Below are 70,649 nucleotides of genomic sequence, written 5' to 3'. Positions count from 1 at the left end.
ACATTTCTGTTGGAAAAGACTTTTCCATCAAACACTGCATTAAGCCAGTCAAATTCCTGGATCCCTTTTCTATACAGTGCCGTGAAACTGTTTCCAAAGTTTTTTGATTTTTGTTTTTATTTGATAGAAGTCATTTTTATCAGGAACATTTTTCGGGGTGTTTCTTACAGTAAACATTTGATGCACAAATCAGGCTGTTTTCATACAGTTTTTATGAACTGTTGATTTTACCATTGTGAAGTTTTCTTAGGATGAGTGTCATTTCTTTGGAGTCAAACTTTGCACATGGAGGTTTATTAAAAGACTCTTCTGGCAGGGTTTAGCCAGATTAATAACAAATTTTATGATCAATTTTTTTTTCTGAGTTAAACTTTTTTTGAGATGGAGTTTCATTATTGTTGCCCAGGCTGGAGTGCAATGGCGCATCTTGGCTCACTGCAACTTCCGCCTCCCGGGTTCAAGCGATTCTCCTGTCTCACCCTCTGTAGTAGCTGGGATTACAGGCGCATGCCACCACACTTGGCTAATTTTTGTATTTTTAGTAGAGATGGGGTTTCATCATATTGGTCAGGCTGGTCTTGAACTCCCGACCTCAGGTGATCCACACACCTCGGCCTCCCAAAGTGCTAGGATTAGAGGTGTGAGCCACTGCTCCTGGCCATCTTCTTTTTTTTTCTTTTTGAGATGGAATCTGCTGTGCAGGCTGGAGTGCAGTGTCACGATCTCAGCTCTCTGCAACCTCCTCCTCCTGGGTTCAAGCGACTCTCCTGCCTCAGCCTCCCGGGTAGCTGGGATTACAGGCATGAGCCACTACGCCTGGCCCTGGCTTATTTCACTGAGCATATTGTCTTCAAGGTTCATCCACGTTGTAGCACATGTCAGAATTTCCCTCCTTCTTGTTTTTGTTTTTGTCTTTGAGACGAAGTCTCGCTCTGTCACCCATGCTGGGTGCAGTGGCATGATCTCGGCTCACTGAAAGCTCCGCCTCCCTTGTTCACTCCATTCTCCTGCCTCACCCTCCCGAGTAGCTGGGACTACAGGCGCCCGCCACCACGCCCAGCTAATTTTTTGTATTTTTAGTAGAGATGGGGTTTCACCGTGTTAGCCAGGATGGTCTCGATCTCCTGACCTTGTGGTCCGCCCGTCTCGGCCTCCCAAAGTGCTGGGATTACAGACGTGAGCCACGCGCCCGGCCAGAATTTCCCTCCTTCTTATAGCTCAATAATATTCTATCATGTGTATAAACTATGCTTGTTCATTCATTCATCTGTAGATGGATATGTGCAGTTGTTTCCGCCATTCGTTATTGTGAACGATGCCTCTGTGAACCTGGGCACACACAGATATCTGTTTGCGTTTATGTTTTGAGTTCTTTTTTTTTGAGACGGAGTCTCGCTTATCGCCCAGGCTGGAGTGCAGTGGCGCAATCTCGGCTCACTGCAAGCTCCACCACCCAGATTCACGCCATTCTCCTGCCTCAGCCTCCCGAGTAGCTGGGACTACAGGCGCCCGCCACCACGCCCGGCTAACTTTATGTATTTTTAGTAGAGACGGGGTTTCACCGTGTTAGCCAGGATGGTCTCGATGGCCTGACCTCGTGATCCACCTGCCTCGACCCCCCAAAGTGCTGGGATTACAGGCGTGAGCCACTACACCTGGCCTGTTTTCAGTTATTTTGGGTAGATATCTAAAGTGGAATTGCTGGATCATATGATAATTCTATTTTTAGCTTTTTTTTTTTTTTTTTTTTGAGATGATGTCTCATTCTTGTCCCCCAGGCTGGAGTGCGATGGCACAATCTCAGCTCACTGCAACCTCTCCCTCCTGGGTTCAAGCGATTCTCCTGCCTCGGCCCCCTGAGTAGCTGGGATTACAGGCGCCTGCCATCATGCCCGGCTAATTTTTGTATTTTTAGTAGAGACGGGGTTTCACCATGTTGGCCAGGCTGGTCTAGAACTCCTGACCTCAGGTGATCCACTGCCTTGTACTCCCAAAGTGCTGGGATTACAGGTATGAGCCACCGTGCCCGGCCCTATGTTTAGCTTTTTGAGGAACCATCAGCCTGTTTTCTGCAGTAGCCACACCATTTTACATTCCTACCAGCAATTACCGGGAGTTCCAGTTTCTTCACATCTTCTCCAATACTTTTTTTTTTTCGAGGCAGTGTCTCGTTTTGTCACCCAGGCTGGAGTGCAGTGACGTGATCTCCACTTATTGCAACCTCTGCCTCCCAGGCTCAAGTGATTCTCCTGCCTCAGCCTCCCGAGTAGCTGGAACTACAGGCGTGCACCACCACCATGCCCAGCTAATTTTTGTATTTTTAGTAGAGACAGGGTTTCACCATGTTGGCCAGGATGGTCTTGATCTCTTGACCGCATGATCCACCCTCCTTGGCCTCCCAAAGTGCTGGGTTTACAGGCGTGAGCCACCGTGCCCAGCAAAATTTTTGTATTTTTAATAGAGACAGGGTTTCACCATGTTACCCAGGCTGGTCTCGAGCTCCTGGCCTCAGGTGATCTGCCCGCCTCAGCCTCCCAAAGTGCTGGGATTACAGGCAGATTACACCATGCCCGGCCTGACTTTGTTTTTATTTAAGACTGTTTTGCTTTTTTTTTTTCTTTCTTTTTTGAGACAGAGTTTCGCTCTTGTTGCCCAGGCTGGAGTGCAATGGCACGATCTCAGCTCACTGCAACCTCTCCTCCTGGGTCCTGCCTCAGCCTCCTGAGTAGCTGGGATTACAGGCGCCTGCCACCACGCCCAGCTAATTTTGTATTTTTAGTAGGACGGGGTTTCTCCATGCTGGTCAGGCTAGTCTCGAACTCCTGATCTCAGGTGATCTGCCTACTTCGGCCTCCCAAAGTGCTGGAATTACAGGGGTAAGCCTTCGCACTCGGTCCCCATATATAGTCCTTACTATGTTGAAGTAGTCTTCTGAATGTGCACCTGTGGTCTCAGCTACTCAGGAGGCTGAGGTGGGAGGACTGCATGAGCCCAGGAGTTTGAGGCTCTGGCAAGCCATGATCATGCTACTGCACTCCAGCCTGGGTGAGAGTGACACTCTGTCTAAAAAAAAAAAAAAAAAAAAAAAGAAAGGCCAGGCGTGGTGGCTCATGCCTGTAATCCCAGCACTTTGGGAGGCTGAGCTGGGCGGATCATGAGCTCAGGAGATCGAGACCATCCTGGCTAACATGGTGAAACCCCATCTCTACTAAAAATACAAAAAATTAGCCGTGCGTGGTGGCACACGCCTGTAGTCCAAAGAAAAAAAAAGTCTCCTTTTATTTTGTAATTTTATTTTTAATTATTTTTTGAGACAGAGTCTCACTCTATTTCCCAGGCTGGAGTGTAGTGGGGCGATCTTGGCTCACTGCAACCTCCACCTCCCAGGTTCAAGCAATTCTCCTGCCTCAGCCTCCCGAGTAGCTTGGATTACAGGCATGTGCAACCATGCCTCGCTAAATTTTGTATTTTTAGTAGAGACGAGGTTTCACCATGTTGTTCAGGCTGGTCTCGAACTCCTGACATCAAGTGATCCGCCTGCCTCAACCTCCCAAAGTTTTGCGATTACAGGCGTGAGCCACCGCTCCTGTCCTTTATTTTATTTTTAGAGATGGCGGTCTTGTTGTGTTGCCCAGCCTGGTCTGGAACTCCTGGGTTCAGGCAATCGTCCTGCACGTGGCTCCCAAAGTGCTGGGATTATAGGCTTGAGTCACCGCGCCCAGCCCTTGCTACTGTTTTGTTGAGGATTTTTGCATCAATATTCATCAGGGATATTGATCTGTAGGTTTTTTTTTGTGCGTGTGTGTCTGTATCTGGCTTTGCTAACAGGATAATGCTGGCCTCATAGGATGAGTTTGGAAGTGTTCCTTCTCTTCAATTTTTTGGAAGAGTTTGAGAAGGATTAGTGTTAATTCTTTAAATGTTTGGTAGAATTCACCATCTGGTCGTGGGCTTTTCTTTGTTGGAAGGCTTTCTTTTTTTTTTTTTTCCAGATGGAGTTTCACTCTTGTTGCCCAGGCTGGAGTGCAGTGGTGCGATCTTGGCTCTCTGCAGCCTCTGCCTCCGGGGTTCAAGTGATTCTCCTGCCTCAGCCTCAGTGCTGTTTTTGCTGCATCTCATAAGTTTTGGTGTGTTGTCTTTTCTCCCTTTTCCTCCCCTTCCCTCCCCTCCCCCCTCCCCCTCCCCCCTCTACCCACCTCCCCTCCCTCCACCCCCTCCCCTCCCCTTCCTTTCCCTTTTCTGTCTCTTTCTCTTTTTTCTCTCTTTCTCTGCCTCCCTCTTTCTCTCTTTCCCTCTCTCTTTCCCTCCCTCCCTTCCTTCCTTCCTTCCTTTCTTTTTTTTTTTTTTTTTTTGAGACAGAGCCTTGCTCTGTTACCCAGCCTGGACTGCAGTGATGCAATCATGGCTCACTGCAGCCTTGTCCTCCTGGGCTCAAGCAATCCTCTCACTTCAGCCTCCCGAGTAGCTGGGACCTGGGACCATAGGTGTGCACCATCATGCCTCGCTAATTTAAATATATATATTTAAATTTTATTTATATATATATTTAAATTTATATATAAATCCCGGCCACATAGAATATCTTTTTCATCATTTCACTTTCAATCTGTTTGTATCTTTGCATCTAAAGTGAGTCTCTTGTAGACAAGACATAGATCATGTTTAGGCCGGGCATGGTGGCTCATGCTTGTAATCCCGGCACTTTGGGAGGCCGAGGCAGGCGGATCACCTGAGGTCAGGAGTTTGAGACCACCCTGACCAACATGATGAAACCCTGTCTCTACTAAAAATATAAAAAATTAGCTGGCGTGGTGGCGGGTGCCTGTAATCCCAGGTACTCGGGAGGCTGGCGCAGGAGAATCTCTTGAACCCAGGAGGCAGAGGTTACAGTGAGCCAAGATTGCTCCATTGCACTCCAGCCTGGGCAATAAGAGTGAAACTCCGTCTCGAAAAAAAAAATAAAAAAGATATAGATCATGTTTTAAAGAATTATTCTGCCAATCTAGGCCGCGCACAGTGGCTCATTCCTGTAATCCCAGCACTTTGGGAGGCCGAGGTGGGCGGATGATGAGGTCAAGAAATCGAGACCATCCTGGCCAACATGGTGAAACCCCGTCTCTACTAAAAATACAAAAAATTATCCAGGCATGGTGACAGGCGCCTGTAATCCCAGCTACTTGTGAGGCTGAGGCAGGAGAATTGCTTGAACCCGGGAGGCGGAGGTTGCAGTGAGCTGAGATCACGCCATTGCACTCCAGCCTGGGCAAAAAGAGGGAAACTCCGTCTCAAAAAAAAATAATAATACAAAAATAAAATTATTCTGCCAATCTCTGCTTTTTTTTGAGACAGAGTCTCACTCTGTTGCCCAGGCTGGAGTTTAGTGGTGCGATCTTGGCTCACTGCAACCTTTGCCTCCTGGGTTCAAGTGATTCTCCTGCCTCAGCCTCTCGAGTAGCTGGGATTACAGGCGTGTGCCACCATGCCCAGCTAGTTTTTGTATTTTTAGTACAGATGGGGTTTCTCCACGTTGGTCAGGTTTGTCTCGAACTCCTGACCTCAGGTCATCCACCTGCCTTGGCCTCCCAAAGTGCTGGGATTACAGGTGTGAGCCAATGTGCCTGGCCTGAAAGACAGTTTTGAAATATATTGAATTCTTGGTTGATTTTTTTTCTTTCAGCAATTTAAGTATGTCATCACACTGTATTCTGGCCTTCATACTTTTTTTTCTTTTTCTTTTTTTTGAGACACGGTCTCACTCTGTCACTCAGGCTGGAGTGCAGCAGTGCAATCTCAGCTCACTGCAGCCTCCTTCTCTTGTGTTCAAGTGATTCTCCCCTCTCAGCCTCCTGAGTAGCAGGGATTACAGGTGCCTGCCACAATGACCGGCTAATTTTTATATTTTCAGTAGAGATGAGGTTTCACCACATTGGCCAGGCTGGTCTCGAACTCCTGACCTCAAGTGATCCACCCAACTCAGCCTCCTAAAGTGCTGGGATTATAGGCATGAGCCACTGCGCCCAGCCATTTCTTTATTGATAGTCTCATTTTATTCATACATTGTTTTCCTGGTCTCCTTTAGATTTTTGCCCATGTTTTCCCTTAGCTCTTTGAGCATATTTAAGACAATCGTTTTAAAGTCTTTGTCTAGTAAGTCTCAGATCTGGACTTTCTCAGAATAATTCCTGTCAATTTGCAATTTTTTTCCCCTTCGAATGGGCCATAATTTCCTGTTTCTCTCTATACTTTGTGATTTTTCTTGTTAAAAACTGGACATTTAAATATTTGTAATATGATAAATTTGGATGTCAGATTCTCCCACTGTCCCAGGGTTTGCTGGTTTGTTGTTTGTTTTATTGTTAAAAACTGTAGTAGTTTTGGCTTAATGACTTTCCAAAACTATTCTTGCAAAGACTGTATTACTTGTCGCATGTGGTCACTGAAGTCTCTGTTCCTTAGCTTGTGTTCAGCTAGTGTTTTAACAGATTTTCTTGAACACCAGGAGCTAAAAAAGCAAGCAAACCAGCCAAACAAAAATCTTCCCCTTGCTCAGTCTTTGCAGATTGGCCCTGTGCTGGAGCACTCTTTCAACATTTAACCCGGCTTGCACTGAGCCTAGGGATCAGCTGAGCATAATTTAGGGTCTTCTCAGGTCTTTTCTGAGCATGCATCTTGCCGTGGTCATAACCCTGTTTGTAAATCCCCCTATGCATGCAGGTGCTTCTAATTTCCCCAGGAAACTCTCCCCAGCTTATGCTCCCGAGCCTTAGGCCGTCTGTTGTGTGTTTTGATTGTAATCTTTGGAACAGACATCTGTAGTTTGTTAGTTTGGCTTGCAGTGTTTTTGGGCAGTGCCACCACTTTTCCAGCCTGGGTTCCAAGGCAGGAAAAACAGAGATGAGCACCTTGTCCTTCAGGTAGCTCCTAGACAGCTTAGAGCAGACATACCTATCATCTGCAGATAAAGTCTGCTCTGCTCCCTCTGGAAGGAGTAGAATGAGAGTCTCACGCTGGGAGTGTGGGCTTCCCTCTTCCCTCTACTGCTGTCACACAAGGGAGGGCAGTGGCAAGTGGGGCAAAGGCAAGTCAAAATATCAAAAGCTTTTGATTGTTTTGAAGTTGTCTTTCTTCTTGATTCAGCATTCACTGGACTACCGTAAACCTTTGACTGTTTCCCAGAGTTCTGACAAAGTTGTATCTGACAGTTTCTGCTTGTTTTTTGATGTTTCTGTGGGGAACGCGGGCTTGAAACTGCCTACTTTGTCATTTTGCACTGATCTTGCCACTCTTAACCATCATGTGAACAAGCCAGAGGTAGCCAGAGGTAGCTCAGTCACCCGCATGGCCTAAACTGTCAGCCGACCAACCTCCAGCTGTGAGTGAGGTTATCTGTTCCAGTTTCCTTTCTTCTTTTCTTTTCTTTTTCTTTTTCTTTTTTTCTTTTTTTTTTTTTTTTGAGATGCAGCTTCTCTCTCATTGCCCAGGCTAGAGTGCAATGGTGTGGTCTTGGCTCAATGCCATCTCTGCCTCCTGGGTTCAAGCAATTCTCCTGCCTCAGCCTCCCAAGTAGCTGGGATTACAGGCTCACACCACCACGCCTGGTTAATTTTTTGTATTTTTTTTTAGTAGAGACGGGGTTTCACCATGTTGGCCAGGCTGGTCTTGAACTCCTGACCTCAGGTGATCCACCTGTCTCAGCCAAAGTGCTGGGATTACAGTCATGACCCATTGCACCCTGCCCTGTTCCAGGTTTCTATTGCTGTGTAAGAAACCATCGGATAACTTAGTGGCATAAAACAGCAATCATTTTTAATATGCTCATGGTTTTTGTGGGTCTGAAGCATGGATAGGGCATAGTGGGGATGGTATGTCTCTGATCCATGACATCTAGGACTTAAGGTGGGGAGACTTGAAGAGTGGGGGAGTGCCTACAGTGGCTGGGAGCTGGTATCTGGTGGCTGGGATTATCTGGAAGCTTCTTCATTCACATGTCTGGTTCCTGGGCTGGGATGACCCAAATGATTGAAGTCTCTTGGGGGATCGATCTCTTTCTCTCTCTCTCTCCCTCTCCCCCTGTAGCTTCAGGGACTCTCCATATAACAACTCCTCCACATAACATCTCCATCACTGCGGTCTCAGGGTAGTTGAACTTTTTACATGTTGTCTCAAGGCTCTGGAAGTGAATCTTCCTACAAACAAGACAGAAGCTTGCATGATGTTTTATGATCTAGCCTTGGAGGTTAGAGAATATCACTTCTGCTCTACTCTATTGGTTGAAGCAATCCAAGCCTGCTCAGATTCAAGGGGAGGGGATAGTGAGTTTGCCTCTTAAGAAGAGCTTTGTCAAAGTATTTTCAGCTACATTTTCAAGTTGCCAAAGCATTCAAGAGTAGACAGATTTAGCCAATCTATCAGCTGACCACAGATGCATAAATGAGCCCAGCTATACCCAGCAGAACTTTCCAGCTGAATCTGACCCAAATTGGTGAACCACACAATCATGTACCAAATAAATTATTAGCCCAAGCCATTAATTTTGGGAGCATTTTGTTATGCAGCAAGAGCTAACTGATACATCCTTGTAGGTGTATGCCTACAAGCATACTCACTAAGCCTAATATTGGCTGACCACATCCACGGCCCCTGCACAGTGATGCAAGCCAGAAGATTTATCCAGTGACTCTTCTATGTCTGTGTTTACCCCACAATTTATCACCGCTGGTTTTACCTGTCATGACAATTACACCCATCCAGTGCTCCTTGACTATTCTGTGAATAGAATTCCTGAACGTAATAAAAAATCATTGAATTGAAGCAATCTCTAGCTATTCCACTCTAAGACCACATAGCTTACCCCATTGAATCTTTCATTTTACCAATATTAATTTATCACCTACTATATGCCATTCACTCTTTTTTCGGTTTGTTTTTTGAGACAGAGTCTCACTCTGTCACACAGCCTGGAGTGTAATGGCATGATCTCAGCTCATTGCAACCTCTGCCTCCTAGGTTCAAGTGATTCTTGTGTCTCAGCCTCCGGAGTAGCTGGGATTACAGGTGCACACCACCATGTCTGGCTAATTTTTGTATTTTTAATAGAGACAGGGTTTCACCATGTTACCCAGGCTGGTCTTGAACTCCTGATCTCAGGTGATCCACCTGCCTCAGCCTCCCAAAGTGCTGGGATTACAAGTGTGAGCCACCATGCCCAGCCTCCATTCACTCATTAAAACACTGGAGAAGTGATGGTTAACGTGAACCAAAGTGTTCCTGCTCTAATAGAACTTATATATTTATATTCTGGTGGGGTGTAGTAATTAGCTTCTGAAATGGTCCCCACCTCCAAGTATTCATGGCCTTCTGTGATCCTCTACTGTTGATTATCTTGCTTCTAACCAATAGAAAACTTCATCATTGAGAAACTGTCACTTCTGAGATTATATTCCAAAATATTCTGACTTCTATCTTGCTAGCAGACTTTTCCCCTTGATGGCTTTGATGAACCAAGTTGCTATGTTGGAGAAACCCATGTGGCAATAAGCTGAGGGTGTCCTCTGGCCAACAGCCAGCTAGGAACTGAGATAATTTGCCCAACAGCACAAAAGGAACGGATTCTGCCAACAGCCACAAGAGTGAGCTAGGAAGTGAATCCTTCCCCAGTTGAGCCTTCAGATGAAACTTTAATCCTGGCCATCTCCTTGATTGCAGTCTTATGAGAGACCCTAGGCAAAGGATCCAGGCAAGTCATGCCCAGATTCCTGACCCATAAAAACTATAAAATAATAAATGTATGTTGTTTAAGCTGGGCCATTTGTGGCAATTTGTTTGTGGCAATCAATAACTATTGGGTATGGGGTGGGGGGAGGCAGAGTTGGAACAAACATAGTAATAATTTGGAAATTAATCACAGAGTGATACAAATCATCTGAAATAGGAAACCTGAACAGACTAGATATTATAGGATCCCATCTGTGGTCAGCTTGTGGGCTGGCTAGATCTGGCAACTTTGTGGATGCTTTGGCAATTAGAAAACAGCTGAAAAGAAGGTAGTTAGAGATCTAGTAAGAAGAAAGGCACCAGGCCCAGTTAGTTTTATGGGCTCACCCTGGTTGTCTCCATACCCTACCTTGTGGCCATTTAGTTTCTTTCTTTTTTCATTTTTTTTGAGACAGGGCCTCATTGTGTCACACAGGCTGAAGTACAGTGGCACAATCTTAGCTTGCTGCAACCTCCACCTCCCAGGCTCAAGCCATCCTTCCACCTCAGCATCCTGAGTAGCTGGAACTGCAGGCATGCACCACCATGCCTAGCTAATTTTTGTATTTTTAGTAGAGATGAGGTTTCACCATGCTCCCCAGGCTGGCCGCTGCACCCAACCATGGCCATTTAGTTTCTACAACCAGTTTGGACTTTCACTCTTGGCTGATTGGAACTTGGTTGGTTTCTCACTTAGTTCCTGCCTTGGCTCCTTCCTCTGACTTTGCTACCCAGTGTAGCCTCACTGGCTCCAGCTCTGGAGAAACTTGAAAGACAGTCCAGCTGTGACTGTCTTTCCTTCTTGCCTTCCCAGCAGCAGGAGTGAATTTGGATAGTAAAGACTTGTAAATGACAGGCGCATTTTGAGGTCAGGCAGAAGAGGAGCCCATGAAGGAGATGGAGGAGGAGCAGTCAGGCAGACAGGAGGAGAACCAGGAGGTGAGGCCATCAGGGAAGTCTTGGGAGAGAGGAGTTTCAAGGAGGAGGGAGGGAGGGGCCACCCCATTAATGAGTGGAAACAAGATGGAAACAAGTCTTGTTGGCTTTCACAAAGGAATGGTAGTTACTCTCCTTGGTCATTTCAGGAAAGTGGTGGCAGGTGGGGCAGCCATCAGAGGGTTAGAGGGAGCAGGTGAAGGCAGAAGTGACAACTCTTTTTCTTTCTTTTCTTTCTTTCTTTCTTTCTTTCTTTCTTTCTTTCTTTCTTTCTTTCTTTCTTAAAGAGTAATGATGTGATTTTTTTAAACTTTAAATTCAAGGGTATATGTGCGGGATGTGCAGATTTGTTACACAGGTGAACATATGTCATGTACAGATTATTAGTTACTTTTCTTGATCCTCTCCCTCCTCCCACTCTCCACCCTACAATAGGCCCCAGTGTGTGTAGTTCCCCATTATGTGTCCATGTGTTCTCATCATTTAACTCTCACTTATAAGTGAGAAATGCGGTATTTGGTTTTCTGTTCCTGCGTCAGTTTGCTAAGGATAATGGCCTCCAGCTTTATCCATGTCCCTGCAAAGGACATGATCTTGTTCTTTTTTATGGCTGCATAGTACTCCATTGTATATATGTACCACATTTTCTTTATCCAGTCTATCATTGATGAGTTGATTCCATGTCTTTGCTAGACAGCCCTTTTTCTTTTATTTCTTTCCTTTTGTAGAGACCAAGGTCTCACTTTATCACCCAGGCTGGATTGCAGTGGTGTGATCATAGCTCACTGCAGCCTCAAACTCTTGGGTTCAAGTGATCCTTCCACTTCAGCCTCCCAAGTAGCTGGGACAACAGCCACCACTCCCAGCGTTGTATATGGGTTCAGAAGATGGAGGAAGTGTATGAGCCCAAAGGGCCAGGCAACCCCGGTGAGGCTGCCCCACCCCTTCTGTGGGATGTTGACAGTGAAACAGAAAAGCACCTTGCTGAGGGCTACCACCACTCCATAAAAACACTTGCACCCACCCTCCAATTGGATCACCCAATTGGATCACACGTGATCCAATTTTCCAGTACACTAAGGCAAGAACCCCAGGAGAGAGAAAGTCGTCTGTCCTTGCAATAAGGCAGAGCGTCTAACTGAGCTGATGAACATCAGCCACCTGCGGACGGCAAAACTGAAAGAACATGCTGTAACACATGCCCACGGGGGCCTCATGAGCTGTAAGCATTCACCCCTAGATGCTGCCTTGGGGTTGGAGCCCCACAACCTGCCCGTCTGCACGCTCCCCCTGGAGGTTTGAGCAGCGGGGCACGGAAGAAGTGAGCCACACCCCCCGTCACACGCCCTGCAAGGGTGACAAGGGAACCTTTTCTGTTTCACTACCAACATCCCACGGAAGGGGTGGGGCAGCCTCACCAGGGTTGCCTGGCCCCTTGGGGTCACACACTTCCTCCATCTTCTCCTCTCTACTCCCTTCTCTCTCCATCCCCTCTCTGGACTGTGGGTTTTTATAACCCCATGCATTGCAGCCCCTCCTCAGAATCACATCTCTCCAAGCCAGGAAGAATAAGGAACAGGATGGGGATGCAACCTTCCTGAAAATTGGGGTGAGAGATGAAGCACCTGACACAGAGGAGAGTCATTTAGAGGGTGGGCAGAAACTATCCAGTAAACTCCAGTGCCAAAAGACTCTATCTGAACCCGTGTACGACGCTGATACCTTGAGCCTCACTTTTTGGGAGTCTCAATTTCCTCAGCTGTGAAATGAGACAACTACACTGCCTCACACTGTTATTGTGAGTTTTATTTATTTTTTATTATTTATTTATTTATTGAGACAGAGTCTTGCTCTGTCGCCCAGGCTGGAGTGCAGTGGTGCGATCTCAGCTCACGGCAACATCTGCCTCCCGGGTTCAAGCGATTCTCCTGCCTCAGCCTCCAGAGTAGCTGGGATTAAAGGCATGCACCACCATGCCTAGCTAATCTTTGTATTTTTAGTAGAGACGGGGTCTCACCGTGTTAGCCAGGATGACCTTGAACTCCTGATCTCAGGTGGGTCCACCTGTTTCAGCCTCCCAAAGTGCTGGGATTACAGGTGTGAGCTACCATGCCTGGCCATGTTACTATGAGTTTTAATACAGTGCCCTAGTAATAGGTATAAATTGCCTATTTGAATGATGGATACTCAGTAATTACAGCACTTAAGATTTTTCAGGCTGGGCCTGGTGGCTCATGCCTGTAATCCCAGCACTTTGGGAGGCTGAGGTGGGCAGACCACTTGAAGTCAGCAGTTTGAGACCAGACTGGCCACAATGGTGAAACCCTGTCTCTACTAAAAAATACAAGAACTAGGACTGGGAAAGCTGAGACACCACCGGGCTGGAAGTGCTGCAGCCCCGGGAACGAGTATGTTCGAGTAAAAGGAGACCATGTGATTGGCATAGTGACAGCTAAATCTGGAGATAGATTCAGAGCTGATGTTTGAGGGAGTGAGCCAGTTTCTTTGTTTTACTTGGCATTTGAAGGTGCAACTAAAAGAAACAGACCATATGTGCAGGTTGGAGATCTCATCTGTGGCCACTTTGTGGTTGCTAATAAAGACATGCAACTAGAGATGGTGTGTATTGACAGCTGAGGACGAGCCAATGGAATGGGTATCGTTGGACAGGATGGTCTGCTTTTTTTTTTTTTTGAGACGAAGTGTCGCTCTTGTTGCCTAGACTGGAGTGCGATGGCGTGATCTCGGCTCACTGCAACCTCCGCCTCCCAGATTCAAGCAATTATCTTGCCTCAGCCTCCTGAGTAACCGGGATTACAGGCATGCACACCACACCCAGCTAATTTTGTATTTTTAGTAGAAACAGGGTTTCTCCATGTTGGTCAGGCTGGTCTCGAACTCCCGACCTCAGGTGATCTGCCTGTCCCTGCCTCCCAAAGTGCTGGGATTACAGGCGTGAGCCACCGTGCCTGGCCCTGATGGTCTGCTTTTTAAAGTGACTTTGGGCTTAATTAGAAAGCTATTAGCTCCAGGTTGTGGAATCACACAGGAAGTGGGATAACTCTATTCCCTGGAGATAGTATTTGGAATGAATGGAAGAATATGGGTCAAAACAAAAACCATCCATCAAACTTTAATTTTGGCAAACATTTTAGAAGCTTGTGAACACATGATGTCAGATCAAAGCAACAAATCTTCTCCAGACTGGCAGAAAGTTGATATAGGTGGACTGTTTTTTTTGAGACAGAGTTTTGCTCTTGTCGCCCAGGCTGAAGTGCAATGGTTTGATCTCGGCTCACTGCAACCTCTGCCTCCTGGCTCAAGCTATTCTCCTGCCTCTGCCTCCTGACTGGCTGGGATTACAGGCGCGTGCCACCATGCCTGGCTAAATTTTGCATTTTTAGTAGAGACGGGGTTTCACCGTGTTGGCCAGGCTGGTCTTGAACTCCTGACCTCAGGTGATCCACCTGCCTTGGCCTCCCAAAGTGTTGGGATTACAGGCGTGAGCCACTGAGCCCGGCCTAGGTGGACTTTTTTTTTTTTTTTGAGACAGTCACCGTCTGTCACCAGGCTGGAGTGCAGTGGCATGATCTCAGCTCTACAACCTCCACTTCCTGGGTTCAAGCGATTCTTCTGCCTCAGCCTCCCGATTAGCTGGGGCTACAGGCACACGCTACCATGCCCAGCTAATTTTTGTATTTTTAGTAGAGACGGGGTTTCACCATGTTGGCCAGGATGGTCTTCATCTCTTGACCTCCTGATCTGCCTGCCTTGGCCTCCCAAAGTGCTGGGATTACAGGTGTGAGCCACCGCACCTGGCCCTAAGTGGACTTTTTTAATGGGTCAGTTGAGCCAAGAAACTGTGGGTTTCCTGGGGAAAACTTTTTTCAGGTGAACCTTTCCCCATTTAAATACTCAGAAGACAAGGTATGAATGTACATATTATCTTATTACAGTCCTAAATAAAATATTTTTATAGGTAAGTTACTGGTTTTCACCATGCTTTTGTGGGAGAGAAAATCATGCAAAATCATGATTTTTTTTTGTTCTGTACAACAAAGTTTGCTAAAACATTAAAAAAATAAAAAATACAAAAACTAGCTGGGCATGGTGATGCACATCTGTAATCCTAGCTACTGGGGAGGCTGAGGCAGGAGAATTGCTTGAACCCAGGAGTCAGAGGTTGCAGTGAGCAACCAGCCTGGGTGATAGAGTGAGTGAGACTCTGTCTCAAAAAAAGATTTATCAGACATTGTTCTACATACTCTACATAACATAGCTAGTTTAATCCTGAGAGGAGAAGAGTGGTCAAGAGCAGGCCTGAAGCTCACAGCTGGCTTTGGTGTTGCTAGGTGCTGTCCTGGCCTTCCTAGGTGGCCACAGTGTTCTAGGAGCTGGTCTGATCCTCCAGCTGATCATGGCATTGCTAGAACTTTACCCAGCACTTCCACCTAGGTTATGATGTTGTCCTCACGAATATAAACAATTTCACAGAACATCAACATCAAGCAAAGATGTTTGTAACTATAAATGTGTACAAAGCAAGACAAAAGAAAGATCACTCTGTAAGCATGTCTGAACATAGACAAAATGTGAGTACTATCCAAACCACACATAACCAAACATTCCTATATTTTGGCTAATTGGAACAATCTTTCTCTCTTAGTCTGCTGGGGCTGCTCTAATAGAACATCATAGGCTGGGTGGATTATAAACAGTAGAAATTTATTGCTCACACTTCTGGAGGCTAGAAAAAGCAAGTCTCGAAAAAAGATTTATCAGACATTGTTCCACATGCTCTACATAACATAGCTAGTTTAATCCTGAGAGGAGAAGAATGGTCAAGAGCAGATCTGAAGCTCACAGCTGGCTTTGGTGTTGCTAGGAGCTGCCCTGGCCTTGCTAGGTGACCATGGTGTTCTAGGAGCTGGTCTGGTCCTCCAGCTGATCATGGCATTGCTAGAACTTTGCCCAGCACTTCCAGCTATCAAGGTGCTGGTACATTTGGTGGCTGGCGAGAGCCTGCTTCCTGATTCATAGATGGTGTCTTCTTGCTGTGTTCTCACATGGCGGAAAGGGTGAAGGAAGCTTTCTAGGGTTTCTTTTATAAGGGCACTAATGAAGGCTCTGACCTCATGACCTAATTACTAACCCTAAATTACCACCTCCTAATAACATCATCTTAGGGGTTAGGATTTCAACATACGAATTTCAGAGGTAATTAAAACACTCAGCTCATAGCACTCTCTTTTACCAATCATGGCTTTAGCCTCAGTCTAGTCTTTACTCCTTGTATATAAGATTTATTAGTTCTTCGGTGGCTCACGCATGTAATCCCAGCATTTCAGAAGGCCGAGGCGGGTGGATCACTTAAGGTCAGGAGTTTGAGACCAGCCTGGCCAACATGGTGAAACCCTGTCTCTACAAAAATACAAAAAATTACCTGGCCGTGGTGGCAGGCCCCTGTAATCCCAGCTACTTGGGGGGCGGAGGTTGCAATGAGCTGAGATTGCCTCACTGAACTCCATCCTCGGCAACAGAGCAAGACTCTGTCTCAAAAAAAAAAAAACTAAATTAAATGACTTATTAGAATGCCTAGTCATAAGATTACCCCCTCTTCCTGATAGCATCCAACCTAGAATCCTCCCCTAAAGAACTTAACACAAGCCCCAGTCATATAATAAGTCCTTTATTACACTCTCCTATTGAGATACCCCATGGTTATGAAACTAGTCCCATTGTCCCATGGAACTTATATTAATGGTTTCTTTCAATAAACATAGAATTGACTTGAGAAAGTTACATTTGTCTTATCTGAGTTCCTTTTCCAGGAAACCAACCATCGGGCCTCCCAGATAGTATCAAGGAGCTGAAACTTAGCAGATCACACCTGGACAATGAGATGTCAGACCCCTCACCTATCATGATTGCCTAATTGACCATCTGCTTCCTGTTGACCAACTTCTCTTCCTTACCCCTACCTAACTGTTGTTTTCTCACACATTGTTACATTTCTTCCTTGCTATATAAACCCCTAATTTTTAATTAATTAATTAATTTATTTGTTTTTGAGACAGAGTTTCACTCTTGTTGCCCGGGCTGGAGTGCAATGGCATGATATCAGCTCATCGCAACCTCTGCCTCCCGGGTTCAAGTGATTCTCCTGCCTCAGCCTCCTGAGTAGCTGGGATCACAGGCATGTGCCACCACGCCCAGCTAGTTTTGTATTTTTAGTTGAGACGAGGTTTCTCTATGTTGGTCAGGCTGGTCTCCAACTCCCTACCTCAGGTGATCCACCTGCCTCAGCCTCCCAAAGTGCTGGGATAACAGGCGTGAGTCACCGTGCCCAGCCTAAACCCCTAATTTTAATCAGTCAGGGAGATGGATCTGAGACTGATCTCCCATCTCCTTGGTTGCAGCACCTAATTAAAGCCTTCTTCATGGGCAATACTAGTGTCTCAGTGATTGGCTTTCTGTGTGGCAAGCAGCGACTGAACTGGTGTTTCAGTAACAGCTACCTGTAGTGTGTATTCTCCTTTGCTGTGACAAGTAATATATTGAAATGTGTTCAACTGGCTGGGCATGGTGGCTTATGCCTGTAATTCCAGCACTTTGGGAGGCCGAGGCAGGCAGATCACTTGAAGTCAGGAGTTCAAGACTAGCCTGGCCAACATGGCAAAACCCCTTTTTTACTAAAAATACAAAAACTAGCCAGGCATGGTGGCACACATCTGTAGTCCCAGCTACTCAGGAGGCTGAGGCAGGAGAATTGCTTGAACCTGGCAGGTGGAGGTTGCAGTGAGCTGGGATTGCACCACTGCACTCCAGCCTGGGGAACAGAGCGAGACTCCATCTCAAAGAAAAAGGAAAAGGCGGGGGGAGAGGATGGGAGGGGAGGGGAGGAAAAGACATTTGTTCAACCACATGTGTGGTTCTGGTGTTCTTTGACTGGTTGGATGAGGGAGACACTGACAGTCTTCACAATAACACTACGAGAAAAGCACAGTTATTGTCCTGCTTTACAGAGGAGAAAATTGAGACACAGAGAGCTTAACAATTGACTGTGGTCACACAGCTTGTAAGTGGTAGGGCTGGGATTTGAACCTAGGCAAGTTGCCCCAAGTCCGTGCTTAATCACTACACTAAGCAGACCCAAATTTGAGGACAAGAGGAATTTATATGGGAGGCAGTTGCAGAAAATGCCAGTGGTGGGAAGGGGTTCTTTATCTCTTTATGTGGGCTTTTTCTTTTCTTTTTTTTTTGGAGACAGGGTCTCACGTTGTCGCCTAGACTAGAGGGCAGTGGTGCGATCTCAGCTCACGTCAACCTTGGCCGACTGGGTTCAAGTGATTCTCCTACCTCAGCCTCCCAAGTCCCAAGTAGCTAGGACTACAGGCACACAACACCACACCCAGCTAATTTTTGCATTTTTTGGTAGAGACGGAGTTTCATCATGTTTAGCCAGGCTGGTCTCAAACTCCTGATCTCAGGTGATCCGCCTGCCTTGGCCTCTCAAAGTGCTGGGATTACAGGCAAGAGTCATCACACCTGGCCTTTCATGTGGATTTGAGTTCTTTCATTTCATCCTGAAGGATTCCCTTCGTTTCCTCTATTGTAGTAAAATACACATAACATAAACTTTACCATTTAAAGCATATCATTTAAAGTACACAATTCAGTGACATTTAGTACATTTACCATGTTGTGCCACCATCACTACTATCTAGTTCCAGAACATTCTCATCTCCCCAAAAGGACACCCCATAGTTATTTATTTATTTATTTATTTATTTATTTACTTACTTACTTATTTATTTTTTGAGACAGAGTCTCGCTCTGTCGCCCAGGCTGGAGTGCAGTGGTGCAGTCTCGGCTCACTGCAAGCTCTGCCTCCCGGGTTCACGCCGTTCTCCTGCCTTAGCCTCCCGAGTAGCTGGGACTACAGGCGCCCACCACCACGCCCGGCTAATTTTTTGTATTTTTGGTAGAGACGGGGTTTCACCATGTTAGCCAGGATGGTCTTGATCTCCTGACCTCGTGATCCACCCGCCTCGGCCTCCCAAAGTGCTGGGATTACCGGTGTGAGCCACCATGCCTGGCCTATTTATTTATTTTTGTTTTTGTTGAGAGAGGGTCTTCTTCTGTCACCCAGGGTGACTGCAGTGGCACAATCGTGGTTGAGTGCAGCCTCAGCCTCCTGGGCTCAAGCAATCTTCCCACCTCAGCCTCCTGAGTAGCTGGGACCATGGGCATGTACCACCATGCTCAGCTAATTTTTAAATGTTTTGTAGAGATGGGGCCTCTCTATGTTGCCTAGGCTGGTCTGAAACTCCTGGCCTCAAGTAATCCTCCTCCCTTGGCCTTCCAAGGTACTGGGATTACAGGCGTAAGCCACCATGCCCAGCCCCCCATACTTACTAAGCAGTCACTCCACATTTCTGCCTCCCTGCAACCTTGGAAAACCCTAACCTGCTTTGGCCTCCCAAAGTGCTGGGATTACAGAGGTGAGCCACTGCGCCCGGCTAACAAATTGTTTTATGCTCCTGCATTTATGTATTATCTGTGATGCATTTGTGCTAGAACAGGCAGAGTTGTAGCAGAGAGCCCTCCAGGGCCAGAAATATTCACTATTTGGCCCTTTTCAAATGTTTGCCAACCCTTGGTCTAGAAGGTTACATTCTGGAGCAAACAGATCATAGACAGATAAAGAAACGCAGATCCTAAAATTAGCCAGGCGTGGTGGCAGGCCCCTGTAGTCCCAGCTACTCGAGAGGCTGAGGCAGGAGAATGGCCTGAACCCGGGAGGCAGAGGTTGCAGTGAGCCGAGATCGTGCCACTGCACTCCAGCCTGGGCGACAGAGCAAGACTCCGTCTCAAAAAAAAAAAAGAAAAAGAAAAGCAGATCCTGAATCTGGCCCCTTCCACTCACCCGCACTTCCCAGTTATGAAAGGCAACACAATCTCCGCATCTTCTTTCTTGGGTTGGTTTGAGTTGGGGCCATGAAGGGGAGTGAAAATGATGTGGTCCTCATTGCTTTCACAGTTTCAAACCCAACTCCGGTGTTTATCAGCTGATGGGCTGTGGGCAGGTGACTCATCTCTGAGCCACTATGCTCATAGGTAAAATGAGAATGAGGGCAGCCGTGTTACCGGATTCTTTGAGGTGATATCCAAAAAGCACGTAGCACAAAATAAGTGCTCATGAAATGCAGAGGCCGGGTGTGGTAGCTTATGCCTGTGATCCCATCACTTAGTTTTTCTATTTGTTTTGTTTTGGGACAGAGTCTTGCTCTGTCACCCAGGCTGGGTGCAGTGGCACGATCTCGGCTCACTGCAAGCTCCACCTCCCAGGTTCAAGCGAATCTCCTGCCTCAGCCTCCCAAGTAGCTGGGATTACAGGCTCCTGCCACCATGCCCGGCTAATTTTTGTATTTTTACTAGAGATGGGATTTTGCCATGTTGGCCAGGCTGGTCTCGAACTCCTGACCTCGGGTGATCCACCCGCCTCAGCCTCCCAACGTGCTGGGATTACAGGCGCGAGCCGCCGCACCCGGCCACTGTAATCTGAGCATGTTGGGAGGCCGAGGAGGGAGGATCGCTTGAGTCCAGGAGTTCCAGACCAGCCCAGGAAACATAGTGAGACCCCGTCTCTACAGATAAAAAATTAGCTGGGCGTGGTGGCGCGAGCCTGTGGTCCCAGCTGCTCAGGAGCCTGAGGCAGGAGAATTGCTCAAGCCCAGCAGGTCGAGGCTGCAGTGAGCTGAGACTGTGCCAAAGATTGCACCACTGCACTCCAGCCTGGGTGACAAAGCGAGACTCTGTCTCAAGAAAAAAAAAAAAAAAGAAAAGATACAAAAAAAACAAGAATAAACCCTGTTGAATTGGAGGTACTGATGTGAATTCATGGTTTTCAAAATATAAAGATAAATATAGAAATAAGTTTCTGTGTGTGTGTGTGTGTTCCCATTTATCTACTAAGAGGACCTGGGAGCCACATACCCCAGTAACAATGGGCACACTTAACACCCAGATCATTTCTAACTGCCAATCTCCACCTAACCCAGGGCTTTTTGGAAAAATGAGACCAGCCTGGGCAACACAGCAAGACCCATTTCTACAAAAAATTTAAAAATTAGCCAGGCGTGGTGGCATGCTCCTGTAGTCCTAGCTACTTGGGAGGCTGAGGCAGGGTTTGGGGGGAAAAAAAAGCCTAGAACATCTAGTTAGGCCAGAAAGGAAGAAAAACCGATCAGCAAAAAACCAATAGGAATATGTCAAAAGGACCCAGAAGCCGGAGAGAAAAGCTTTCACTGGCCAAATTAAAGATAATTTAAACATCGAAGGGGAAAAAAAAGAACGTCAGCAAAATGGCGGAGTAAAATTTGCCTTTCTACAAAAGCAATGAAAAAAACCAGTAAAATTTGACAGAATCAACATTTTCACAACTCTGGAAATTAACCAAAAGCTTACAGTAATTTGCAGAGCATTTAATTAAAAAAAAAAAAAGCACATAAAAAAACAGCAAGCTCTGTAGAATTTTAACTCACTCTAATCTTATTCCTGGCTCTCCAGCTCAGAGGGTAGCCTTGAAAAATAACAGCCCACAATCTTGATACCATAGGGAAAAGAACAGAGGTGCGGCTCCTTCAAAACCTCATTCAAGATCATTCAAGAAGAGGTGTGTGTGTGTGTGTGTGTGTGTGTGTGTGTGTGTGTGTGTGTTTGAGACAGAGTCTCGCTCTGTCGCCCAGGCTGGATTGCAGTGGCGTGATCTCAGCTCACTGCAACCTCCCTGTCCTGGGTTCAAGCGATTCTCCTGCCTCAGCCTCCGGAGTAGCTGGGATTACAGGTGCCCGCCACCACGCCTGACTCATTTTTGTGTTTTCAGCAGAGACAGGGTTTCACCATGTTGACCAGGCTAGTCTCAAACTCCTGACCTCAAGTGATCCACCCACCTCGGCCTTCCAAAGTGCTGGGATTACAAGTGTGAGCCGCGGCGCCCGGCCAAGAAGAGTCATTTATTGACCTATTTATTGGTACTCTGGAAGACCCTGCTCTGAAAGACCTGACCTCACTTGAACTTGCCCGATGCTAAATGTTTCTCCCCAGGGGCTACTTGTTAAATGTTTTAACATCACAGCTGCCTGTGGCAATACTTAACAGTTGGGAAAATAATAGCCTAACTACAAATCTTAGAAGGAAAAGGGCCGGGCGCGGTGGCTCACGCCTGTAATCCCAGCACTTTGGGAGGTCAAGGCGGGCGGATCACCTGAGGTCAGGAGATCGAGACCATCCTGGCTAACACGGTGAAACCCTGTCTCTACTAAAAATACAAAAAATTAGCCGGGTGTGGTTGCAGGTGCCTGTAGTCCGAGCCAGGAGAATGGTGTGAACCCGGGAGGTGGAGCTGGCAGTGGGCCGAGATCACACCACTGCACTCCAGCCTGAGCCACAGAGCAAGACTCCGTCTCAAAAAAAAAAAAAAAAACTTAGAAGGAAAAATGAAGGCATTAGATGTTCGGAGGGACTTCTGAAAAATTCTGACATATTTCTGGGGAGATGGAAGGCCACATGCTTAGGAAAGAACTGAGACAGCCCTAAGCTCACACCGCTGGCTGACTTCACTTCGAGGCTCTGTGTAAGCAGGAAGTGAGAGCTAAAGCACAGTTGTAAGTTTCCTGGGTGGGTGATGAAGGTGTATCCCTAATAAGTACACAGAGCTCCTTGGCAAAGACTGGCAGACTTCCAGTTCCAGACATTCAAGGAAATCTCTGTCCAACCATTAGCTAACCATGAAGCTAACTGAGCAGAGACTTCAGTAGCCATGACAGAGAATATAGACTTTATAGAAGTAGTTTAGAAAAGTCATTTAACAGGCCGGGCACAGTGGCTCATGCCTGTAATCCCAGCACTTTGGGAGGCTGAGACAGGTGGATCACTTGAGGTCAGGAGTTCGAGACCAGCCTGACCAACATGGTGAAACCCTGTCTCTACTAAAAATACAAAAATTAGCCAGACATGGTGGGGTGTGCCTGTAATCCCAGCTACTCAGGAGGCTGAGGCAGGAGAATCACTTGAACCTGGGAGGCAGAGGTTGCAGTGAGCCAAGATTGCACCATCACACTTCAGCATGGCTGACAAAGCGAGACTCTGTCTCGAAAAAAAAAATCAAAACCAAAAACAATTTGGTTTTGCAAATAAATTATTACTATTATTATTTTTTTAGAGGCGAGGTCTTGCTCTGTCACTCAAGCTGGAGTGCAGTGGTGCAATCATGGCTCACTGCAGCCTCAAGCTCCTGGGCTCTAGCAATCCTTCTGCCTCAGCCTCCTGAGTAGCTAGGAGTAAAGGTGCATGCCACCACACCTGGCTAATTTTTTTTTTTTTTTTGAGACAGAGTCTCACCCTGTTGCCCAGGCTGGAGTGCAGCAGTGCAGTCTCAGCTCACTGCAGCCTCCACCTCCCAGGCTCAAGCAATTCTCCTGCTTCAGCCTCCCAAGTAGCTGGGATTATAGGCACCTGTCACTATGCCCGGCTAATTTTTGTATTTTTAGTAGAGACAGGGTTTCACTATGTTGGCCAGGCTGGTTTCAAACTCCTGACCTCAAGAGATCCACCCGCCTTGGCCTCCCAAAGTGCTGGAATTACAGACATGAGCCACTGCGCCCGGCCAATTTTTAAAATTTTTTTTGTAGAGATAGGATCTTGCTATGTTGCCCAGGCTGGTCTCAAATTCTTGGCCTCAAGCGATCCTCTCCCCTTGACTTCTCAGTGTTGATATCAGAGGCATAAACTAATAAATGATTATTTGTAAATAAAGTTGTTTACAAAACAACTAGGGGCAGGCTGATCAAAGGGAGGAGATGGAACATGTTTTCTTCACTGCTGTATCCTCAGTGTCAAGAACAGCACCTGGCTCGTGGTAGGTTTTTGTTCTCCATCAATGTATGTTAAAGGAATAAATTGATAAATTAGTATTGCTTGTATGTTTGTGGCGGAGAAGTGGTTGACGTGACCAGAGTGACCCATGCTGGTGGAATGGTTGAGCGGAGTGTGGGAGATCCACTTGGGTATAGGTGGCAGACCTTTTGGAGGCGACTTTCTTTCTTTTCTTTCTTTTTTTTTTGAGACAGAGTCTCACCCTGTCTCCCAGGCTGGAGTGCAGTGGCGCGATCTTGGCTCACTGCAACCTCCGCCTCCCGGGTTCACGCCATTCTCCTGCCTCAGCCTCCCGAGTAGCTGGGACTACAGGCGCCCGCCACCACGCCTGGCTAATTTTTTTTGTATTTTTAGTAGAGGTGGGGTTTCACCGTGTTAGCCAGGATGGTCTTGATCTCCTGACCTTGTGATCCGCCAGCCTTGGCCTCCCAGGCTAATTTTTTTTTGTATTTTTAGTAGAGACGGGGTTTCACTGTGTTAGCCAGGATGGTCTCAATCTCCTGACCTCATGATCCGCTCACCTTGGCCTCCCAAAGTGCTGGGATTGCAGGCGTGAGCCACCGTGCCTGGCCTCATTTACTTACCTTTTCTAACTTCTAGAAGCTACTGCTATCGTCTGAATGTTTGTGTCCATCCAGAATTCATACATTGCAACCTAATCCCCACTTACACTGTTAGGAGGTGGGGCCTTTGAGAAATGATTAATGCCCTTATAAGAGAGGCCTAGAGAGCTGCCTTGCCCCTTCTATCAAGTGCGAACACAGTTAGAAGGCGTCATCCATGAACCAGGAAGCAGGCACCACTCACCAGACACCAAATCTGCCAGCACCTTGATCTTGGACTTCCCAGCCTCCAGAACTATGAGCAATAAATTCCCATTGTTTATAAGCCACCCAGCCTATAATATTTTGTTATAGCAGCCCAAACAGACTGAGACATCCACTGATGTCCTTGGCTCATGATTCCTTTCTCTGTCTTTAAAGCCAGTGATGGTGGGTCAAGTCCTTCATACATCACATCACTCTGACATTCTGATTTCCTCCTGCCACCCTCACCCACTTTTCAGGACCTTTGCCATTACATCAGGCCCATTGGGATTATCCAGGAAAATCTCCCCACCACCAGCCTTTTGATATGGTTTGGCTGAGTCCCCACCCAAATCTCATCTTGAATTGTAGCTCCTATAATTCCCATGTGTTGTGGGAGGGAGCCGGTGGGAGGTAACTGAATCATGGCGGCAGGTCTTTCCCATGCTGTTCTCTTGATGGTGAATAAATCTCACGAGATCTGATGGTTTTATAAATGGGAGTTCCCCTGCACAAGCTCTCTTTGCCTGCTGCCATGTAGGACATCCCTCTATTCTTCTTTCATCTTCTGCCATGATTGTGAGGCCTCCCCAGCCTGTGGAACTATGGGTCCATTAAACCTCTTTTCTCTTTTTTTTTTTTTTTTTTTGAGACAGAGTCTTGCTCTATCACTCAGGCTGGAGTGCAGTGTCGTGATCTCGGCTCACTACAACTTTTGCCCCCCAGGTTCAAGCAATTCTCCTGCCTCAGCCTCCCAAGTAGCTGGGATTACAGGCACACCCCCACCACACCTGGCTAATTTTTGTATTTTTAGTACAGATGGGGTTTCGTCATGTTGGCCAGGCTGGTCTCGAACTCCTGGCCTCAGGTGATCCACCTGCCTTGGCCTCCCAAAGTGCTAGGATTACAGGCGTGAGCCACTGCACCTAGCCTGAACCTCTTTTCTTTATCTATTACCCAGTCTCAGGTATGTCTTTATCAGCAGCATGAGAACACTCTTAATCACATTTGCAAAATCCCTTTGGCCATGTAAGGTGTAACATATTCACAGTTTGGGGGGATTAGCATGTGGACATCTTTTCCAGGTGAATTACAGGTATATTTCAGGTCTCATAGAGGCTCTCTCAGAGGTTTTGGGTACTCCAGCAAAGAGGGTCTTTCTTGAGAATATACTTATCTATACTTATGAGTATATACTTATATGTACTTATAAGATGACCGAGCTTAGCCTAGGTCTGGGCTCTGTCCTATCAGGCTCTCAGGAAATGACACAGGGCTTCTCCAGGGACAGGCCACTTTCTGTATCACCTGTCAGCCATTTTTTTTTTTTTTTTTGAGACAGGGTCTTGCTCTGTCACCCAGGCTGGGGTGCAGTGGCGTGACCTCAGCTCACTGAAACCTCTGCCCTCCAAGCTCAAGCCTCTCACCTCAACCTCCTGAGTAGATGGGACCACAGGTGTGCGCCACCACGCCCAGTTAATTTTTTGTATTTTAGGCAGAGACAGGTTTCGCCATGTTGCCCAGGCTGGTCTCAAACTCCTGAGCTCAGGCAATCCACCTGCCTAGGTCTCCCAAAGTGCTGGGATTATAGGTGTGAGCCACCGTGCCTGGCCTTTTATTTTGTTTTTTAAATAGAGACAAGGTCCTTTTCTGTCACCCAGCTGGACTGCAGTGTCATGGTCATAGCTTACTGTAAGCTTTAACTCCTGGGCTCAAGGGACCCTCCTGCCTCAGCCTCCTGAACAGGTAGGACTATAGGCATGTACCACCATGCCCAGCTCATTTTTAATTTATTTACTTTTTGAGACAGAGTCTTGCTGTCGCCCAGGCTGGAATGCAGTGGCGCAGTCTTGGCTCACTGCAGCCTCTGCCTCTCAGGGTTCAAGCAGTTCTCATGCCTCAGCCTCCCAAGTCACTGGGATTACAGGTATGTGCCACCACATCCACCTATTTTTTTTTTTTTTTTTTTTTTAGTAGAGATGGGGTTTCACCATGTTGGCTAGGCTGGTCTTGAACTCCTGGCCTCAAGTGATCCTCCCACCTCGGCCTCCCAAAATGCTGGGATTACTGGAGTGAGCCACCTTGTCCGGCCAGCTCATTTATTTTAAAATTATTTTTGTCTGGGCGGGATGGCTTACGCCTGTAATCCCAGCACTTTTAGGAGGCCAAGGGGGGGTGGATCACCTGAGGTCAGGGGTTCGAGACCAGCCTGGCCAACATGGCAAAACCCTGTCTCTACTAAAAATACAGAAATTAGCCGAGCGTGGTGGCTTATGCCTGTAATCCCAGCTACTCAAGAGGCTGAGGCAGGAGAGTCGCTTGAACCCAGGAGGCAGAGGTTGCAGTAAGCCGAGATCGCGCCATTGCACTCCGGCCTGGGCGACAGAGCGAGACTCCGCCTCAAAAAAATTATTTTTATAGTGACAGGGTCTCACTATGTTGCCCAGGCTGGGCTTGAGCCCCTGGGCTCAAGTGATCCACTGACTTTAGCTTTCCAAAGTGTTGGGATTACAGGCATGAGCCATCACACTCGGCTACCTGTTGGCCTTTAGAATAGTCTTTCTAGCAAGACCGATATTACAGGACCGTAAAAGCTGACTGAGTAGCTGTTCTAGGATGAGGGATAGGCTCCAGGGATTCCTTTCTTCCCAGGAAGGTTGACTCTTGTGTGTTGGGGAGTGGGGCAGGGGGTGGGCTGGGGCCAAGGGGCCAGGGATGACAATTTGGTCCTGACTCTCTTATTTGGGGTCTTTATGGACCTGCTCTAACACTGGCCAGTTAGAGCCAGGAGACTGGGAGGCAGGACCTGTGCATTGATCAGGTATGCCTGAGGCCAATGGTGAAGGGAGGATGGACACTTTGAATCCAGTTATTTAGCTCTCTGGACTCCTGCCCTGAGGTTCCCTCCAGCCCTGCTGCCCCAGCATCTAAGCCTGAAGTACCAGGGACTCGAGGGCATGCGTGAGTCATGGACAGGATCCCGGGGAAGTTCCAGCTTAACCTGGGGGCCTCTTCCTTCTGCCCCAGCCACAGCTGGTACTTACTCAGCTCCATCCCCAGGAAGAGACTCCTGGGCTTCGTGTGTCCACCTGTGCTTCCATTGTACATTTGTCACTACAATCTGTAAGAGGCTCTGCCATTGAGGTTGTCAGTCAGCCTGGAAGTCAATCCTGTCTGTTCGTCTCTGTTGCTGTTCAGTGAGTCAGAGGTCTCCACCTGATCATCAGTAAGTTAGACTAGATCTGTCTGTGGATCTTCCAAACTGCCACTTAACCCAGCTCAGCAAGCAGTTAGGCCACCAGGTAAGCATTTCGACTTCCATCCCCTACCTGGGAGTCTTTCTCAGCTAGTTACTCCTTGAGCTAGGATGCATGATGGCCTGCAAAGATATCCAAGTCCTGGCCAGGCATGGTGGCTCACGCCTGTAATCCCAGCACTTTGGGAGGCTGAGGCAGGTGGATCACCTGAGGTCGGGAGTTCGAGACCGGCCTGACCAACATGGTGAAACTCTGTCTCTACTAAAAATACAAAGTTAGCCAGGTGTGGTGGTGCATGTCTGTAATCCCAGCTACTCAGGAGGCTGAGATAAGAGAATCACTTGAACCTGGGAGGCAGAGGGTGCAGTGAACTGAGATTGTGTCATTGCACTCCAGCCTGGGCAACAAGAGTGAAACTCCGTCTCAAAAAAAAGAGAAAAGATATCTAAGTCCTAATCCCTGGATCCTATGAATGTCACCTTGTATGACAAAAAGAGACTTTGCAGATATGATTGTGATTTTAAGATAGAAAGATTGTGTGCTAAATAATCTGTCTGGTCACTACCTCTGGCTCCTGGCAGGGGGCGTCTAAACTCTTGGAATTTTCCAAGTAATAGAAGTGTCTTAATGGCCAACAAACATATGGAAAAATGCTCAACATCACTAATGATCAGGGAGATGCAAATAAAACCACAATGTGATACCACCTCACTCCTGCAAGAATGGCCATAATCAAAGACTCAAGAAATAATAGATGTTAGTGTGGATGTGGTGAACAGGGAACACTTCTACACTGCTGGTGGGAATGTAAACTAGTACAACCACTACGGAAAACAGTATGGAGATTCCTTAAAGAACTAAAAGTAAAACTACCATTTGAGCCAGCAATCCCACTACTGGGTATCTACTCAGAGGAAAAGAAGTCATTATACGAAAAAGATACTTGTTCACACATGTTTATAGCAGCACAATTCGCAAGTGCAAAAATGTGGAACAAACCTAAATTTCCGTCAATCAACGAATGGGTGAAGAAACTTTGGTATATATATATATATATAATGGAATACTACTCAGCCATGAAAAGGAATGAATTAATGGGATTTGCAGCAACCTGGATGGGATTGGAGACCATTATTCTAAGCGATGGAACTCAGGAATGGAAAACCAAACATTGTATACTCTCACTCATAAGTGGGAGCTAAGCTATGAGGATGCAAAGGCATAAGAATGACACAGTGGATTTTGGGGGCTCAAGGGGAAAGGGTGGAAAGCTGAGGGATAGAATACTACAAACTGGATGCAGTGTATACTGCTTGGGAGATGGGTGCACCAAACTCTCACGAATCACCACTAAAGAACTTAAACATGTAGCCAAATACCACATATTCCCCCCACCCAAAAAAAAGAAGTGTCTTTATTATTCATGGGGGTCCTGGATCATAACTGAGCTTATACCAAGGAGGTGACTCAGGATGGGGGCTGGTCATGCCAGAAACACCAACCACCAAGGTTGGGATTTTTAGCCACCTGATCTCCATTCCAGGAAGGGGAAAGGGCTGAAGGTGGGGTTCAATCATGTAGACAATGGTTGGATCAACCCTGCATACTTTTTAATCCTGCCTATTTTTTAATACAAAACTAGCCGGGCACGGTGACACACACGTAATCCCAGCTACTAGGGAGGCTGAGGCACGAGAATCCCTTGAACCTGGGAGGTGGAGGTTGCAGTGAGCTGAGATTGTGCCACTGCACTCCAGCCTGGGTGACAGAGTGAGACTGCATCTAAAAAACAAATAAATAAGGCCGGGCACGGTGGCTCACGCCTGTAATCCCAGCACTTTGGGAGGCCGAGGCGGGTGGATCATGAGGTCAGGAGATCAAGACCATCCTGGCTAACACGGTGAAACCCCATCTCTACTAAAAATACAAAAAATTAGCTGGGCGTGCTGGTGGGCGCCTGTAGTCCCAGCTACCCCAGAGGCTGAGGCAGGAGAATGGCCTGAACCTGGGAGGTGGAGCTTGCAGTGAGCTGAGATCACGCCACTGCACTCCAGCCTGGGAGACAGCGAGACTGTGTCTCAAATAAATAAATAAATAAATAAATAAATAAATAAAACAAAACCAAAAAGAAGAGCTCACCAGAGCCAGGAGCCTGAAACAAAAGTGCTGGTGGAAAGGTTTATGGGGTGCCAGTTTAGTCAGTCACCCCTGTGTAGGACACCTATGGAAAACTGTAGGGGGCCCCTTAGGAGAATCATCTCCCCAAGCCATTAACTTCCCAGGCCAGAGAGCATGACCTGCTCTGTGGCTTTACACAGAATGCTCTGGGCTGAAACACTCCCTTGAAGCGTTGGAATGTGACCAGACTTCCTGGCTCCTTGTAAAACTGGCCCCCACCAGCTGCAGCCCAATAAGTTAAAGATTATCTTAGCAGTTAGACATATGCTTTTAGCTTAAAGGAAATTCATATAACCACCACTGCTGTAGATCTTTCCAATGACGTATGCACCCCCTCCTTCACCGTTTCATCCCGTACCAGCTGCTTCTTAGATCAAAAGATTGTACTCAATAAATTGTCAGGCAACCAGAACTCTGGGCGTTTTGCAGCCTTCACTCTAGCAAATGGCCCCCTGGATCCATTTTAAAATCTTAACTTGTCTTTTCTCACTCCTTTGTCGCTACCGGACTTCAGATACCGACGGGTAGTGTTGAGGCTGGACCCCAACATCTGGTGCCCAACGTGGTATCCCCAAAACAACCCGGTGAAGGAATGCTGGAGCATCAAAAACTAAGGACTGACAGACGGAGAACTCCCAAGGACGAAAAGTTGTTTTCTTATTTTTCTTATTTTATTTTATTTTTTTTGAGATGGAGTCTCGCTCTGTCACCCAGGCTGGAGTGCAGTGGCGCGATCTTGGCTCACTGCAAGCTCTGCCTCCCGGGTTCATGCCCTTCTCCTGCCTCAGCCTCCCGAGTAGCTGGGACTACAGGCGCCCGCCACCACGCCCAGCTAATTTTTTGTATTTTTAGTAGAGATGGGGTTTCACCATGTTAGCTATGATGGTCTTGATCTCCTGACCTTGTGATCCGCCCACCTTGGACTCCCAAAGTGCTGAGATTACAGGCGTTAGCCACTGTGCCAGCCAACAAAAAGACTTTCAAGCTCTGCAGGTAAGCGGGGCGCTTGGAGAATTCCAGGGTAACAACAGGAAATTATGGGTCAGGCTGAGAGTAGACATAAGAATTATTTGAGGCCAGGCACGGTGGCTCAAGCCTGTAATCCCAGCACTTTGGGAGGCCGAGGTGGGAGGATCACAAGGTCAGGAGATTGAGACCATCCTGGCTAACACGGTGAAACCCCGTCTCTACTAAAAAATACAAAAAATTAGCTGGGCGTGGTGGCGGGCACCTGTAGTCCCAGCTACCTGGGAGGCGGAGCTTAGTGAGCCGAGATCGCGCCACTGCACTCCAGCCTTGGGGACAGAGAAAGACTCCGTCTCAAAAAAAAAAAAAAAAAAAAAAAGGCAGTTATTGCGCCACTGTGGTGTAAATGTGAGCACCCAAAATCTTATGTCCCTGTTTCAGCTAATAGAACAATATTCTCCTTGGTTCCTGGGACACAGCTCCATGGATTTGAAAGATTGGGAAAAAATAGGGGCAGACTTCAAATAGGCACAAAAAGAGGGTCAAGAAATTCCTTTCTCCGCTTGGTCTGTGTGGGCGGCAGTGAAAACAGCACATGAGCCTTTCCAGACTGAGGAGGAACCAGCATTTGGAAATGAAGGAGTCTGACAATCAGGAGAGTGCATCTAGCTCCAGTTTTAAAAAGGGGGAGAATCAGGAGGTTATGTATGCTAACCTTCAAACACATATTAAAGAGACAGTCCAACCTACCGCACCCTCAAGGGAAGCTCCGGATTGGCCACCCCGCCTAAGCCTCGTGAATTGCGGGCATGGGAGCCTGAGACGCGGTTCGCCGCGCCCATTGTTGCACAACCTGCCGTTAATTACGGTAAAGGGATGGTTCAGGCTCAGCCACCAGTTAATTACGGTAAAATTCAGGCTCGCCCTGCCGTTCATTACGGTGAAGGAGCAATTTCCCTTAAAAATGGATGACCCAGCGCCCTGTCTGGGTCCAACAGTGGCCGCTCCCTAAGGAAAAATTGGGGGCGCTTCATGAAATAGTTAAAGAATTACTAGAAAAAGGGCATGTTTCACTCACTTTTTCTCCTTGGAATTCCCCAGTATTTGTAATTAAGAAAAAGTCCGGCAGATGGCGCTTGCTGACCGACTTACTAGCGGTCAACGCTGTAATTCAACCGATGGGAACTTTACCAACCAGGGCTCCCATTCCCCATTATAATCCCTACAGACTGGCTACTTGTTATTATAGATTTAAAAGACTGCTTTTTTTTTTTTTTACAATTCCTTTAGCAGAGGCAGATTTCGAAAAATTCGGCTTTACCATCCCTGCCGTTAATAACAAAGAACCTGCAGCCAGATATCATTGGAAGGTTTTACCTCGGCGTATGTTAAACAGTCCCGCAATTTGTCAGACTTTTGTAGGCAGAACTATCCAGCCTGTTAGAGATCAATTTCCAGATCTGTGCAGCAAAAAATAGAGACCAACTTATTCAATGTTACTCATCTTTGCAAAAGGCAATTACAAACGCTGGATTGCTTAAAGCATCTGACAAAATTCAAACAACCACTGCTTTTCGGTATTTGAGCATTAAGCCTCAAAAGGTTGAAATTAGAAAAGATTCTTTAAAAATCTTAAATGGGCCAGGTGCAGTGGCTCACACCTGTAATCCCAGCACTTTGGGAGGCTGAGGCAGGTGGATTGCTTGAGGTCAGGAGTTCGAGACCAGCCTGGCCAACATGGTGAAACCCCGTCTCTACTAAAAATACAAAAAAAATAGCCGGGCATGCTGGCTGGTGCCTGTAATCCCAGCTACTCGGGACTCTGAGGCAGGAGAATCGCTTGAACCCGGGAGGCAGAGGCTGCAGTGAGCTGAGACTGTGCCATTGCTCTCCAGCCTGGGCGACAAGAATAAAATTCCATCTCAACAAGAAAGAATCAGAGGAGAAGAGATGCAAAACTCCAGAGCATGCCAACATATTAAACCCCAAGGCAAAGGTGGCATTGAGCACCTGAATCTCTCAAGTTGCCTGGTTGGCCCTCTTCCAAGTGTACTTTACTTCCTGTTGTTCCTGCTGTAAAACTTTTAAGTAAACTTTCACTCCTTCGCTAAAATTTGCCCCAGTGTCACTTTCTGTCTTATTTTTCTTGGATGAATTCTTTCCTCTGATGAGGCAAGAGCCGAGTTGCAGCAGATCCATAACCTCAAAGTATCACCTCCCCCTCAAATACTTACTAATTAGCATGGTGGTTTTAACATATGTTCACACATTTTTATACCCTTTTGAGTGGGGCTGGACTTAGTGACTCACTGCAAAGGATTACAGCAGTATCATTCGCCTGACGGTTTCTTTCAGCACTCTGAATGTATCGTCCCATTCTCTCCTGGCCTTTAAGTTTTCTGAAAGTACTGATACTTTCCCCCCTGAGAGCTGGTTGTTTACATTTGCAGCATGCCACGGTGGTTTGCTTACATTTGATGTTTTCCCCAAAACATTCACATTCGCCTTGATAGACATTTCCGCCAATTGCCCCCCAAAATTAGATACCAACGCGTAAGATTTTGTTGGGTAGGGCTGAGCTTTGGAGAGCACCAACACAAGGTGATATCTGAGCAACTTGCTTGTACCACTATTAACAATCTTTATGCAACATCCTTCGCCAGAGTGAGTGGTGCATTTGTTACAATGGATGAGCCTGCACTGACAAATCATTGTCACCCAGAGTCCTCAGTTTACTTCAGGGCTTACTCTTGGTGTTGTACATTCTGTGATTTGAACAAATGTGTAATGATGTTGCAGTACCAGACAGTAGTTTCCCTGCCCTAAAAATCCTCTGTGCTCCACCTACGCACAAATAGATTTTCAAAATTCTTTTGAAGGATTGCCAAACAGATTTTAAAACAAATTTGACGACTGGATTATCTGGAATATGATAATGAGGTTGCAACTAGGAAGAGTAACTTCTTCAGATCAGAGAATGGGGAGGGAGCCAGCTTTCTTTCTTTTCTTTTCTTTTTTTTTTTTTGAGACCTAGTTTCCCTCTTGTTGCCCAGGCCGGAGTGCAATAGTGTGATCTCAGCTCACTGCAACCTCTGCCTCCCAGGCTCAAGTGATTCTCCTGCCTCAGCCACCTGAGTAGCTGGGATTACAGGCACGCACCACCATGCCCAGCTAATTTTTGTATTTTTAGTAGAGATGGGGTTTCACCATGTTGGCCAGGCTGGTCTCAAACTCCTGACCTCAGGTGATTTACCCACCTCGGCCTCCCAAGGTGCTGGGATTACAGGCATGAGCCACTGCGCCCGACCGGGAGCCAGCTTTCATTATCACTGTAGAGATTGATGGGTTTTGGTTCCAGGTGCACACATGACTTATTCAAAAAGTAAAGTAAAACCTTCAAAGCTAGAGTCATGTAAAAATCATCTAAAAAAAGAAATTGTACAAGAATAGCTGAGGACATTTTGATGGCTAAGAACCATAACTGACAGGTATCAAAACATACTATAAGTTTGGCTTGCATTTCACCAGGGACAAAGCCTGTGACAAGGATTTTGATACAAGTTGTTTATCTGGGAGGAGATTCCAAGAAGTACCAGAAGACAGGGGGGAGAGTGAAGAGGGGCAGGTAGGAAAAGGAAGGAATCCAATTTACACGCATGGACGAGCTTATGACCCACGTGGGCAGCTGGGGCTCAGTTTCTCCGGGAGCCTCTGGGAGATGATGTAGAATGGGGGTCCCTGTCCCCTGGGTCACCAGTACTAGTCCGTGGCATCTTAGGAACTAGGCTGCACAGCAGGAGGTGAATAGAGGGCGAGTGAGTGAAGCTTCATCTGTATTTACAGCCGCTCCCCATTGCTTGCATTACTGCCTGAGCACTGCCTCCTGTTGGATCAGAGGCAGCATTAGATGCTCATAGGAGTGGGAACCCTATTGTACGCTGTGCATGCGAGGGGTCTATGTTGCATGCTCCTTATGAGAATCTAATGCCTGATGATCTGTCACTGTCTCTCATCACCCCCAGATGGGACCATCTATTTGCAAGAAAACAAGCTCAGGGCTCCCACTGACTCTACATGATGGTGAGCTGTATAATTATTTCATTATATATTACAATGCAATAATAATAGAAATAAAGTGTACAATAAATGTAATGTGCTTGAATCATCCTGAAACGATCCCCCTCCCCTGGTCTGTGGAAAAATTGTCTTCCATGAAACTGGTCCCTGGTGCCAAATAAGTTGGGCACCACTGATATCAAATAAGCTGCAGCCAGGCACGGTGGCTCACGCCTGTAATCCCAGCACTTTGGGAGGCCAAGGCAGGTGGATCACCTGAGGTCAGGAGTTCGAGACCAGCCTGGTGGTCAACATGGTGAAACCCTGTCTCGACTAAAAATACAAAATAAAAATTACCTGGGCCTGGTGGCACGTTCCTGTAATTCCAGCTATTTGGGAGGCTGAGGCAGAATCGCTTGAACCTGGGAGGCAGAGGTTGCAGTTAACTGAGATTGTGCCATTGCACTCCAGCCTGGGTGACAAGAGCAAAACTCCATCTCCAAAAAAAAAAAAAAAAAAAACAACAACAAAAAACAAGCCTCACAGTTCTCCTGCCAGTTGTAGGTCGACTCTAAGTGAGATGGGATTTAGCATGCAAGCTGTTTATGAAGGAATGTCCTTGAGGTCAACATGGTAGAAGGGAGGTGAAGTCTGTGTGGGGTTTTTTTTGTGTATGTCATTGTTGTTGTTGTTGTTGTTGTTGAGACGGAGTTTCGCTCTGTCGCCCTGGCTGGAGTGGTGCAGTGGTGTGATTTTGGCTCACTGCAACCTCCACCTCCCAGGTTCAAGCGATTCTCCTGCCTCAGCCTCCAAAGTAGCTGGGCTTACAGGCACCGCCCACCATGCCCAGCTAATTTTTTGTATTTTTAGCAGAGATGGGGTTTCACCATGTTGGCCAGGCTGGTCTCAAACTCCTGACCTCAGGTGATCCACCTGCCTCGGCCTCCCAAAGTGCTGGGATTACAGGCATGAGCTACCATGCCTGGCCCAACACCAGGTTTTTATAGAGAGAAAAGTTTATGCAAGACAGCCAAGCAAGGAGACGGGAATCTGGTTCAAATCTGTCTCTGAGCTGGAGGCTGAGGAAGATTTTATACACAGCATGCAATGAGGTGATGTGGGAGGCTTGGCCTAATTGGATCATGTCATGGAGTGATGCCAGGACTCAATCTGATTGGATCATGGATCATGCCATGTGGTGTTTACTTCTTAACTCAGTCCCCCTTCCTTAGTGTAAGGACATAGGTTCCGCCCATGGTTGCCTGCTTGGTTCATCTGGGCATGACCAGCGTACATAACTTGCAACCTGGGGGCCTGTGGCAACTGAAAAGCAACTCGCCATTTTATTACACAAAGTTGAATCAGATGAGGCTGGATCTGCAGTTACAACATTTACCACTTTATTATAAAGGCTACAACTCAGAAACAGCCAAATGGAAGACATGTATAGGACAAAGAAAGATGTGGGGGTGGAAGAGGTTGTGTGGAGCCTTCATGCCCTCTCTGGATGCCACTGGTTGACTGGGGGAATTAATTCCCTGGTGCTTCCAGCCTGCAAGATGAGCTCTGGCAACCAGCAAGTCCCCAGTCAAAAGGGTACACGGGGTGTAGCTGGAAGTTGAGCAGATGGTAGTTTGCACGGATGAGATAAAGCCCCAAGGGACAGGGCAGCTACACATGGCAATCCAAATAGTCTAATCTCCAAAAGGAACAGAGAGTGGATTCATACAACATACCAAGCCCGCCCCCTAAATGCATCCCACCCAGGTCACTTATAAAGCTCCAAGGATGGGCCAGGAACACAAGCTCTACACCAGGGAAACTTGGAGGCATCAGAAGGACAGAATAAGACCCAGGCTCATAGGGGATGAAAAATCGAACAGAGAACCGTCTCAGGGCATTTGTGAAGGTCCAAGGATGGAGAGAAGGAACCTGGCTTACAAGTGGGACAACTATTCGTCTCTGAAGCAGGCTGTGGGCTTTTTGCAGATCCAGTAATTGTCGACGTTACATCGATTGTCGTTCCAGCCACTGCCACTAAATTCCGCACAGTCTTCATCCCCGCTGTTGTTGGGTTCTCCACTGTTCCAGTACCGCTGGAAGCTGCAAAGCCCATGCAGAATGTGAGCCTCTGCCCTGCCCAGTAGATGAGCCACATTCCTACCTTCTGCAATATTGATGCTTTAACATCTGCCCTACGTGTGTATGCTGGACATGCATTGCTCTCCACACCTCATAATGTGCCTGAGTCATGTTGCCTTCAGTTCCTGCCTCTCTTGCTGCACCCCAGCCTTGGGAGGACTCCTACTGAGGCTGTGATTTTCTTTTTTTTCCTTTTTTCTTTTCTGTTTTTTTTTTTTTTTTTGAGATGGAGTCTCGCTCTGTTGCCCAGGCTGGAGTGCAGTGGCATGATCTTGGCTCACTGCAACCTCCGCCTCCTGGGCTCAAGTGATTCTCCTGCCTCAGCCTCCTGAGTACCTGGGACTACAGGTGCACGCCACCACACCCAGCTAATTTTTGTATTTGTAGTAGAGACGGGGTTTCACCATGTTGGCCAGCATGGTTTTGATCTCTTGACCTCGTGACCCACCCGCCTTGACCTCCCAAAGTGCTGGAATTATAGGCATGAGCCACTGCACCTGGCCGAGGGTGTGATTTTAAAATACAAACCAACCAATCTGGGGTCTGTACTGCCAACCACCTGCCTTATTGGGCTTTTGCACTCCAAGCCACTATCCTTCTGCCCTAATCACCCCAAGGCCAGGTGTCAGGCAGCTAGGCAGCCTCTATGCCCCAGAGCCCACAAAATGCTTCGTATCTGCCCATCTTAAGCCTGCTTGCCTGGCCTTGCCCTTTTCTTCCCATACAAACCATAATAAAGGCTCTGGCCCACAGTCCCCTCCACGACTTTCCCTCATGACAGACCCTGGTGCTTCCCCAGGTGGCCCCCTGCTGTGAAATGTGCGCCCTCTAGGAACCTGGGGGTAGGATAAGCTACTCACTTTGTGTAAATGGCAATTGTCTCCTGAGCTGGTGGCCTTACTAGACTTCAGACTTCCTATTAATACACTGTATTTTAACACACCCACCCATGGGGAAAGCTCCTCCTGCAGCTCTGCTGGTGGAATTCTGGGCACCTTTCATCCTGTCTGGGGAGGTAGGTATGAAGACCACCTTCCTCAACTCAGTGAAAACCCCAGACTCTTAGTCCTATGGGGTCAGGGAGGTTGGGGGGGACCCCCAGGGAAAAACTCAAGTTAGAGTTGCAGGAACCCAGCCCCACTGGATACAGTGCCCCTTTCTCCCAGAATCTACCTGGATGACAGAGGTGAGCCGTCCACCCATTGCCACGTGCCTTCCTGATTTAGGTCTGAAAGTCCCATCCAGGTGAAACGGTTACTTCTGGAAGACTGCAGCTGTAGGAAGTTCTGGAGGGTAGAGGAGGAGTCAGGAGGGAGCTCTGCTTCCCATTTTCCAGGTTCCACCTCCCCGTCTCTTGGCAGGAAGTTCTGTTTTGACGTTAACCTGCAGTTTTCTGGTATACCAGGTCCTGAGCCTCCTCATGTCTGAGCCCCTCTCACATCTGTATCCCCACGACATGTGTGTCCTGACATGCAGGCATGCATGCACAGCTGGCCTCTCCTCACACGCTCCTGTGAATGCTGCATATTTATCTATTTTGCATGTCCGGTGCATGTCCACACGAATTTACTCCTGACCGGGTTTCATGTACTGGAGCCAGATTGGACCCATTACTAATTGCTGGCCTAGCACATCTCCTTTCAGCTCTGCACTGAGTGACAGCACATTGACAGCTTGAAATCAGCCACGGTGGGAATATTTACACCAGGGAAATTGGCAAACAACACATCAGGAATTTTCCCTCCGGAGAGCTGGTTGTTAAACACTTGCAGCACGCCACGGTGGTTTGCTTGCATTTGACGTTTCCCCCAAAATATTCACAGGTGTGCAGATCTGGTTTGTATTTGCTTAAAGGGTACCTGGGACCCCTTCATTCATATCCTTCTCTTCCCGTCTTTCCAAGTAGAGCAAAGCCCCTCTTCTGCAAAATCCTCTCTGAGCACCTCCTCCCCAGTTGGCCAGAAGCCATGCCCCAGGCCAGGACGGGGACCCCAACCAGGTGTACCTGCTCCTCAGCACTTTTGATTACGACGAGCTGGGCCCCCACTTCCTGGCAGGCGGTGACGGAGTCGTGCCAGTTCCGCTGGGAGTTAGATATGAAGTAACAGTTTCCTTGGAAGAATGTCCAGTCCTTGGGACAGCGGCAGCACAGGCGTTCTGTTGGGAGAGGCTGGTCAGGGCTGGGCTCAATTAGGTCGCCCATATTCCCATATCTACCCAGCCTTCAGGCCCTTGAAAATCAGGGCCCTTCCTTGACTGTCCATGTCAGGTGGACCATTTGGAATGGGGAGAGACCATTCCTCTCCCTACTTCCCAAGACTCTCCCTGATCCCCAGGAGAACCCAGGAGTCCTGGCTCCATCTCCTCCAGACGAGGAGAAGTAGCAGCTTTAGAGCTCAGAACAGAAGGCAGCGGACTGGTTTAACTGAGTGCCTACTGTGTGCCTGGCCCACTGTGAACACCAAGTGCAATGATCGCAGTTACCCTGTGTTCTCATTTCACAGGGGAGGAAACTGAGGCTCAGGCAGGTTTGGTAACTCAAGTAAAGTCACATCACAGAGAGACCATCTCAAGCCCGAGGACCCTCGATGTGCAGGAACTCACCAAATGCAGTCTTCAAATCGGTCAGTTCTTGATAGATTTGCTGCTGCTTGGACTGGTCTGGCAACTCACCCACTGCAGCCTTCAGCCGGGTCAGCTCCTGGTAGATCTCCTAGCTGGGTCAGCTCCTGGTAGATCTCCTGCAGCTTGGATTTCTCTGAGAGCTCACCCACTGCAGCTTTAAGCTGGGTCAGATTCTGGTAGATTACGTCTTGCTCAGATTGTTCCTGACTTAGGGAGCTGGGGACCTTGTACACTGGGCCACGAAGAAAAGGAACTGCAATTATTAAACACCTACTGTGTGCCAAGTCCTGAACTGAGCCCCATAGAGACATCATTTGTGAGAGCCAAGGTCTTGGTTAATCCCCTTTGAAGATGAGGAAAACTGACACCCGGAGAAAGCAGCACAGAAGGCCAAGGAGAACCAGGTTCTTCCCCTCCTCCTCCTCCCTCTCCTGTCCTGCCCTAGAGTGGGGAGGGGCTGTGGGAGAGGCCTCTACAGACCCCCAGGGACAACATCTTGGCTCTCAGTCCCACCTCCCTCCAAGACCTGGCCACTCCAGGCTCTGTTCACAGCCAAAAGGCCAGGCCTGGGGACCCCAGACTGTCATAACCTGCCCCTGACCTTGGACAAGGATGGCCACCAGGACCCCAGCCAAAAGCGTGAAGGAGAGGAGTTGCAGCACCAGGGGGCCATGGCCAAGACACCCTGAGAGAGGATACATGTGTTAGCCTGCCAGTGTCCCCACCTGAGCCTGGCCCAGGGAGAGCCTGGCCTAAATCCCTCAGCACCCCAGGACCCAGGAACCCCAGCCCCAGTGCCCTCCACTCCAACACCTGGGAATCCAGGCCCTAGCTCGCACCCCCCCAGGAACCAGGAACCCCGTCCCCAGCCTCTCCCTCCCCAAGTCCCAGGAGTTTAGGTCCCAGCCCCCACCTCCCCAGGTCCCAGGAACCCAGGTACCTGCTTCCACCTCCCCAGTGGAACAGGAATTAAAAGAAATTAAAGAATGTGTAAGCAAAAACTCAGTTGTATGTAAGAAAACCCAATTCCCCCTGAGGAAGAGAAAGAGGTGGAATCCTTTAAAAATTAACTGCCTGTTTGGCCGGGCACGATGGCTCACACTTGTAATCCCAGCACTTTGGGAGGCTGAGGCGGGCAGATCACAAGGTCAGGAGATCAAGACCATCCTGGCTAACACAGTGAAACCCTATCTCTACTAAAAATACAAAAAATTAGCCGGGCGTGGTGGAGGGCGCCTGTAGTCCCAGCTACTCGGGAGGCTGAAGCAGGAGAATGGCATGAACCTGGGAGGCAGATCTTGCAGTGAGCCGAGATGGCGCCACTGCACTCCAGCCTGGGTACCAGAGTGAGACTCCGTCTCAAAATAAATAAATAAATAAAAATAAAATAAAAATAACAAAAGAATTAACTGCCTGTTTTTCTGTTTGGCTAGTGAGCCTTATCTCTCCCTTTCCCAGGCATTGTGAAGACCCTGTTTCTCTAGCTGTGCAGCTGCAAGATCACTAGGCAGATAAACTCAAGTTGTAAAATATGTTTTTCCTTGAAAAGTAAGAAATGATGTAATCCATGTCTCAACTGAATAACTATCTTTGTTTCTCGCTTCTGTAATATGCTTCCCCCTGCACAGATCTCCCTCTACCCCATGAAATGCTTAAAAGGTAACTTGACTCTTTGTTTGAGGCTCAGTCTTTTTGAATGTTAATCTGACCGGGCTGATGCACCTAAATAATAATAATAATAATCCTCCTCAACCCCTCAATCTCTGTGATTCCTAAATTATCCTGCAACACCAGGACTCAGGAATCCAGGCCCCAGCCTCCACATCCCCAGGACCCAGGAGGAACCCAGGCCCAAGCTCCCACCTCCCCAGGTCCCAGGAACCCAGATACCTGCTTCCACCTCCCCAAGACCCACTAATTCAGGCCCCAGCTCCCACCTCCCCAGGACCCAGGAATCCAGGCCCTAGTTCTCATCTGCCCCAGGACCCAGGAATCCAGGCCCCTTCTCCCACCTCCTCTGAGTCCAGGAGTCCAGGCTCCAGTCACTATCTCCCATGGACCCAGGTGTCCAGCTTCCAACCCCCACCTCTCTAGGTCCCAGGAGTCCAGGCCCCCTCTCCCACCTCCCCAGGCCCCAGGAACCCAAGCCCCAACCCCCATCTCCCCAGGTGTGAGGAGTTCAGATCCCTGCTCCCTCCTCTTCAGGACCCAGGAAACCAGGTCTCAGAACTTTCTTCCCCAGGACCCAGGATTCCAGACCCCAACATCTACCTCCCCAGGACCCAGGGGTCTGGGAGGCTCTGTCTTCCACTATCTGCCCCCTAACTCTTGCCTACCTGTAGAGCTCTTGTGGCCATGTGTCTGCTGGAATTGAAAGTCTCTTGGAAAAAGTCTGATGCCACTGGTTGTCGGATCTTCTTCTGAACGGACAGACATCAGCTCAGAGCCTGGGCCATCCCTTCCCCTTACCCAGGATCCCAGAGTTCCAACCCAGCCTTACCCAGGAGGCCCAGTGGCTGCACCCTTTGTTCCTTGGAGTCACTCATGTTTTCCCCCTGTCCCCAGATGTTCAGGGCTCCTGGGGACCACAGCTTTTATTTTCTACCCTCTGATCCTCACTCCCTAAATCTACTGTCCCTCAGGAAGACAAACAGGAAGCTGGGTAAGGTCACATCACCAGAAAGGCTAGTGAAAGGAGTCAGAGCCTGAGATCAGCCTGACTTTGCAGGAATTTCAGGGAGGTGTTGGGGGATGGTCTGGAGTTGACAGGGAGAAGGACTCCTCCACCCATGACATGGCTGAGTGACAGGATGCTTTTAATAAAATCCAATTCATTCTAATGGAAAGCGACTTTGTTATGCCTCCCCACGTAGGGCAGGGGTGGGCAGGTAGTACCCCCTAGTTCCTGGAACCATCATGCCCTCTGACTTCCAGGATCTGCTGTTTTGGTCTGCGGATGCTCTCGTTCATGGGAATTTCCTCTGTTGTTGGGAGTTGGAGATGAATGATAATTGTTTATTTCATACCTATGATATGCACATTTCCAACAGCTTTATAAAACTCATTCATTTAACTTTCCTACCCTGCAGTAGATCATGTGACCTCTAGTTTACAGATGGGGGAAACAGAGGCACTGCGAGATGAAGAAACTAGCCCAGGGTCACACAGCTGGTAAATGGTGGAGCTGAAATTTGAATCCAGGCAGTTCGCCTCCACACTCCACCCAGTTAACCAAAGAGGGTCTAATAACATCAAAGGCAAAATAAAAATATTTATAATAACTTTAGTTAGAATATCCCAAATTGGAACAAACCATGTGGCCACCAGCAGGTGAATGAAAACAAATATCATGGCATATTCAGAGGGTGGAATTCTATACAGTAATGAAAAAGCAAAGTACTGATACAAACAACAATTTGGATGAATCTCACAAGAGTTAAGAAACCCAGACAGAATGAATACATTCTGTAAGATTTTGAGTTTACATGAATTTAAAGAATGGGCAGAAGAACTAACCTTTGATCGGACTCAAATTGGGGGCTCTCTGGAAGGAGTGGGTGTAAACTCACCAGAATAGGGTAGAAGGAAGTTTTCTGCTGACAATGTTCCATATTTTGATCTGAGAAGTGGCTGCATGGATGAATTCATGTGTCCAAATTTCTTTTATTTTCTTTCTTTCTTTTTTTTTTTTTTTCTGAGACAGAATCTCGCTCTGTCACCCAGGCTGGAGTGCAGTGGCGCGATCTGGGCTCACTGCAACCTCCACCTCCTGGGTTCAAGTGATTCTTCTGCCTCAACCTCCCAAGTAGCTGTGACTACATGTGTGCACCACCACATCTGGCTAATTTTTGTATTTTTATTTATTTATTGGAGACGGAGTCTCGCTGTGTTGCCCAGGCTGGAATGCAGTGGTGCAAACTTGGCTCACTGCGACCTCCACCTCCCAGGTTCAAGTGATTCTCTTGTCTCAGCCTCCCGAGCAGCTGGAATTACAGGTGCATGCCACCATGCCTGGCTAATTTTTTTGTATTTTTAGTACAGACAGCTTTCACTGTGTTGGCCAGGCTGGTCTCGAACTCCTGACCTTAAGTGATCTGCCCTCCTTGGCCTCCCAAAGTGCTGGGATTACAGGTGTGAGTCACTGTGCCTGGCCCATATGTCAAAATCTTTTGAACTATATATTTAAGACTTGTGTACTGTGTTGTAAATGTGTTATATATCAATTTAAAAATGGGAAATACAGAGGCAGTTCAAGATGGCTGATTGGAGCCATCTGGCACTCACCTCCTCCCCAAAGAAGAATTAAATAGTGGGTAGATAATCACACTTTAAATACAGCAACTAAGAGAAAACACTGGAATTCAGCAGAGAAGTGATAGGAAACATCTGTGGCCTGGAAGGCGGGAAACAAGGCAGCTGGCCCAGCCTGGATCAGCTGGGAGCACCGGGTTGGGGGGCTTCCCAGTGCAGGAACAGGGTAAGTGAGAGATCCCCCACAGTCCGCATTCCCACCATGAACTCCTGAAATCCTAGCTGTGGGAGAGCTCCTCAACCCTCATGGGCCATGAGACCAGTATAAGGTGCTGCTTGGAGTTGATGTGACAACATTACTCCAGAGAGGGAGCTGACTCTGGGTTCCACACATCCCCCAACACACAAGTAGTTGCAGCACAGCACCATTTGGAGAACCCAGTCCCCACCAGACTACATCCTGCCCTGGGGCCCAACAGCCCCTGCATCTCCATGTCCCTGGAGTCCGACTGATATCTCCTCACATCCATCCAGAAGACTACTGCAGTGCCACAGTAGTTGGACCCAGGAATGTAGCAGGGTCCCCAGCACTGCAGCCCACATACTGTCTTACGTACCAGGGAACAAGCAGTGGAGCACAGTGGGGAGCCTGTCCCCAGGACAAAGGTAGGTGAAGTCCCCAGAACTTGAGAGACACCTTCCTGGGGCTGCTGCCATTGACAGCAAACCCCCACCCCTAGCAGCAGGGCCACCTTGCACCTGTACACACCATGAGGATAGGCTCTAACCATCCACCACCACTGCAGCCACTGCCACCCAAGCACACTGCCTTTTCCTTCCCATCACAGCCTACATGCATGAACGCCACTGGGGGGGCCTGAGGACAGGCCTGCATGGCCTGGCACTGTCCTCCAGGTGCCCAAGCACACTACCAGGGGTCCTGGGGATTGCTCTGCTCTATCAGTCACCCTAGGCACATGCATGTATCATCAGGAGACCTAACAACAGGCCTAGAACAGGCTGGACATGGTGGCTCATGTCTGTAATCCCAGCACTTTGGGAGGCCAAGGTGGGTGGATCACCTGAGGTCAGGAGTTCGAGACCAGCCTGACCAACATGGTGAAACCCCATCTCTATTAAAAATTCAAAATTAGCCAGGCGTGGTGGTGCATACTTGTAATCCCAGCTACTTGGGAGGCTGAAGCAGGAGAATCGCTTGAACCCAGGAGTCAGAGGCTGCAGTGAGCTGAGATCATGCCATTGCACTCCAGCCTGGGCTAAAAGGTGAAACTACATCTCAACAAACAGGCCCAGAACAACTGCCACCAGCACCAAAGCATGCTCTCTGAAGATCTGGGGTTCACCTCACTTTGTTCACCACTACTGGCATCTGTGTATCCCTCCCAGGGGCCCAGGCACAGGTACACCCAGCCTGCCGCTGCCACCACTGGGACCCAAGGACTGGCTCACATGGCACCCTTATCCCCAGCAAAGCCTCACTGTAGCCTCTGCTAACAACTGCAGCCTAAGACACTGAGGAATTTACAGATACCACTCATGATGTTTATGGTTAAAGAAATCATACAGAGACTACACTGCTGCATGCACCCAGTCAAAGCTAAAGTGACTTACCCAACCAACACTATAGATACATCAACAGAAAAAAGTCTTCCCCTATGAAAGCCAATCCAAAAAATGGGAAGAAGCAACTGTTACACCACACACATAGATATCAATGTAGGAACACAGGAAACATGAAAAGGCAAGGAAATAAGACACCTCCAAAGGAATACAATAATTCTCCAGTAACAGATTCCAATGAAAACGAAATTTGTGAAATTGCCTGAAGAATAATTCAAAATAATGATCTCAAAGAAGCTCAATTAGATACAAGAGAACATGGATAAACAATACAAAGACTACCTGAGTGTGGCGATGCATGCCTGTAATCCTCACTAAGCAGGAGGGTCCCTTAAGCCCAGGAGTTCTAGGCCAGCCTGAGCAACATAGTGAGACCCCCATCTCAAAAAATAAAAAATTCAAAGAAATCAGGAAAAAAATTCAGAATATGAATGAGAAATTCACCAAAGAGATAGAAATTATTTACAAAGAACCAAACAGAAATCCTGGAACTGAAGAATTCAATGAGTGAAATAAAAAATACAGTTGAGAGCTACAAAAAAAAAAAGATTAGATGAAGCAGAAGAAATAATTCCAGAATTTGAAGACAGGTCTTTTGAAATAATCTAGTCAGATAAAAACAAAAAGAGAATAAAGCATAAAAAGAATGAATAAAGCCTATATAATATATGGAGCATCATAAGTGACCAAATATTTAAATTTTGGGTGTATCGGAGAGAAAAGGCATAGAGCACCTATTTAACAAAATAATAACTGAAAACTTCCCAAGCCTAGGAAGATTTAGACATCCAAATATAGGATGCTCAGAGAATCCCAAATAGATACAAGCCAAAAGGACTTCTCTAAGGCACATTATAGTCAAACTGTAAAAAATAAAAGACAAAGACAGAATTCTATAAACAGCCAGAGAAAAGCATCTAGTCACATATAAGAAAACCCCTATCAGACTAACAATAGATTTCACAGCAGAAAACTTAAAGGCCAGGAGAGAATGAGATGATATATTCAGAGTGCTGAAAGAAAGAAACTGTCAGGCAAGAATGCTGTATTAATTCGTTCTCACATGGCTAACGAAGACATACCCGAGTCTGGGTAATTTATAAAGGAAAGAGGTTTAATTGACTCACAGCTCAGCATGGCTGGGAAGACCTCAGGAAACTTACAATTATGGTGGAGGGGAAAGCAAATACATTCTTCTTCATATGGTGGCAGGAAGGAGAATGAGTGTCAAGCAAAGGGGGAAGCCCCTTATAAAAGCATCAGATCGCATGAGAACTCATCTGCTATTACCAGAACAGCATGGCGGAAACCACCCCCATGATTCAATTGTCACCACCTGGTACCTTCTACAACACAAGGGAATTATGGGAACAACATTTCAAGATGAGATTTGGGTGAGGACACAGCGAAACCATATCATTCCACCCCTGGCCTCTCCCAAATCCCATGTCCTCACAATTCAAAACACAATCATGCTCTTCCAACAGTCTCCCAATGAGTTAAAGTCTTAACTCATTCCAGCATTGACTCAAAAGCCCAAGTCTCATCTGAAACAAGGCAAGTCCCTTTTGCCTATGAGCCTGTAAAATCAAAATCAAGTTAGTTACTTCCTAGATACAATGGGGGTACAGGCATTGGGTAAATACACCCATTCCAAACGGGAGAAATTGGCCAAAACAAAGGCTGCATGCAAGTCTTAAACCCAATAGGGCAGTAATTAAACCTTAAAGTTCCAGAGTAATCTCCTTGGACTCCATTTCTCACATCCAGGGCATGCTGATGCAAGAGGTGGGCTCCCATGGCTTTGGGCAGCTCTGCCCCTGTGGCTTTGCAGGGTATGGCCCCCTCCTGGCTGCTTTCACGGGTTGGCATTGAGTGTCTGTGGCTTTTCCAGGTGCATGGTGCAAGCTGTCAGTGGATCTACCATTCTGAGGTCTGGAAGACAGTAGCCCTCTTCTCACAGCTCCACTAGTCAGTGCCCTAGTAGGGATTCTGTGTGGGGGCTCCAACCCCACATTACCCTTCTGCACTGCCCTAGTAGAGGTTCTCCATGAGGGCTCTGCCCCTGCAGCAAACTTCTGCCTATACATCCAGGTGTTTCAATACACCCTCTGAAATCTAGGTGAAGGTTCCCAAACCTCAATTCTTGACTTCTGTGCACCCATAGGCCCACAGCCCATGTGTAAGTCACCAAGGCATGGGGTTTGCACCCTCTGAAAGCAATGGCCTAAGCTGTACCTTGGCCCCTTTTAGCCACAGCTGGGGCTGAAGCAGCTGGGATGCAAGGCACCACATCCCAAGGTTGCATAGAACAGGGGGTCCCTGGGCCCAGCCCATGAAACCATTTTTTCCTCCTAGGCATCCAGGACTTTGATGGGAGGGGCTGCTGTGAAGGTCTCCAATGTGCCCTAGAGATATTTTGCCCATTGTCTTGGTGATTAATGTTCAGCTCATTACTTTTGCAAATTTCTTCAGCCAGCTTGAATTTCTCCCTAGAAAATGGAGTTTTCTTTTCTGTCACATCACTGGGCTGCAAATGTTTCAAACTTTAATGCTCTGCTTCCTCTTGTATGCTTTACCACTTAGAAATTTCTTCCACTAGATACCATAAATAATCTTTCTCAAGTTCAAAGTTCCACAGATCTCTAGGGCAGGGGCAAAATGCTGCCAGTCTCTTTGCATAGCAAGAGTCATCATTACCCCAGTTCCCAAAAAGTTCCCCATATTCATCTGAGACCATGTCAGCCTGGACTTCATTGTCCATATCACTATCAGCATTTTGGTCAAAGCCATTCAACAAGTCTCTGGGAATTTCCAAACTTTTCCACATCTTCCTGTCTTCTGAGCCCTCCAAGTTTCTAGGAAGATTCAAATTTCCCACATTTCCTGTCTTCTTCTGAGACCTCCAAACAGTTCCAACTTCTGCCTGTTACCCAGTTCCACATTTGCTTCCACATTTTGAGGTAGCTTTGTAGCAGCACCCCAGTCTCTGCAGTAACAATTTACTGTATTAGTCTGTTCTCATGCTGCTAATAAAGACATACCCAAGACTGAGTAATTTATAAAGAAAAGGGGTTTAATTGACTCACAGTTCAGCATGGCTGGGGAGGCCTCAGGAAACTTACAATCATGGTGGAAGGGGAAGCAAACACATCCTTCTTCACATGGTGGAAAGAAAGAGAATGAATGCTGAGCAAAGGAGGAGGCCCCTTATAAAAGCATCAGACCTCATGAGAACTCACTCACTATCATGAGAACAGCATGGTGGAAACTGCCCCCATGATTCAGTTATCTTTACCTGGTCCCTCCCATGACACATGGGGACTATGGGAACTACAATTCAAGATGAGATTTGGGTGGGCACACAGCCAAACTATATCAAATACTATACCCAGTAAAGTTATTCTTCAAGAATGAAGGAGAAATAAAGACTTTCTCAGACAATAAAACCAGAAGGAATTCACCATCACTAGACCAGCCCTACAAGAAATAATTAAGAAAGTCCTGCACCTAGAAGTGAAAGGACAATATCCATCATCATGAAAACACACAAAAGTATAAAACTCATTGGTAGAGCAAAACACAAATGAAGAAGATTTCTTCTCAAGTGTTACCACTACAGAAAACAACCAAACCACAATGACAAACAATAAGAGAGAAAGAAAGGAACAAAAGATATACAAACCAACCAGGAAACAATTAACAAAAGGAAAGGAATAAGTCCTCAGACATTAGTAATAACCTGGAATGTAAATGCATTAAATTTTCCACCTAAAAGATATAGACTGGCTGAATGAATTTTTTAAAAAGACCCAACTATATGGTGTCTATAAGAAACTCATTTCACCTGTAAAGACACATATATACTCAGGAGGAGGCTGAAGCAGGATGATTGCTTGAGGTCAGGAGTTTAAGACCTGTCTGGGCTACATGGTAAGACTGCATCTCTAAAAAAAATTTTTGTAAAGCTAGCCAGGTATGATAACATGTGTCTATAGTCTGAACTACTCAAGGGGCTGAGGCAGGAGGATTGCTTGAGCCCAGGGGTTTGAGGGTACAATAGCTATGATTGTGCCTGAGAACAGCCACTGCACTCCAGCCTAGGCAACAGAGTGAGACCCCATCTCTTAAAAAAAAAAAACACATATGGACTAAAAGTGAAGGGATGATAAAAGAAATTCTAACAAATGGAAACAAAAAGTGAGCAGGAGTAGCTATACTTATATCAGATAAAGCAGACTTTAAGTCAAAGACAGTAAAAATAGGCAAAGAAGGTCATTATATAATGATAAAGGGATTGATTCAGCAAAAGGATATAACAATTTTAAATATACGTGTACCCAACACCAAAGCCCCAGATATATAAAGGAAATCTTATTAGATCTAAAGGGAGAGATAGACTTCAATACAATAATAGTTTGGGGCTTCAACACCCCACTTTCAGCACCAGACAGATAATCTAGACAGAAAAATCAACAAAGAAACATCAGATTTAAACTACACTTTAGACCAAATGGACCTAACAGATATTTGCAGAATATTTCATCCAACAGCTGCAGCACACACATTCTTCTCATCAGCACATGGAACATACTCCAGAATAGGCCACATGCTGGGCCACAACACATTTTTTACAAAATCAGAATTATATCAAATATCTTCTCAGACCACAGTGGAGTAAAACCACAAATTAATAACAAGAGGAACTCTGGAAACTGTACAAATACATGGAAATTAAACCATATGCTCCTGAACAACCACTGGGTCAATGAAGACCTTAAGAAAGAAATAAAATTTCTTGAAACAAATCAAAATGGACAACAGAGCATACCAAAATCTATGGGATACAATAGAAGCAATGCTAAAAGGAAAGTGTATAGCAATAAATGCCTACATCAGGGCCAGGTGTGGTGGCTCACACCAGTAATCCCAGCACTTTGGGAGGCCAAGGTGGGAGGCTTGCTTGAGCCCAGGAGTTCAAGACCAGCCTAGGCAACATAGTGAGACCCTGTCTTAAAAACAAAAAAACACACAAAATGCCTACATCAAAAAAGTAGAAAAATTTCAAATAAACAACCTAGGAATACAGCTCAAGGAACCAGGAATGTAAAACCCAAACAACCCAAAATTAGATGGAAGGAAATAACACAAATCAGAATAGAACTAAATGAAATAAAGACTAAAAAAACAAAAACAAAAACAGAGGATCAGCAAAAGGAAATTTTTTTTAAAGATAATCAAAATTGATAAACCACTATCTAGACTAACCAAGAAAAAAAGAGATAAGGCCCAAATAAACAAAATCAGAAATGAAAAGGAGATATTACGATTGAAACCACAGAAATACACAGAAAAAAAATCATCAGAGACTATTATGAACGACTATATGCTAACCAAATTAGAAGACCTAGAGGAAATGGATAAATTCCTGGACAACCTACCAAGATCGAAACAGGAAGAAATAGAAAACCTGAAACAGACCAATAATGAGTAATGAGATTGAATCAAAGTAAAATGCCTCCCAACAAAGAAATGCCCAGGGCTGGATGGCTTCGCTGCTAAGTTCTACCAAACTTATAAAGAACTAACATAAATTCTCAAACTAATCCAAAAAATTGAAGAGGAAGGAATTCTTCCTAACTCATCCTACAGGGCCCACATTACACCAAGACTAAAACTAGACAATTACACAACAAAACAGAAAACAGTCTTGCTTTCAATCGTTTTGAGTATATACCCAGAAGTGGGATTGCTGGATTATATGTAATGAAATTTTTATTTCTATTTTTTAGGAACTGCCATACTGTTTTCTGTAGTGACTGCACCGTTTTACATTCCCACCAACAATGCACAAGGGTTCCAGTTTCTCCACATCCTTGCCATTATTTGTTACATTATTATTTTTTGTAGTAGTCATTCTAGTGGGCGTGAGGTGGTATCTCATTGTGGTTTTAATTTGCATTTCCTGAATGATTAGTGATGTTGAGCATCTTTTCACATGCTCCTTGGCCACTTGTACACCTTCTTTGGAAAAATGTTTAGTCAAATCCTTTGCCCATTTTTAATTGGGTTGTTTTTCCATTGTTGATCTGTACTTTTGCTCATCTTTAAACTAGGTTTGTTGTTTTCTTACTGTTGGGTTTTAGGAGTTCTTTACTTACTTTGAATATGAGTCTCTTTTCTTTTGAGATTGGTTCTTGCTCTGTTTCCCAGGTTGAAGCTCACTGGCACCATCATAGCTCACTGCAGTCTTGACCTCCTGAGCTTAAGCAATCTCCCACCTCAGCTGCCCAAGTAGCTGGGACTATAGATGTGCACCACCATGTTTGGCTAATTTTTAAAATTATTTGTAGAGACAAGATCTTATGGTGCTACCCAGGCTGGATGATTTCTTTATATATGTCTTGCAAATATTTTTGCAAGTTTGTGGATTTTCTTTTCATTTGTCTTGATTTCAATGGGGATGCTTCTAAAATTTCTCCAGTAGAAATGGTGTTTGCTGTGGGTTCTTGATGGATACCACAACCACGTTAAGGATATTTCCTTCTACTCTTAGTTGATGAAGACTTTTAAAAATGTAAATCACGAGTCACTGTTGAGTTTTACGGAACACTTTTATTTGATCTATTGTGATACTTATGTAGGTTTTCTACTTTAAATTGTTTATTTGATTTATTATTATTACTATTATCACTTGAGATGGAGTCTCACTCTGTAGCCCAAATTGGAGTGCAATGGCACAATCTCGGCTCACTGCAACCTCTGCCTTTCGGGTTTAAGCGATTCTCCTGCCTCAGCCTCCCAAGTAGCTGGGATTATAGGCATGTGCCACTGTACCAGCTAATTTTTGTGTTTTTAGTAGAGATACGGTTTCACCATGTTAGCTAGATTGGTCTTGAACTCCTGACCTCAGGTGATCCACTCACCTCAGCCTCCCAAAGTGCTGGGATTACAGATGTGAGCCACCATGCCCGGATGGTATGCTATTATTAATAGATTTTCTGATGCCGTCCATGTGTTTGTCAAAAAACTTTATTTGATCATAATGTTGTATAGGGAGAAACATGACAAACAGTACCTCAGCTAAGTTATCAAGCCTGGCTGATGATAAGTAATAAGTAATATCCATGATAAGTAATATCATGTGATAAACAAAAACAAAAAACTAAAACTGTAAACAAAACATACATTTCAAGTGAAATAAAATAAAATAAATGGCCGATGGAAAAATAAAATGATATTAGAGGACAAAGGACCAAGAAAAGGGGTAAGAAGAACGTAGTTGGGCCAGGCGCAGTGGCTCATGCCTGTAATCCCAGCATTTTGGGAGGCCGAGGCTGGTGGATCACAAGGTCAGGAAATCGAGACCATCCTGGCTAATACGGTGAAACCCCGTCTCTACTAAAAATACAAAAAATTAGCCGGTCGTGGTGGTGGGCGCCTGTAGTCCCAGCTACTCGGGAGGCTGAGGCAGGAGAATGGCATGAACCCGGGAGGCGGAGCTTGCAGTGAACTGAGGTTGCGCCACTGCACTCCAGCCTGGGTGACAGAGCAAGACTCCGCCTCAAAAAAAGAAAGAAAGGAAAAAAAAGAACGTAGTTGGTCAGATGTGCTACGGGGACTTTGAATTGACTATCTAGCCAAAAGTCTTATTTCCTGGCTCACACAATACTGTGGAGGTGGGGGCAGAGAGGACACTCACCTGTCTCCAGGAGACAAAATGGCACTGACTGGTCTCCAACTTAGGGCGTGGGTGAAGGTCTCCTCCACCAAGGCCAGGTCCCCAAGTTTCCCAGCTTGGGCCAGCTCAGCTGTCACAGGGTACCAGTAGCCTATTGGCCTGCTGGTCAGAGTGGCTGGTCCCACGTTACATGACACTACAGCCGGATGTTCCTCTGCTCAGCTCCCTTGCCTGCTAAGGAAGATGATGGTTCTTAAAAGAGTCCTTGGTTAGTGTTACAGCTCTGCAGTTTTGATTACCGTAGTGCTGATGGCTGTCTTGCTGTCTCTTGTCAACTGCTGCCTCTCTGTCTCACCCATCATCATCCTGCCGACTGCTGATCACCACCTGACATGGTTTGGGTGTGTCCCTACCCAAATCTCATCTTGAATTGTAGCTCCCATCATTCCCTCGTGTTGTGGGAGGAACCCAGTGGGAGATCATTGAATCATGGGGGCAGTTTCTTCCACACTGTTCTCATGGTAGTGAGTCAGTCTCATGAGACCTGATGGTTTTATAAGGGGAAACCCCTTTCGCTTGGCTGTCTCATTCGCTCTTGTCTGCTGCGATGTAAGACTTACCTTTTGCCTTCCACCGTGATTGTGAGGCCTCCCTAGCCATACGGAACTACCCATTAAACCTCTTTTTCTTTCTTTCTTTCTTTCCTTTTCTTTTTTTTTTTTTTTTTTTTTACAATCCAGAGGTCTTTTATTTTTTTAACACCTCTGATGCCATGAATTCATAGGGAAGAGTTTCCAGCAGCTCAGCCTCCTTCCCATTGGTTCTCACAAAGCATGCTTCTCTGGGTGGAGCAAGCTGGTGCTTCAGTTGAACCCAAGTACCTTTCTCTTTGGCTTCTTTCTGTTTCTGATTATTTTCCTTCACACATTTCAGGAAGCTATCTCAGCTCTTAGCGTGCTTAATGCGCTCAATACACACATTAATTCTCTTGGCATGAATCTTGCCCTTAACTTGATTGTTTACAGCAATGCCAACAGCATGCTGGGTAACATTGTAGACTCTTCCAGTTTTGCCATGGTAACCCTTGTGGGCCATTCCTTTTTGAACAGTACCCATTCCCTTGATGTCTACAATATCACCTTTGTTACAGATTCGCATATACGTGGCCAAAGGAACAACTCCATGCTTTCTAAAAGGCCTAGAGAACATATATCAGGTGCCTCTCCTCTTTCCCTTTGCGTTTGTCATTTTGGCAAATTACTGGAAGATGGCGGTTACTGCCAAAAGGCACCTCTTTTTCTTACAAATTGCCCAGTTTCAGGTACGTCTTTATCAGCAGCATGAAAACAGACTAATACACCACCTCTCTGTCTTTCTTTCTTTGCCACCACTCCACCACTCTCTGATCACCACCTCTCTGTCCCACTGACCTATCACCGATGGGCACCTCTTGCCACCTTACCAGTTGCCATCTTGCTGTCTTGCCATCCCTTGCTCTTTCACCTCTCTGCCAATCATCAATTGCCACTGTCTCTGCTGTCTTACTAATTCTTCAGTGATCCCCAGTGTCTCGCTGTCTCACTGCTGATCACCATCGGCAGTGCTGCACCAGTCACCGCCTCTTGCTCACTGTCTTTGTCCCTTCATGGTCACCAAATGTTGCAGGACAGGTGAATCCCAAAATTGGGGCTTAGCCGGGGAGGGTTCTTGGCTTTGCTCTGGAAAGAATTCAAGGGTGAACCAGTGATGTTAGACAGAGATTTTTTTTTTTTTTTTTTGAGACAGAGTTTCACTCTTGTTGTCCAGGCTGGAAGGCAATGGCACGATCTTGGCTCACCGCAACCTCTGCCTCCCAGGTTCAAGCGATTCTCCTGCCTCAGCCTCCTGAGTAGCTGGGATTACAGGCATCAGCCACCATGCCTGGCTAATTTTGTATTTTTAGTAGAGACAGGGTTTCTCCATGTTGGTCAGACTAGTCTTGAACTCCTGACCTCAGGTAATCTGCCTGCCTTGGCCTCCCAAAGTGCTGGGATTACAGGCATGAGCCACCTTTTGTTTGTTTGTTTGTTTGTTTGTTTTTGACATGGAGTCTCACTCTGTCGCCCAGGCTGGAGTGCAGTATTGCAATCTTGGCTCACTGCAACCTCTGCCTCCCAGGTTCAGGCGATTCTCCTGCCTCAGCCTCCCGAGTAGCTGGGATTACAGGCATCAGCCACCATGCCTGGCTAATTTTGTATTTTTAGTAGAGACAGGGTTTACCATGTTGCTCAGGCTGGTCTCGAACTCCTGACCTCAGATGATCTGCCCACCTCAGCCTCCCAAAGTGCTTGGATTACAGGCGTGAGCCACTGTTTTTTGTTTGTTTGTTTTTGAGATGGAGTCTCACTCTCTCGCCCAGGCTGGAGTGCAGTGCCACAATCTCGGCTCACTGCAACCTCCGCCTCCCAGGTTCAAGCAATTCTTCCACCTCAGCCCCCTGAGTAGCTGGGACTACAGACACATGCCACGTCGCCTGGCTAATTTTTTGGTATTTTTAAAAGAGATGGGGTTTCACCATGTAGCCAGGAGGGTCTCGAACTCCTGACCTTGTGATCTGCCCACCTCGGCCTCCCAAAGTGTTATTACAGGTGTGAGCCACCATACCTGGCCTTAGACAGATATTTTTTATGTAATGATACTGCTCCTTGTGAAGCAGGGCTAACTCATAGGCAGTGCACCCAGAGTCAACAACATACAAGCTCTTGGCAACTGTAGTTATGCTCATGTCAACTCGCTTTCAGTTATATGTCAGTTAAGGGGTGGGTCAATGCAAATTGAGGGGCAGGTTCTTTAGAAGTTTTTAGGAAAAGGGCAATGATGTCCAGGTTGTTTCCATGGAAACAGGTGGGAACTTCTGGGTCGTTGCCATGGCATTGGTAAACAGTCATGGCACTGGTAGGAGTATCTTATGCCCACGAGCAATGAGGCAGCCAGGGATTGCTTTTGTTGCCATCTGCTGGTTCCTGCTGGTTTCTTCACATCATCTCATCTGGACCAGATTCTGTATGGGTCTGCAGGGTTGTGGCCAGAAAAAAGTTCTGCCAGTTTCCTACCTCATTACCATGTGAAATGTTACCATTAGGAGAAACTGGGTTCACATTAGGGATCCCTAGGTGAGGGATTATATATGGGAAATCTCTTTCCTACATTTGCAACTTTGCTATAAACCCAAAATTATTCTAAAATTAAAAAATTTTAAAAAAGAATACAAAGTAAAGATCAGGTCAAAAACCACTATTTGATTATGATACATGTATGTATTTTCCATCTTTAAATTGAGATTTAACACATGTGGTAAATGCGCATCTCTATGATCAAAATATAGAATATTTCCAGCATACGGAAACCCCACTGTCAATCTCCACCTGTTCCTTCCTGATAATTCCCATTTTGAGTCTCCTTCAAAGGTTAGTTCTGCCTGTTCTCAAAATTCACATAAAATCAAATCTAACAGTGTGTACTCACTCTGTCTGGGTCCTTATACTGTTTTGTGAGATTTATCTATGTTATTAAATGTATCAGTACTTTGCTTTTTCGTTGCTGTATAGTATTCCAATCTTTGAATATGCCATTATATTTTTTATCATTCACCTGCTGGTGGGCACGGGGTTGTTCCAATTTCAGATCATTCTAAATAAAGCTGCTATGGATCTTTTCTTTCCTCTTTGATACTATTTCACTCTTTGGTTAACAGCATGCACTGTGGAGGCAGACTGGGTTCAAATCTCAGCCCCACCATTTACCAGCTGTGTGACCTTGGGCCAGTTAGCTAACCTTGCAGTGCCTCCTCAGTTTCCGCATCTGTATAATGGAGGTCACATGATCTACTGAAGGGTAGGAACATTAAATGAATGAGTTTATAAAGCTGTTGGAAAAGTACCTGACTACCCTAGGCATTAAATAAACAAGCAATTATGATTCTGCCCCAACTCTCAAAGTCAGCAGGAATTCCCAAAAATGAGGACAGCAGCAGCTCACAGCAGGAAAGCCAGGAGGTCACAGGGGACAGTGCTTCCAGGAACTGGGGGTGCTACCTGCCCACCCTTGCTCTAGGTGGAGGGGGTGTAACACAGTAGCTTTCTCTTGCAATTTAGCAGATTTCGTTAAAAGCATCCCACTGCTCAGCCATCCATGAGTGGATGAGTCCTTCTCCCTGTCAACCTCAGACCGTCCCCCACCCCCTCCCTGAAATTCTTGAAAGATCCAGCCCATCTCATGCTCTGATCCCTTCCACTAGCCTTTTGGGTGACAGATCCCTACCCAACTTCCTGTTTCTCTTCCTGTGGGAGACTAGATTTAGGAAGTAAAGATCACAGGGTGGGAAATAAAAGCTGCGGCCCCCAGGAGTTCTGGACACTGGGGGAGAGTGGGGCGACATGAGTGACTCCAAGGAACCAAGTGTGCAGCAGCTGGGCCTCCTGGGTGAGGCTGGGTTGGGACGCTGGGATTCTGGGAAGGGGGAAGGGATGGCCAGCCATGGCCTCAGCCTGCCCAGGCTCTGATTTCACGTCTATCCATTCAGAGGAAGAACAGCTGAGAGGCCTTGGATTCCGACAGACTCGAGGCTACAAGAGCTTAGCAGGTAGAGAGGAGTTAGCAGCTTGGGAGGAGAGACGAGAGACTCCTGGACTCCTGGGTCCTGAGGAGCTGGACGCTGGGGCCTGGACTCTTGGGTCCTGGGGATGTGGGGCTGGGGGCCTGGACTCCTGGGACCTGAGGAGGTTGAGTTTGGGTCCTGAATTCCTGGTTCCTGGGAAGGTGGAGGCTGGGGCCAAGACTTCTGGGTTCTGGGGAGGTAGAAGTTGAAGCCTGGGTTCCTGGGTCCTGGGGAGGTAGGGGCCTGGGCCTGGACTCCTGGGTCATGGGGAGGTGGGAACTTGGGCCTGGGTTCCTGGGACCTGGGGATGTAGGGGCTGGGACCCAGATTCTTGGGTCTTGGGGAGGTGGGAGCAGGTACCTGGGTTACTGGGACCTGGGGAGGGGGAGGCTGGGTCCTGGGTTCCTGGGTCCTGGGGAGGTGGGGGCTGGGCGCCTGGGTTCCAAGGACCTGGGAATGTAGAGGCTGGGGCCTGGATTCCTGGGTCCTGGGGAGGTTAGAGCTAGGGCCTGGATTCCCAGGTGTTGGAGTGGAGGGGGCTGGGGCTGGGGTTCCTGGGTCCGCTCTCCCTGGGCCAGGCTCAGGTGGGGACACTGGCAGGCTGACGCATGTATCCTCTCTCAGGGTGTCTTGGCCATGGCGCCCTGGTGCTGCAACTCCTCTCCTTCACGCTCTTGGCTGGGCTCCTTATCCAAGGTCAGGGGCAGGTTCTGACAGTCTGGGGTCCCCAGGCCTGGCTTTTGGCTGTGGACACAACCTGGGGCTGCCGGGTCTGGGAGGGAGGTGGGACTGAGAGCCAAGATGTTGTCCCTGGGGGTCTGTAGGGGCCTCTCCCACTGCCCCTCCCCACTCTAGGGCAGGACAGGAGAGGGAGGAGGAGGAGGGGAAGAACCTGGTTCTCCTTGGCCTTCTGTGCTGCTTTCTCCGGGTGTCAGTTTTCCTCATCTTCAAAGGGGATTAACCGAAACCTTGGCTCTCACAAATGATGTCCCTATGGGGCTCAGTTCAGGGCTTGGCACACAGTAGGTGTTTAGTAATTGCAGTTCCTTTTTTTTTTTTGGCCCAGTGTCCAAGTTTCCCAGCTCCATAAGTCAGGAACAATCCAAGCAAGACGCGATCTACCAGAACCTGACCCAGCTTAAAGCTGCAGTGGGTGAGCTCTCAGAGAAATCCAAGCTGCAGGAGATCTACCAGGAGCTGACCCAGCTAAAGGCTGCAGTGGGTGAGCTTCCAGAGAAATCTAAGCAGCAGGAGATCTACCAGGAGCTGACCCGGCTAAAGGCTGCAGTGGGTGAGCTTCCAGAGAAATCTAAGCAGCAGGAGATCTACCAGGAGCTGACCCAGCTAAAGGCTGCAGTGGGTGAGCTTCCAGAGAAATCTAAGCAGCAGGAGATCTACCAGGAGCTGACCTGGCTGAAGGCTGCAGTGGGTGAGCTTCCAGAGAAATCTAAGCAGCAGGAGATCTACCAGGAGCTGACCCAGCTGAAGGCTGCAGTGGGTGAGTTCCTGGAACCAGGGCTCCTCGGGCCTGAGATGGTCGTTGTGTGGTGTGAGTTTGCTTGAGTCACTGACCCTGCCTGAGCGAGTTTCTTCATCTGTGAAATGAGAACACAGGGTAACTGTGATCATTGCCCTCAGTGTTCACAGTGGGCCGGGTACACAGTAGGCACTCAGTTAAGCCAGTCTCCTGCCTTCTGTCCTGAGTTCTAAAGCCCTGACTTCTCCTAGTCTGGAGAAGATGGGGCCAGGACTCCTGGGTTCTCATGGGGATGGGGGAGGGTCTCGGGAAGTGGGAAGGGGAATGGTCCACCCAGCGTGGACAGTCAAGGAAGGGACCTGATTCTCACGACCTTGAAGGCTGGGCAGATACAGGAATATGGATGACCTAATCTAAGCCCAGCCCTGACCAGCCTCCCCCAACAGAACGCCTGTGCCGCCCCTGTCCCTGGGAATGGACATTCTTCCAGGGAAACTGTTACTTCATGTCTAACTCCCAGCGGGACTGGCACGACTCCGTCACCGCCTGCCAGGAAGTGGGGGCCCAGCTCGTCGTAATCAAAAGTGCTGAGGAGCAGGTACACCTGGTGGGGGTCCCCGTCCTGGCCTGGGGCATGGCTTCTGGCCAGCCGGGGAGGAGGTGCTCAGAGAGGACTTTGCAGAAGAGGGGTTTTGCTCCACTTGGAAAGATGGGAGGAGAAGGATATGAATGAGGGAGTCCCAAGTACCCTTAGAGCAGATACAAACCGAATCTGAACATGTGTGAATGCTCCGGAAAAAAACATCAAATGTAAGCAAACCCCTGTGGCATGCTGCAAGCGGTTAACAACCAGCTCTCTGGGGGAAGAAGTCCTGATGTGTCTCGTGTTTGCCAATTTCCCTGGTGTAAATATTCCCATGGTGGCTGATTTCAAGCTGTTGATGTCATGTCACTCATTGCAGAGCTGAAAGGAGATGTGCACGACCAGCAATTAGGGAATGAATCTGGCTCCAATGCATTAAGCCCAGTTATGAGTAAATGCGTGTGGACATGCACAGTACATGTGAAATGGATAAACATGCAGAGTATTAGCAAGAGTGTGAGGAGAGGCCAGCTGTGCATGGATGTGTGCACGTCAGGACACATGTGCCGCGGGATACACATGTGAGGGGGACTCAGACACGAGGGTCTCAGGACCTAGTACACCAGAAGGCTGTAGGTTAGCCTACAAGCAGAACTTCCTGCCAAGAGATGGGGAGACAGAGCCTGGAAAATGGGAAGCAGAGCTCCCTCCTGACTCCTCCTCTACCCTCCAGAACTTCCTACAGCTGCAGTCTTCCAGAAGTAACCGCTTCACCTGGATGGGACTTTCAGACCTAAATCAGGAAGGCACGTGGCAATGGGTGGACGGCTCCCCTCTGTCGCCCAGGTAGATCTCAGAAGGGGCACCCTATCCACTGGGGCTGGAATTGTGAAACTCTGACTTGAACTTTCCCTGGGGATCCTCCCCAACTCCCTGACACCCTAGACCCAAGAATCTGGGGGTTTTACTGAGTTGAGGAAGGTGGTCTTCATACCCACCTCCAGAGAGCATGGCAGGTGCCTAGAATTCCACTAGCAGAGCTGCAGGAAGAGCTTACCCCGTGGGTGGGTGTGTTAAAATATAGTGTATTAATAGGAAGTCTGAGGTCCAGTAAGGCCACCAGCTCAGGAGACCCCTGCCATTGTGAGTAGCTTCTCATATACACAGATCCCTAGAGAGAGGACACATACAGCTGGGGGCCACCTGGGGAAGGACCAGGGTCTGTTATGAGGCAGAGTGGTGGGGAGGGGGGACTGTGGGCCAGAGCCTTTATTATGGTTTCTATGGAAAGGAAAGGTCAAGGCCAGGTGAACAGGCTTAGGATTGGGAAGTATGAAGCATTTTTTGGGCTCTGGGGCACAGGGGCTGCCCCTCGCTGTCTGACACCTGGCCTTGCGGTGATTAGCACAGGATAGTGGCTTGGAGTACAAGAGCCCAGTAAGGCAGGTGGCCGGGGGTGTGGACTCCAGATTGGTTGGTTCATATTTGAAAATCACACCCTCAATAGGTGGAGTCCACCCAAGGACAGGTTGTGAGAAGAGAGGCAGGGACTCAAGGCATCGTGAGTCAGGCATATTATCAGGTATGCAGAGGGATTCAAGTCCAGCATACACACGCAGGGCAGATGTTAAGGCGTCAAGATGACAGAAGGTAGAAACACAGCTCATGTAGCTGGGGGGGACAGAGGCTCACATTCCGCATGGGCTTTGCAGCTTCAAGCAGTATTGGAACAGAGGAGAGCCCAACAACGTTGGGGAGGAAGACTGCGCGGAATTTAGTGGCAATGGCTGGAATGATGACAAATGTAATCTTGCCAAATTCTGGATCTGCAAAAAGTCCGCAGCCTCCTGCTCCAGGGATGAAGAACAGTTTCTTTCTCCAGCCCCTGCCACCCCAAACCCCCCTCCTGCGTAGCAGAACTTCACCCACTTTTAAGCTACAGTTCCTTCTCTCCATCCTTCGACCTTCACAAAATCTCTGGGACTGTTCTCCGTCAGATTCTTCCTCCTTTAGAAGGCTGGGTCCCATTCTGTCCTTCTTGTCATGCCTCCACGTTCCCCTGGTGTAGAGCTTGTTTTTCTGGCCCATCCTTGGAGCTTTATGAGTGAGCTGGTGTGGGATGCCTTTAGGGGTGGACTTGTGTTCCAAGAATTCACTTTCTCTTCCTTTTGGAGATTAGGATATTTGGGTTGCCATGTGTAGCTGCTATGTCCCCTGGGGCGTTATCTCATACATGCAAACCTACCATCTGTTCAACTTCCACCTACCACCTCCTGCACCCCTTTGACTGGGGACTTACTGGTTGCAAGAGCTCATTTTGCAGGCTGGAAGCAGCAGGGAATTAATTCCCCAGTCTACCAATGGCACCCAGAGAGGGCATGGAGGCACCACCCAACCCCTTCCACCCCCACATCTTCCTTTGTCTTATACATGGTTTCCATTTGGCTGTTTCTAAGTTGTATTCTTTATTTTATTATTATTATTACTATTTTTCGAGATGGAGTTTCACTCTTGTTGCTCAGGCGGGAGTGCCATGGCGCGATCTTGTCTCACTGCAACTTCCGCCTCTCGGGTTCAAGTGATTCTCCTGCCTCAGCCTCACGTGTAGCTGGGATTACAGGCAGGCGCCACCAGGCCCGGCTAATTTTTTGTATTCTTAGTACAGACAGGGTTTCTCCGTGTTGGTCAGGCTGGTCTTGAACTCCCGACCTCAGATGATCTGCCCGCCTCGGCCTCCCAAAGTGCTGGGATTACAGGTGTGAGCCACCACGCCTGGCCTATTATTTTTTGTAAGAATAAAACAGGTTTATTTGGATTTGGGACTCTGAACAGTTCTGTCTCTACTACCTGATCTCTTCCTGCCACGACTTTGGGACCTAGAGGAACTTTGGCTCTGGCTGTGATGGCTCCTGCGGTTCTGGCTCCGGCTGCACTGGCCCCCTGCTGTGGTCACTATTTCTTCCTCTACTTGGTGAATTGTGCCTCTCCCGGCTCTTTGACGTGTGCTCGTGAGATTTCTTCCTTTTCCTTTCGGATTCCCCATTTCTTTTGTAGGAATGGTCTGGACTAGGGTTTCTCCTTCCCCGCAGCCTGTAGTATTCGTCCTGGTGGCCCATCCTCTCCCTCCTCTTGGAGCTCTTGCCAAAGGAGGAGCCATTCAGATCTGGAGACAAGCAGAGGTCTCTACTGGATTTCTCAACACCTGAAGAAAGTGCAGTGTCTTCCTCTTGGACATTGTTGTATTTCAAATAAACCACAAGTCACCATTTTGCACCAGGCCACTGGGCAGAATTCACACGGAAGCTGTCATCCTGCATACATACCATCGTCTGTTAAACACAGAAAGAGCTGCTTGGCATTCTTCCAACTGGTACTGAACATATACATTGCCCCTCAGGTGAGGTTCCAAGTTGCAACTGACCTTGAACTGAATCACCCTCCCCGTGTTAGTTTTTAATTATTATTATTTTTTTAAAGATGGGGTCTTGCTCTGTCGCCGGGCTGGAGTGCAGTGCTGCGATCTAGGCTCACTGCAACCTCTGCCTCCTGGGTTCAAGCGATTCTCTTGCCTCAGCCTCCCGAGTAACTGGGACTCTACTGAAAGTACAAAAATTAGCTGGGCGTGCACCACCACACCTAGCTAATTCTTGTATTTTTGGTAGAGACGGGGTTTCAACATGTTGGCCAGGATTGTCTCAATCTCTTGACCTTGTGATTCACCCGCCTCGTCCTCCTAAAGTGCTGGGATTACAGGCCTGAGCCACCGCGCCCAGCCTCTCCCAGCCTCTGCCCGTTCTTGAACTTGGGCAGCACATCCTCACAGAAATCTAGGAACTGTTGGTAGGTTTTTTCCTCGCTGTACTCCAGGCTTGCATCGGACTCATAGTCATCCCTGCTGCACTGCTCCATTCCAAACGTTGTAAACATGCTCTTAATAAGAAGCGTAGGACCGGATGTTGGGAAATTATGTGAACATCTATCTCCAAATCTGCAAGCTCCTGTTTTACTGTAGAAAAGACAATTAACTTCATCCTTCTCCATGAGTCTGAAATCCAAGGGGGGGTTCCGGGTTTTGCCATGTGGAGCCATTTTCCAACTCATTTTCAGCCTGATCCAGCATCTTCTGGACAACTTCCTGTTTTTCTTTCTTCTGTCGTTTCTGTTCCTCCTCTTCTCTCTCTTTCCTCTGCTGTTCTTCCCATTGTTCCTCTAACTTTCGCTCTTGTTCTTGCCGTTTTCTAGCCACCTCTTCCTTTTCCTTCTTTATTCTGAATTCTTCTTGTGCCTCCTACTCTCTCAGCAACCACTCCTCATGTAATCTTTGCCTCTCTCTTCCCCATAGCTTTTCTAGTTGTTGTTCTTCAATAAAAGTGTCCTCCTCCTTCTGTGAGAGTCCTGAATCCCTCAGTGGAGCAAGTTCCTGACGGCGTTTCTTTCGTTTCTCCTTCTTCAGGGCGGCCCTGTACTTTCTGTGGCTTGGTTTCTCTGGAAATGTCACCTTCTCGGGCGCAGCCATCTTGCCGGCCCCGCACCGCCCCTCTAGTTGTATCCTTTATAATAAACTGGTAAACATTGTAACCGCAGATCCAGCCCAATCTGGTTCAACTTTGTGTAATAAAATCGCAAGTTGTTTTTCAGTTGTCGTGGACCCCCAGGTTGCAAGTTACGTACCCTGGGCATGCCCAGATGAACCAAGTGTGCAAATCCACGTGGAACCTAAGTGCTCAGACCGAGGAACAGGGACTGAGTTAAGAAGTGGACACCACGTGGCATAATCTGTAATCCAATCAGATTGAGCCCTGGCATCACTCCACGGCGTGATCCAATCAGATCAAGCCTCCTGCATCCCCTCATTACAAGATCCAATCATATCATGCCTCACTACCCTCTGTGTATAAGATCTGCCCCAGCCCCCAGCTTGGAGAGACAGATTTGGGCCAGACTCTTGTGTCCTTGCTTGGCTGCCTTGCAATAAATTTTTCTCTCTACAAAACTCCAGTGCTTCAGTGTTTGGTTTTCCACTGTGAGCCAGGGAACTGACCCAATTTAGTTCGGTAACAACATAAGCTAAATGTTTTCCTGAGTTCTCTAAATCATTCTAGGAAATTACTGAACTTGAGATGGACTTATGGGAAGCCACAATTTTTTGCCAGCCTGGCAGAAGTGTGGGTGCACTGTCTTTGCATCTGGCATCTGAAGCGGGGTCAGTCTTTTGGAACCTAGCCCTTTAACTTGTGGAATGTGGTGCTAACTCCAGGAAGCTGGTGTTAGAGAATTTCTTCGGTGTAAATAAGACCCCACAAACATCACTTCCTTTCTACTGATGTTAGCCCCAAAGATGCGCCTTCATAAACAGCTTGCAAGCTAAATTCCATCTTACTTAGAGTTGACCTTCAAAAGGCAGAGGAACTGTGAGGCTTGTTCTGTGTCATCTCCCAGAGGCTCCCAGGGGGAATTGGGCCCAATTGCCCTTTTCAGCTCATTGTTGCCTTTGTACTGGGTTCCTTCCTTTCCCTACCTGCTCCTCTTCATTCTCCCCGCCCCCTGCCGGTCCTTCTTGGAATCTCTTCCCAGATAAGCTACTTATATCCAAATCCTTGTCTCAAGCTCTGCAGTGGGGGAAACCCAAGCCAAGCTTATATTTTGATAACTACCGGGCATGGCTCTTTTTATGTGTGAGACAAGGTCTTGCTCTGTCACCCAGGCTGAAGTGCAGTGGTGCAATCATGGCTCACTGCAGCCTTGACCTCATGGGCTCCAGTGATCCTCCCACCTCAGCCTCCTGAGTAGCTGGGACCACACGTGTGCACCACCATATCTAGCTACTTTTTAAAATTTTTTTGTAGATATGGGATCTCACTGTGTTGCCCATGCTGTTCTTAAACTCCTGGGCTCAACTCATCCTCTCAAGTGCTGAGTTTATAGGCATGAGCCGCTGTGGCCTGCCTGGTCATGGCTCTTCTCTATCAAAATGTTCTCAGGTATTCCTGTGCAATTTTTGGATGATTTTTGAAACTATTCTGGCTTTAAAGGTTTTCATTTACTTGTGGAATAAGTCACGTGTGCACACAGAACAAAAACGTATCAATCTCTACAGTGAAAACTAAAGCTCATTCTGTCCCCATCTTCCCATCTTGAGGTTACTGTCCCCACTTGTAGCTTTGCTATTTATTCCCAACTAAAGCATATAACCTCTTTATTATATTCCAAATAATGAGCTTGTCAAGTTTGTTTTAAAATCTGTTTGGAAATCCTTCAGTAGAATTTTGAAAATCTATCTGTGGAGTACGTGGAGCCCAAAGGACTTTTATTTTTATTTTTATTTTTTGAGACAGAGTCTCACTCTGTCACCCAGGCTGGAGGGCAGTGGTGCGATCTCAGCTCCTTGCAGCCTCTGCCTCCCGGGTTCAAGCAGTTCTCCTGCCTTAGCCTCCTGAGTAGCTGGGATCACAGGCACCCGCCACCACGCTCGGCAATTTTTTTGTATTTTTTGTAGAGACAAAGTTTCACCACATTCGCTAGGCTGGTCTCGAACTCCTGACTTCAGGTGATCCACCTGCCTTGGCCTCCCAAAGTGCTAGGATTACAGGCGTGAGCCACCGTGCCCAGCCTATGAAATTTTCTTTTCTTTTCTTTTACAAAGTAGATTCACGTTGTTGTGCAACCATCACCACCATTCATCTTGCAAACTTTTTCATCTTCCCAAGTGAAACTCTGTCCCCAGGAAACACTGACTCCCCATTCCCCATTCCCCGTTCCCCAGCCCCTGGCACACACCATTCTACTTTCTGTCTGTATGGAACTGATGACTCTAGGGACCCCGTATGAATGGAATCATACAGCCTTTGTCTTATTATGACTGGCTTATTTCACTTAGCATATTTTCCTCAAGGTTCATCATGTTGTAGCATGTGTCAGAATGTCCTCCCCCTTTTTTTTTTTTTGAGATGAAGTCTCACTCTGTCACCTAGGCCGGAGTGCAGTGGTGCGATCTTGGCTCACTGCAACATCCGCCTCCCAGGTTCAAACGATTCTCCTGCCTCAGCCTCCCAAGTAGCTGGGACTACAGGTGTGTGCCACCACTCCTAATTTTTGTATTTTTTTAGTAGAGATGGGATTTCGCCATATTGGCCAGGCTGGTCTTGAACTCCTGACATCGTGATCCACCTGCCTCGGCCTCCCAAAGTGCTGGGATTACAGACGTGAGCCACTGCACCTGGCCACTGTCCTTCCTTTTTAAAGGATGAATAATATTTCATTGGATGGTTATATCACATTTTGTTTATTCATTTCTGTGTCAACTGACACTCGGATTGCATCCACCTTTGGGCTCTTGTGAATCACGTTGCTGTGAACATGAGTGTACGAATATCTCTTTCAGTCCTTGCTTTCAATTCCTTTTTTTTTTTTTCAGTGAGAATTTCCTTTCCCTCTGTCACCCAGGCTGGAATGCAGTGGACACAGTCAGGGCTCCTTGCAGCCTCAACTTCCTGTGCCCAAGTGATCCTCCCACCTCAACCCCCTAAGTAGCTGGGACTTCAGGCACACACCACCGTGCTCAGGTAATTTTAAAAATTCTTTGTAGAGATGGGATCTCCCTGTATTGCCCAGACTGGTCTGGAACTCTTGGGCTCAAGCAATCCTCCTGCCTCAGCCTCACAAACTGCTGGGATTACAGGCCTGAGCCACCAAGCCCGGCTTTTGCTTTCTTTTTTTAAATTTATTTTTATTTTACTTTAAGTTCTGGGGTACATGTGCAGAATGTGCAGGTTTGTTACATAGGTATACATGTGCCATGGTGGTTTGCTGTACCCATCAACCCATCATCTAGATTTTAAGCCCCACATGCATTAGGTATTTGTCTTAATACTGTCCCTCCCCTTGTCCCCCAAACCCCAACAGGCCCCGGTGTGTGATGTTCCCCTCCCTGTGTCCATGTGTTCTCATTGTTCAACTCCTACTTATGAGTGAGAACATGCGGTGTTTGGTTTTCTGTTCCTGTGTTAGTTTGCTGAGAATAATGGTTTCCAGCTTCATCCATGTCCCTGCAAAGGACATGAACTCATTCTTTTTTATGGTTGTATAGTATTCCATGGTGTATATGTGCCACATTTTTGTTATCCAATCTATCATTGATGGGCATTTGGGTTGGTTCCAAGTCTTTGCTATTGTGAATAGTGCTGCAATAAACATATGTGTGCATGTGTCTTTATAGTAGAATGGTTTATAATCCTTTGGGTATATACCCAGTAATGGGATTGATGGGTCAAATGGTATTTCTGGTTCTAGATCCTTGAAGAATCACCACACTGACTTCCACAATGGTTGAACTAGTTTACAGTCCCACCAACAGTGTAAAAGTGTTCCTATTTCTCCACATCCTCTCCAGCATCTGTTGTTTCCTGACTTTTTAGTGATCGCCATTCTAACTGGCATGAGATGGTATCTCATTGTGGTTTTGATTTGCATTTCTCTAATAACCAGTGATGATGAGCTTTTTTTCATATGTCTGTTGGCTGCATAAATGCTTTCAATTCAAGGTGAGATTTGGGTGGAGACACAGAGCCAAACCGTATCAAGCACGGAATGTTTCTTCGTTTGTTTGTGCCATCTATGACTTCTTTCAGCAGTGTTTAGTAGTTCTCCTTGTAGAGATCCTTCATCTCCATGGTTAGATGCATTCCTAGATAATTTTTATGTGTGTGGCTACTGTAAATGGAATCGTATCCTTTTTTTTTTCTCTTAAGATGGAGTCTCGCTCTGTCACCCAGGCTGGAATGCAGTGGCATGATCTCGGCTCACTGCAACTTCCGCCTCCCTGGTTCAAGTGATTCTCCTGCCTCAGCCTCTGGAGCAGCTGGGATTAGAGGCATGCACCACTATGCCCAACTAATTTTTGTGTTTTTAGTAGAGATGTGGTTTCACCATGTTGGCCAGGCTGGTCTCAAACTCCTAACCTCACGTGATCTGCCCACCTCGGCCTCCCAAAGTGCTGGGATTACAGGCATGAGCCACCGCGCCTGGCTGAAATTGCTTTCTTGATTTGGCTGTCAGCTTGAATGTTATTGGTATATAGAAATGCTATTGATTTTTGTACATTGATTTTGTATCCTGAAACTTTACCGAAGCCATTTATCAGTTCCAGGAGCCTTTTGGTAGAATCTTCAGGGTTTTTTATGTATAAAATCATGTCATCAGTGACGAAAGGTAGTTTGACTTCTTTTCCAATGTGGATACCCTTTATTTATTTATTTTGCCTGATTGCTCTGGCTAGGACTTCTGATATATAGATATAGGTATAGATATAGATATATGGATATATAAATATATATAGATTATATTTATATATAAAATATATGTATATTTTATATATAATATATGTATAATATATAAAAATATATCTAGATATCTATATATATATTTATTCACCTGCTGGTGGCCACACAGGTTGTTCCAATTTGGAAAGAACCAAATTTAGGAATTTGGGAACAATTCAAAGCCATTATGAATATTTTATCTCCTCCTTGATGCCATTTAACTGTCTTTTGGTGAATTGTCTTTGACTGTCATTGAGCAGACTGCCTGGGTTCAAATCCCAGATGTCCCATTTACCAGCTGTGTGACCTTGGGCCAGTTACATAACCTCACCATGCTTTAGTATCCCCCATCTACAAAACGGAAATCATATGATCTACCATAGGGTAGGAAGATTCAAGTGAATGAGTTTATAAACTTACTAGAAAAATGCTTGACTATCATAGGCATTAAATAAACAAGCAATTCTGATTCAGCCCCAACTCCCGAAGTCAGCAAAAATTCTCATAAAAGAGGACATCAGCAGACCACAGCAACAAAGCCTGGGGGTCAGGGAGGCTGGTGGTTCCAGGAACTAGGGGTACTGCCTGCCCATCCCTGCCCTAGGTGGAGGAGTATAACAAAGTCACTTTTCATTAGAACTTAACTGGATTTCATTAAAAGCATCGCACAGCTCAGCTATGGAAGGAGTGGACAAATCCTTCTCCCTGTCAACCTCAGACCATCCCCCACCAGCTCCTTGAAATTCCTGCAAGGTCAGGGCCATCTCATGCTCTGACCCCTCCCACTAGCCTTTCGGGTGTTATGTCCCTACCCAGTTTCCTGTTTTTCTTCCTCAGTAAGAAGAGATTTAGGGAGTGAGAATCACGGGGTGGGAAATAAGCATCGTGGTCCCCAGAAGTTCTGGACATTGAGGGACAGTGGGGGAAACATGAGTGACTACAAGGAACCAAGGGCGCAGCCGCTGGGCCTCCGGGGTGAGGCTGAGCTGGAGCTCTGGGATCCTGGGGTGCTCTGGGATCCTGGGGTGGGGAAGGGGATGGCCAGCCCTGGCCTCAGCCTGCCCAGGCTCTGAGTTCGTGTTTATCCATTTAGAAGAGGAAGAGCTGATAACTAGCGGTATGAATTTTTTTCCGAGAAACTTTGGATTCCGACAGACTCAAGGCTACAAGAGCCTAGCAGGTAGAGAAGGGTTAGCTGGAAGGGAGGAGGGAACAGAGCCTCCCAGACTCTTGGGTCCTGGGGAGCAGGTGGCTGGAGCCTGGACTCCTGGGTCCTACGGAGGCAGGGGCTGGGGCCTGGACTACTGAGACTTGAGGAGGTGGAGGCTGGGACCTGGGTTTCGGGGTCCTGAGGAGATAGGGGTTATGGGCCTGGGTTCCTGGGTCTTGGAGAGGTGGGGCCTGG

At 47.1% G+C, this 70,649-nt stretch overlaps 3 protein-coding genes and 3 pseudogenes across 9 annotated transcripts in view; 3 read left to right on the top strand and 3 right to left on the bottom strand.

Annotated features, from left to right (window-relative positions):
- The first annotated feature begins 10,641 nt into the window (after positions 1–10,641).
- On the top strand, positions 10,642–13,908 carry LOC116479488 (exosome complex component RRP40-like; annotated as a pseudogene).
- Positions 13,909–36,843: 22,935 nt separating this feature from the next.
- LOC116479423 (C-type lectin domain family 4 member M) lies at positions 36,844–42,204 on the bottom strand. The gene is given in 6 exon segments (XM_032171526.1): positions 36,844–36,994; positions 38,207–38,319; positions 39,039–39,190; positions 39,638–39,747; positions 39,749–39,890; positions 42,159–42,204. Coding segments are annotated over 6 exon segments (714 nt in total).
- An 11,774-nt stretch (positions 42,205–53,978) lies between these two features.
- On the bottom strand, positions 53,979–54,479 carry LOC116479487 (large ribosomal subunit protein eL21-like; annotated as a pseudogene).
- A 3,144-nt stretch (positions 54,480–57,623) lies between these two features.
- LOC116478367 (CD209 antigen) lies at positions 57,624–64,337 on the top strand. Of its 6 annotated transcripts, XM_032169492.2 has the most exons (8): positions 57,624–57,692; positions 57,793–57,852; positions 58,492–58,563; positions 58,934–59,148; positions 59,218–59,296; positions 59,791–59,942; positions 60,661–60,773; positions 61,640–64,337. In XM_032169492.2, the coding sequence occupies exons 1-8, from the start codon at positions 57,647–57,649 to the stop codon at positions 61,839–61,841; spliced, it is 939 nt and encodes a 312-aa protein (XP_032025383.1). In that variant the 5' UTR covers positions 57,624–57,646; the 3' UTR covers positions 61,842–64,337. The 6 variants fall into 6 exon arrangements, with proteins under 6 accessions (XP_032025383.1, XP_032025387.1, XP_032025385.1 ...); XM_032169496.2 differs by lacking the exon at positions 59,218–59,296 and having other exon boundaries at positions 58,934–59,020; XM_032169491.1 differs by having other exon boundaries at positions 57,647–57,692; positions 58,934–59,227; positions 61,640–61,841.
- LOC116478366 (U2 small nuclear ribonucleoprotein auxiliary factor 35 kDa subunit-related protein 2-like) lies at positions 62,734–64,443 on the bottom strand (annotated as a pseudogene).
- Positions 64,444–70,152: 5,709 nt separating this feature from the next.
- LOC116478369 (CD209 antigen-like protein 2) overlaps positions 70,153–70,649 on the top strand; it is a 5,465-nt gene continuing 4,968 nt past the window's right edge. For both annotated transcript variants that reach the window (XM_058425113.1, XM_058425114.1), the window contains exons 1-2: positions 70,153–70,219; positions 70,338–70,424. In XM_058425113.1, coding sequence (XP_058281096.1) covers positions 70,174–70,219; positions 70,338–70,424 — 133 coding nt within the window. In that variant the 5' untranslated portion in view covers positions 70,153–70,173. The remainder of the gene's footprint in view (positions 70,220–70,337; positions 70,425–70,649) is intronic.

The sequence above is a fragment of the Hylobates moloch genome, unplaced genomic scaffold (genome assembly GCF_009828535.3).
Source record: "Hylobates moloch isolate HMO894 unplaced genomic scaffold, HMol_V3 SCAFFOLD_12, whole genome shotgun sequence".
NCBI classification, from domain to species: Eukaryota; Metazoa; Chordata; class Mammalia; order Primates; family Hylobatidae; genus Hylobates; species Hylobates moloch.
Note: the sequence above shows the minus strand (reverse complement) of the source record. Positions and strands in the feature narration are given on the sequence as shown.

Coding starts and splice junctions, on each gene's coding strand:
- LOC116478367 (XM_032169489.2), top strand. CDS start 57,647: ATGAGTGACTCCAAGGAACCAAGTGTGCAGCAGCTGGGCCTCCTGG. Junction 58,564..58,933: donor GGCTGGGCTCCTTATCCAAG/GTCAGGGGCAGG, acceptor TTTTTGGCCCAG/TGTCCAAGTTTCCCAGCTCC. Junction 59,943..60,660: donor TCAAAAGTGCTGAGGAGCAG/GTACACCTGGTG, acceptor TCTACCCTCCAG/AACTTCCTACAGCTGCAGTC.